The sequence below is a fragment of the Chenopodium album genome, chromosome 7 (genome assembly GCF_948465745.1).
Source record: "Chenopodium album chromosome 7, dcCheAlbu1.1, whole genome shotgun sequence".
Lineage (NCBI taxonomy): Eukaryota > Viridiplantae > Streptophyta > Magnoliopsida > Caryophyllales > Amaranthaceae > Chenopodium > Chenopodium album.
In genome coordinates this window covers 48,518,797-48,590,885 of record NC_137840.1, presented here as the reverse complement: position 1 = coordinate 48,590,885, position 72,089 = coordinate 48,518,797, and the positions used below count along the sequence as shown (strand labels likewise).

Sequence of the window (72,089 nt, the reverse complement as noted above, 5' to 3'; positions counted from 1 at the left end):
AATGGTCCGGGTGGAAGGACAAGTTTTATTTGATTTCCTCCCCCACCCTAAGACACAACCGGACACTGCGCCGGTACAATACTGAACCGGCTCTCCTTGGACATAAATGCCCTCTCCCGGCACTATCTACTAAGGCCAGGGAGAAAATCATGGAGCCGGGATTCTTTGAAACAACAACTGAGCCCATGGGGGATGAGACTCATATTATTGTACCCAAGAACTGGATCCCCCATCCGGACTTCTTCAAGGACGAGTGCTTCTTGTCCGCCTGCGGGCTAAGTACCATGTTTCCAAGGGTTACAATTCTCTTCATCCGGAATGATTGTTATTTTAATTGCGTACTTGCCTTAATTTTCTCTAACTTTAAATTCTTGTTTTTGCAGACGAAGCCTTGAGGATGGTTGACCAGGATAAAACTCCGGCTAAGTCCGCGGCGCTGTTGCGCAAGGAGGCGGCACTCGCCAAAAAGGCAACCGTCGAGGCTAAGGACTCGAAGAAAGGCGGGGTAAGACCGCCTGACTTAATGTGTTTGCATTTTTTTTTATATATACCGGTTGGGTATACTTACATTTTGCTTCTCTCTCAGGAGTCCGTCAAGAGAATTCCACGATCATTCTCCAAGATGCTCAAAAGGCAAGGAGATGATCTGGAAAAGACTCCGGCTGCGAAAGCCGCCAGGAAGGATCCCCCCCAGAAACAAACATCTTCCTAATCCGGTCGTCCAACGACTGGGGGCAAATCCCCTGCTGTTCTGAAAAAACTAAGCGAAAGCTCAGAACAGCAGATAGCGCCGGATGTCTCTACGGCATCGAAGGGTGGCGAGCCACCTGAGGTTGCAGGCGGTGCGGCAACCACTGGGGAGGAGAGTAAGCTGGAGACCCATCCGGAAGCTCAAGGTAAGGAACGAACTGAAATACCTTGGCCACTTGAGTTTATGAGAGTCAAGACCAAGGTTGATCCTTCAAAGGGGTCAGTCAGCAGCCGGCAACGGATGAATGCTGACTACGCTGCTTCTATCTTACAAAGCACTACTTTTGATGCAGATCTAACTTCTGACCAGCCGGATCTTGCAAGCTTCGCAAAGCGGATGGTGAGGACCCTCACCCGGTCTGAGAAGAACTCCATACCTGATCTGCAGGTCGTGGACTTCGACCTGATAATGGGTTCTCTAGCTGAGGTAAAAAATCCCTTTACCCTGATATCTTTTATCTTTAATTTGGCTAAGTAACTCACAAACCGGCTATTATTGTCTCAGGCTATGGTGAGAGTGGACAGTCTCTGGGGCCTCTTCAGGCGGAAGCAAGAAGAGGTAAATGACGCCAATCGGAGGGCCCTAGAAAACCTTAACTTTGCTGAACATTCTAATTATATGTGTAATTTAAAGATTAAAGCAGTAGAGTTGAAACAGGAGGAGCTGATCCGGAGTTTGACGGCTGCAAACGATGAAGCTAACAGCCGGGCTGATGACCTTGACAAGAAGCTGAAAGATGCCAAATCAGATCTCAAGGCATTGGAGGATGCTGACAAGGAAAATGCCCAACTCCGGATGGACAATGACCGCCTGAAGGTCGAGCTCATGAATCTGCGCAACAAGCAGTCGGATGAGCTGGCCCGGGAGCAGACCCGACTGACTGAGGAGAATGAACGGGACAACTTGGCCCGGCTAAAGATCACCTGGGGCCTCCTTTACCCAGAAATAGACTTTGAGGTCTATAAGCTGAGGTATGATTACGCCACTGCGGTGTATGATGCCCAGCAACTGGGTGATGCTCCACCGCCTCGCTTCAAAGACTGGGCTGCTGAGCAGGGATATGAAGTCTCTGATGATGAGGAGCCGGCGGATGATCATCACGAGGGCCAAGCCATCCAGACTCAGCCGGAGAAGACTCCACCTCAGCCTTAGGCGAGCCACCCCACTTTCTGCGGCAATATGCCATTCTGTTTCTTTACCGGCTTGTATGCCGTGTATTGTTGTATCTTCACCAACTAAGGAGTTGGGTTAACATTTTATCTCTTTCTTTCTTCACCGGATGTGTCCGGTTAACACTTATTCTGGCCTTTGTGCCATTTTAAATATTAATGAAGTATTCCGACTCAGTCGGTGTTTATATATGTTTGTGCTCCAAATTTTTGATTTTGAATTTTGCATTATGTTTGCAATTCATTAATATTTTGCCTAACTTAAAAAAGCATGCGGCAGGTTGCAGTCCGGGTGCTCTTGCCCCTGGACGGCTGTGTGGTTGGTTTTATGTCAAGCTGATTGATTGGCTTGAAAACACTTGATACTAGGAGAAGTATGGAGTGTTTTTAGGTCAATCAATCACAATGGTGATTGCCCCAAACCAATTGCACAGCCGGCCATAATAGCGGATGCTTTGAGCTTCTTACCCAGGCGGTCAATTCCGTCTGGGGTTAACGCGTAGCCATTACACAACCTTTTGCCCCAATAGGGAAAGTTAGTGCAACTTTGGAATAAATAACCTAAGTAGGAATTTCAGCCGATAACCGATTGATGCCTCAGGGAATCCGGTACTCAGTTAATCGTTCTTCCTAGATTATTCTGGTCAGACGGCTATGAGTTGACCAATTTGGTCGTTCAATTTTTGCAGTCTGCATGGATATGTAGAACCGACAAATAGTCTGTTCTCTGCGACGATTGCACCCGGAGGGGTGTCGTCGGACGCCCTTGTCCATGTTGGGACAGACGGTTTTATGAAATAAGCAACCATCTAGCCATATTGGCCTTTGGCCTTGTTTGAGACCGGTTGTATAGCTACTAAGCGTTTTTGTGCTTAGTTTTTAATTGGATCATTGGGTAATAATTACAACATTGAATTTACACTAAGTATCGAACTTAGTTTGTTGAACGAATAGTCCGTCTGAGTATTACCCAGGCGGTCCAACAATTATTAAATTACACTATCAAACGTAATTAAATAAAGAGTCCGTTTGGGCTTTACCCAGGCGGACAAGCAGTTATAATATTCAACCAAACTAAGTATCAAACTTAGCAGGTTAAACACAGGGTCCGTCTGGGTATTGCCCCGACGGACGAACAATAAAAATGGCAAAATAATTCTGCAAACAAAGCCTGAATTTTCATTAATTGACTTACTGTTTACAAAAATTACACATTCTCAGAAGTAGTACTTTTTTAGATTGTCTACATTCCAAGTTCTAGGCAGGCGGCGACCGTCCGGAGTTTCCAGACGGTAGGTGTCGTTCCTAACTTCTTCATAAATCCGGTAGGGGCCTTCCTAAATAGGGGTTAGCTTCCCAGCCTCATTAGCCCTACCGGTTGCCTCCATTTTTCGTAACACAAAGTCATCCACTTTCAGGGGATGCTTGTGCACTTTCTTGTTATAGGCTCTGGTCATCCTCAAACGGTATATCTCATGGTGCAGGGCAGCATTGCCCCTACGTTCCGGGAGGGAGTCCAATGCTAGCCGCATGGCCTCCCAATTTGCCTCTTCATCATAGAGCATAACTCTGAGAGTCGGCTCATAATGCTCAATAGGCAAGACGGCTTCAGCACCGTATACCATAAGAAATGGGGTTTCTCCGGTTGCTCCTTTAGCAGTAGTCCGGATGGCCCATAGGACATAAATTAATTCTTCTTCCCATAAACCACCGGCCCGTTCAATTTTCTTTTTTATGCCGTTTAAGATGAGTTTGTTGAAGGCTTCAACTTGGCCGTTTGCTTGGGGTCGGCCGACTGATGCAAAACAATGCGAGATACCCTGATCTCCCAACCAGGTCTTGAGCTGGGGGGGTCTCAAACAGAGGGCCATTATCAAACACCATAGACATAGGTACCCCAAATCGGGTGATGATGTTCTTCCAGATGAAGGAGATGACATCCTTTGTCTTGATGTTTTTAACCGGCTCAGCTTCTACCCATTTGGTGAAATAATCCACAGCCACCAAAATGTAGCGCTTTCCGCCTGGAGCAGGCGTATAAGGACCCAAGATATCCATGCCCCATTTGGCAAATGGGATTGGGCTGTGGATTGCCGTCAGATCAGTAGCCGGGCGGCGAATCAGTGGGCCAAACCTTTGGCACTTGTCGCATCTTTTGACTAACTCTTTGGCGTCTGCTTCAAGAGTAGGCCAAAAGTATTGTCGCCTGGCTCTGACGGCTAAAGACCTGCCGCCTATATGAGAGGCGCAGTATCCGGCATGCAATTCTTCGAGAATTTCTTTCCCCTTTTCTGGGGTAACACACTTCAATAATGGTTTGAGAACCTGCATTGAAGAGTTCTCCATTTCTCAACTCGAAGTTTGCTGCTCGCTTTTTCAGGACTGCTGCCTCCTGTGATGAATCAGGAAGCGTGTCGTCTACTAAATATGCCCGGATGCCATCCATCCAGGTAGAGCTTCAGTCTAAGGTTCCAATGGGCTCTTCATGTATGCTTCTCTTTTCAAGAACTTTCCAAAAGACCGACCGAGGAGTATCACAGCAGGTGAATGAAGCCAACTTGGACAATGCATTCGCCTGGTTGTTATCTGACCTGGGCACTTGATTCAAACGGAATTCCTCAAGTGCCCCAGTCTCTTCTTTGACTGCCTGAAGATATTTGATCATAGCCGGATGAGTTGCCTCATATGCTCCCTCATACTGGCTAACGACCAACTGTGAATCAGAATAGACGTCAATTTTAGTTGCCCCTGCTTCCTTACACATGCGGATTCCGGCTAGCAGGGCTTCATATTCCGCCTCATTATTTGAGGCTTGAAACTTAAACCGCAGTGCATATTCAAATTTGTCCCCCTCAGGGGACTCATATATAATTCCTACACCGCAGCCGTTCTTTGTTGAGCTTCCGTTTACATACACTTTCCAAACCTGGTCAAGATTATCCGGTTGCACCTGTCGGGTCATTTCAACAATGAAGTCGGCAAACGCCTGACCTTTCACTGCTTTTCTAGGTTCAAAAGTGATTTCAAGACTTTGTATTTCAATAGCCCATTTCAACATTCTGCCGGATGACTCCAAAGTAGACATTGGCCGCTTGAGGGGCTGGTCGGTGTAGATTACCACCGGATGAGCCAGGAAGTAAGGTTTCAATTTCTTGGAAGCCATATACAGGGCAAGGCCAAATTTTTCTACCATGGGGTACCGGAGTTCAGCATTTTTTAAGACATAGCTAATGAAATAGACCGGAAGCTGAACATCGTCTCTCTCAGCAAGGAGAACGGCACTGAGGGCATGACAGGGTAAAGTCGTATCCCCTAATAAAAAATAATTACCTAATTCACTAACTAAAGTAGATAGGGAAGTAGGGTCGATCTCCACAGGGAAACAAGTCTTTTTACTCCTAATTAAATATTATAATCTAAATTATTTAAGTAACCAATATTAAAAGTTGAATATGAAACTAAACTAAAAAGAGTAGGAAAAGGGAGAAAATAATATATAAAAGGATCTAGGGTATAGGTTCACCAATAAATAATACTCCGGGGCAAAATAGGGTAATCAATCATTGACATTGCATAAATAACATGATTAACAGGCTCTCGCAATTTATTAACCAACATAGATCTAACAGGCTCTCGCAATTTACTAGATCTAAGTTCTTATTGAAAATAGCCTTTAATATCAAATTAACTTCTGCTCGATTCATCAATTTAATATTGTTATACTTTTACAAGCCGCAATTGTAAAACATTAAAACAATCCAATAAGAAATCATCATGCAATACCAACAATCAATAATAGTCAATCATCAATGCATCAATTAATCAGATTGTAAAGGGCTCTCGCTACTTATTACAATCACACAATTAATTTATCGGTATTAAATCTCATCTCTCGAATCTTGACTTAACCATTTATAAATTAACTTGCCTATTGAAACTAGACCTAAACATTAATTCTCATCTCTCGATTCTTGAATCAATATTGTCAAACTCATGCATAAAAGATAGGCCTAATCTAGTCACAGAGCATTAAATCAATCAATAGGAAATTAATCTAGCATTGATAATTAACAACAATAAATTACCCCTTCATATTATTTATTAGATCCGTCCCCATAAACCCTAGAAATTAAACTACTCACACATAATTAAATATAAACTAAGCAAAGCAATAAAATAAATAACTAAGATTAAGGGAAGAGAAATCGTCACCAAAATAAATCTGGAATTAATCAAAGAAATAAGAACAAAGGTTTTGGGAGAGAGTTGAGAGAGAAAACTAAGTAGAGAGAGAAAGTCTAAGAGAAAAGATTAAGAGAAGAAGAAGAGGTCCTAAAATCGTATTACGGAGGAGTATTTATACTCCGTACAAAAATCCTAAACTAAAACAAATTAAAACGACTCTAATTGTCTCCTAAATAAACACGCGCCCGATCGGGCGAGGCACCGCCCGATCGGGCGCGCCTTTTTATCTTTAATAGCTATCTCGCGCTCGGCCGGGCGCGTCACCGGGCGCGCCTTTTTATCTTTAATAGCTAATCTCACGCCCGGCCGGGCGCGTCACCGGGCGCTTCTCCTGCCCGGCCGGGCGCGCCTTCGGGCGCCAACCTTTTTGGCCGGGCGGATCATTTGGGCCAATATTTGGACTTTTATTGGGCTCCAATTCTTCGGGCCAATCTGGTTTTCCTCTTTGGGTCTTGAATACTCGGTCCAAACGCCCCGGTATCACCTCTACCGATCCCTTAATCACCGGTTCAATGGCTCCAACCGGCCCTGGGCTATAAAATTTGGTCGTGCTTCTCCAGTGCTCGTGATTTCTCCAAAATATCTCGGGAAAATACTCCAAAAGCATAAATCCCTGCAAAAGTCAACCAAATCTACGAAAACACTAGAAAACACCAATTAGTAATAAAAGTGGCTCTAAAGAGCCAAAAACACTACTAATTATGACCAAGGGACGGGGGTAAAATACTATATAGAATGGACACATCAGGGCATGATTTGAGACGGCTAAGTACATGTATAACACCTCCCTAGGCAGTGGACTAACAAGTCTTGGCAAAGAGTGGAGGTGTTCTTTCAACCGTTGAAAGGCCGCCTCAGCCTCATCCCCCCATTCAAATCTGGTCTTCTTCCTGATTGCTTGGAAGAAGTAAAGGCATTTGTCACCTGACCGGCTGAGGAATCTCCCCAGAGCAGCCAGGCAACCGGTTAGTCTCTGTGCTTCCTTGACAGTGCGGGGTGACTTCATGTCAATCACCGCCTGTATTTTCTTGAGGTAGCCTCTATCCCCCTTTGATCAATCAGGAATCCGAGAAACTTCCCAGACTCAACACCAAAGATGCATTTCTTAGGATTCAACATGACCTTATGCCGCCTGAGTGTGGTGAAGGTTTCTCAGAGATCAGCAAGGTGATCCGCCTGCTGTTTGGATTTGACTATCATGTCATCAATATATGCCTCTACATTCCTCCCAATTTGATTAATAAAGACAGTATTAATCATCCGTTAGAACGTAGCCGGCGCATTTTTCAAGCCAAACGGCATCACCGTGTAACAGAATAGCCCCTGATCAGTGACGAAGGTCGTCTTTTCTTGATCTTTCTTCCATAGGGGTATCTGATGAAAGCCGGAGTAGGCATCCATAAAACTCATCAAGGCATGCCCGACTATTGAATCGACCAGACTGTCGATCTTAGGAAGCGGATAACTGTCCTTGGGACATGCCTTGTTGAGATTTGTGTAATCAACACACATCCGCCAGGTACCATTCGGCTTCTTTACAAGCACAACATTCGCCACCCAGTCGGGGAAATTACATGGCCGAATGAACCCAGCATCCAACAACTTTTTTACTTCGGCAGTTGTCGCCTGACTTCTTTCCTCGCCGTGATTTCTTTTCTTTTGCCGGATGGGCTTCTTTTTAGGATCCACGGCGAGTTTGTGGACAGCAAGATCCGGGCTGACGCCTGGCATCTCTTCCACTTTAAAGGCAAAAATGTCTTTGAATTCTTTCAGCAGAAGGTGCAAATCTGCACCTAACTTAGCAAAGGCAACCGTCCCAACTTTCACGGTACGCTCTGGACGGCTGTCGTCCAGAGGTATGTCAATATGCTCACCAGCCGGTTGGGGACGGAGCTCATCTGACCGTTCACCGGTCAGTGATTGCTATTTTTTCTCCTTCTTCACCTCCACCAGCAGAAGGTGCCTTTCTTTTCTTTCCGGCTACTGGTGAGGCAAGCGCTGGCTCAGCATCCTTGACATTGTCAAGGTCTATTGGTTCCTGGACGCCTGGGGTTACAGTGTCTCTAACGGCTGAGAGATAGCACTCTCGGGCCGTCTTCTGATCCCCATTTAGGGAACCAACAGTGTCGTCATCCCTCTCATACTTGATGAGCATGAGGGACGGGATGATTACTGCCTTGGCTATATTGAGGGTTGGCCGACCAAGGATAATGTTGTAGGCGGTCAACTCCTTAACGACCAAGAATCTGACAACAATATGTCGTCCTTGGCCCTTCTCTCCCAGCCGGATGGGTAAGTTAATTCTTCCGGCTGGGTAGACCATCCCACCCCCAAAACTAACCAAGGGGTGGGTGACCAGATGCATGCTGCTGACATTGTATTTCAGCTTTTGCAAGCACCGGAGACTGATGATGTCTGATGAGCTGCCGGTGTCGATAAGGATTCTTCCAACCAGTTGGTTGACAACCTTACATTCAATGACGACCGGGTCATCATGCGGACGGCGGACGCTGCCCCTGTCCTTCTCAGTGATTAAGACGTCTGGGAAGGAGGTGCTTGTAGACGCCTGCCCATCATCATCCTTGTCCATCTTTCGAAGATGGCTCTTGGTGCCCCGGATGGTGGGGCCACCGCATGAGAACCCGCCTGCTATTGTGTAGACCGACTCCTTGTCGGTGTCCGAGCTACTAGCAGGCTGAGGGGTAGTCTTAGAGGACTGACCCTTATTCTTCTTCTTAGCCCCGGCTGGGGACTTAGAAATATAGGACTTCAGCATCCCCTTGTCAGCCAGACGGTCCAACGTCCGTTGAAGGCTGAAGCAGTCGTTGGTGTCATGACCAACTTCCTCATGGTATGGCAAAATTTATTTTTGTTCCTTGATTGAATGGAACTTTTCATTGGATTCGGCTTCTCTAGGGACAGCCGGTCCTTAATCTCCATGAGGATGGAGTTGCAGTCCTTGTTAAACTCGTACTTTGGGACGTACGGTTTAAATTCTTTCTTCTTCTTCTGGGACGGCTGGTCAGAATCACTTACCGCCCAGATTTCTTTTCTTTTCTTGCTCTCTTCTTTCTTTTTAGCCGGCTGAGTAGGCCGATTGTCTTTCTGCTTGTCAGACTTCTTAGCGTCCGACTGGCTACCAGGCGAGCAGAGGTCGGTAGCTTGAAAGTAGCTTTCCGCCTCCCTCAGGGCCGCCTGCAGGGTGAAAGCCCCTTTTCTGACTAGGTCGAACTTAAAGGTCGACCCGTCTCTCAGACCTTTGAAAAGGTCTGTAAAAGCTACCTCATCAGACAGCCCCTGAATATGAATTCTGATCAGATTGAACCGCCTAACATATGAGCGCAACCCTTCTCTCTCTCCCTGCTTAACAGTGCTCAAATCAAGTCTTGTTTTCTTAGTAGGGATGTTCATTGAGAAGTTGGAAGCAAACAGGAAGGCAAGCTTCCTGAAACTATTGATGGACCCGGCTGGCAGATTACCAAACCATTGTTGGGCAATGCCCTTCAATGTAGCCGGGAAGCATCGACACCAAGTGGCATCATCCAACCCCTGCAGATACATGAGGTTGGTGTAAGCCATGAGGTGGTCTTCCGGATTGGTGGTACCATCATAGGTACCAACCAATACATTCTTAACCTTGGCCGGCTGGGCCGCCTCGGTTATCTCCCGGGTGAAAGCGGAAGGCTGTTCACCCAGGCGCAGCAGACGAAGCTGCCAGTCCAATGGCTAGACATTTGGATATGCCGCCTGACCTCCAAAGAGGGTCGGCTGCATGAAGTGAGGAGGAAACTGGCCGTAAACCTGAGTAGGCACATACGGTACAGCTCCAATCATGTGAGGGCCAGAATGGACGGTATTACCGCCTGTCTGACTCTCATGCAAGGAGGGTGCACTCCCTGCAGAAATATTGTTGAAGATGTCTGGAAAGTTCGACGTTGAAGCCGACTCAGACAGCGATTGGTTTCTCTTCCGGTTTATGATCTCCCGGGCATCAAGAGTTGATTTTTTACTTCTCACCGGCTGCTGAGTCCGGCGAGTGTTATTGGTGTTCTTCCTACGAAGGAGAATTTTTTACCAATCAATGGTCCCGGCTGCCTTCTCCTTTGGATGAGGAGTGGGCTGCCGGTCTCTGACTGACTTCCCCTTCTCTGGAGGAGTCTTCTTCGCCGACTGACCTTTACTTGGGCCAGCCCGGCTTTTGGTGATCAGCTCTTTAATTTCACCCTTGAAACTTGTCATGAATCTCATGAGTTCGTCTCGGGTGACAGGGGCTGATCCGGCGGCCGTTTGGGTTTCCCCTTCCGGCTGCCCAGTAGGTCGGCTTGGACCCGCCTGGGAAGCGACCTGCTCCAGAATATCTCTGGGCCGGATGCTCTTGATTCTGAGCGAGCCATCATCGGCTGTAAAGGTTTCGACCTGAGCATCCTCATCCTCCTGGTCTGTAAAGACTTCTGGGTCATCGCCCAGACGGTTAGGGGGTGGTATAGACTCTTGAACCATCTTCGCGGTACTTTCCCCACAGACAGCGCCAAATGTTTTGGGTGTTTTTGTCCCTTGGGAGAGTTACGTCACGAAGTCTGATCCGGCTGAGCTGTACCTGCAAAATAACGGAGACTCCGGGTGGTTGGAGCTCCGCCTCCGACGGTCAAGTTAGTAACTTGAAACGGAATAAAGAGAACGGAAATTTAGGTGGGTATCTGCTCGGATTCCAAGCTCAGGTCTTTCTCTGATGTAAGAGAATAAAGGTGTAATAAATGATTGAATGTCCTCCAAAATGAGGGAATATCTCCCTATTTATAGGGTCGTTGGAGAATGTGCCCCTATCTAGGTCATTTGACCTAGATTTTAGTGGGCTGCCCCGTTTTACAACGCTCCTAGGGATTTGGGCCCTTGAAGGCCGCCATTTTAGAGGCATATCTGAGGGCGCCAAGTGTCAAGAGGATGTTGAGCCACATGGGCCATCCTGAGCTTGACACATGGCGACCTCTCACTGGTCCACGTGTCTAGGGTAAAAATACCCTAAACAAAGGTGATTAAGAATAATAAAATTAAGGAAAGTTTGTTGTCATGAAAAATAATATGACAAAAGAGATTACTTGGGAAGTAATCAAGGAAGTAAGATATAAGGTAGGTAAATAACATGATAAAATATTTAGGGGATGGAGAAATAAAATTAAGGAAAATCATAGATTTAAGGGAGATAGTTAAAATACTAAAATTACCAAAATAATTTTGCTCAATATATAATATGGCGGCCAAAAATTTGACCTTTCCTAAGCTCATATTTTTGGACCTCCCTTTAGATATTAAGGAAAATATTTTGCAAGTTTTTAAGGAATAAAAATGTTTGTGTAAATAATATATTTTGTAGAAATTAATTAATTACAAAATACCAAATTAAAATAACTTAATTACCCAAAAAAAAAAAAATAGATTTTCTACATTTAGAAAATCCGAAATTACTAGCTAATTAAATTGGATTTTCAGCCCATTTAAATAAATAAGAAAATATAATTTTTGCTTTATTAAAATATCTTAAATATATAAAAATTCGGTTTTTATAATAAAATAAATGGATAACAAATCTTATCCAAAATCAAATAATAATTAATTTTTAAAATACTTTTGGCGGCAAAATTCAAATATCATTTTGGCTCTAAATTCAAATAGTAAAATAAATTACTAAAATATCCTTTGAGAGAATACTAATTAATTAATTAATTAGAAAATACGTTTCAAAAACGGGGTATTATAGAAGGTTCTGATCACGGCCTTCACGGGTAACCATTTATTATAAGATAGTGAGGGGTAAACAATTGTGGTAAGTATCAAATATAACAACTGAATAATATAACGATCTTCTCATACCTCCATGCTATCCTTTTTAGAAATAATATTCGCATAAACGAACTATTCTTTTCATTCCCAAACTTAAAAGGATTTTCTTTTTTTGTTGCTTCATTTACTAGTAATTAATAGCCATATCATGACGTCAAATTTCTTCACTAGACAAAAAATTACAGAAGAATAATAATTTGAGGCAACAAATGTAACATTCGCTTATTTAGAAATGAAATGAGCACATGATTAGTAGTACCAAGTCAAAGCTATCAAGTACTCGTATCTTTTTCTTTTTTGTTAAAAAAATAACAAAACCTATGTTTAATGTATACATTATGTATGATCGGAGTGTACACCACTTAATTAAAATATAAGTCTAAAAAGATTCGATAAAATGAAAACGAACGAATAAGACAATTATAATTATTGCAAATTTACAATAGATAGATTGAAATCCATTACATAAAAATACGTGAGTACAAGATACTCTAATGGATATTGTCAATAAACCTGCTCAATGGGTCGTGTTGTGGGTAAAAATACCCCGTATACGTGGACAAATCCCATAGTGACACGTGGCCCAGTTATAGGGTGACACGTGTCACCACGGGAAGATGCCACGTAAGTCAGAGCCCTTAAGGCCGCAGGCCAGTCTCGTCGCGACACGTGGCCCAGTCAGAGGGTGACGCGTGTCGTCATGAGAAGATGCCATGTGTTAAGGGCATTTGTTCCCTTAATAATCAACATGCCAGAAAACCCTAACAACGTCAGGGCCCAAATCCTGAGAGATATCAATGAAAGCCGCAAAGCGGCGCCCCCAGAGTAGCACGTGGCATTCACTGATTGCGCAGCCAATCACGTCACGCAAATCTAGGGTATAAACCCTAGAGAAGGGCACGAGTCCCACCCCTATAAATACCCCAATAATTTATGATGGGAGGGGGATTAAGACATTTACAAACAACAGAGCATTAAATAGCTCCACCTTCTCTCTACTTTCTCTCTCTAGCCTTTTCCGTTCTGATCACTGACTTGATCGTCGGAGGCGAATATTCCGCTGATCAAAATATTCATTGTTTTGTAGGTTGGACTGTCTCGTTGCCTGAAGAGCGTGACCAGTATCCCAGGGAATCCAAAAAACACCCGAAATATTTGTCGCCGTCTGTGGGGATACTCGTACGCTATGGCGATAGACGGTCAGACACCTAATCTAGGCGAGGATGGACATGTAGAGGATTTAATCCCTACGATCCATACTAGCGATCCTCTGATAGCCACATTTAAAGAAGTTGATGACCCTCCTGTTACCGCTGCCTCTCTTAAGGCCGTGCTTAACAAACTCAGAAAAGAAATTGAAAATGGAGCCTCTACCTCTAGGCAGCCGCCCAGGAGAGAGGAACAGAGGGCTCCAAAGAAGACACATAGCAAAGCAGTCCATGCAACGGACGCTGGAAACACTCCCTTTCGAAGACCGACTGGAAGGTCCCCGAGAGTACCGCGGACTAATTTCTCTGACTTGCTGGCAAAAACGCAGTCGGCTGGGGGGAGGGGTAGGCAGCCTCGAAGAGAGGAGCCTGAGCCGTCCAGGCGATGGAAGGACGCAAGAGATTACCTTTGGCATAAGCAGCGGGAGCGCGCCGCCTACTCAGACACGGCCTTAACCCCAACTATGCCGGATGATTTTTCACATCATTCTCTTTCCCAGCATACCAACACGGCCATCTCCAGTGGAAGTCAGGCAGTCCGCACCCCAACTCCTATTCTAGCCCAATCACTGCAATATCAACCTCCTCAGGGGTTCAATGGCTTGATGCAGCCGAACCCCCAGGCATACGGACAATATGGGCCATACGGGCAGGTGTATGGATAGACTCCCTACCTGGCTGGACCGTCCGTGCAACCACAGCCCATCGACTGGCAGATGCGCCTACTTACTCTGGGAGATAAGCCGCCCCCGTTTTCGCAAGATATCTTAAATGCCCCTCAGCCACCAAAGGTGAAGAGTGTACTTGTGGGAGCCTATGATGGCACGGGCAACCCAGAAGAGCACATCACCTTGTACAGGAACCTGATGTACTTGCAAAGCGTAGATGACGCTACTTGGTGCAAATGTTTCCCGGCCACTCTGAAAGGTGTGGCGCAGGATTGGTTCAACAGTTTGCCGGCCGGTTGTATCAATTGTTTTACTACTCTTAGTTTGCTGTTCGTGGGAAATTTTTCATACAACATACCTCCTCGAAAGACTAGCCTTAACTTGGCGACAATCCTCCAAGAAAAAAATGAGGGCTTACGCTCATACGTCCAGCGATTTAACCAAGAAAAAGACCAAATTCATAATCTGCCGGACGAAATGGCTTACTCTGAATTTCTCCGAGGATTAAGGCACAATGGTTTTAAATTTGACTTGGTAAGGAAAAAGATTCGGACATACGCAGGTGTTCTGCGGGAAGCCGAAGCTTATATTGAGGCGACGGACTTTTGTTCGCTCACAAAAGCAGAAGCGCCGGCCAAGGGGGCTGAGAAGAAACTTTCTCAGCAAGACTCAGCCGGCCAAAAGAAAGAATGAAAAAAGAGAAAGGAAGTCTGGGTGGCTAATGCCCAGCCACAGAAGTCCAAGAAGGTCAAGGCGTACGAGCCTCAGTTTGAATTCAACAAGGATTGTTATTATATCTTGATGGAAATTAAGGATAAGTTTGAGTTTGAAAAGCCACAGCCGCTGAGAGGCCCGACTTAGTATAGGAACAAGAACAAGTATTGTCATTACCACAAGGACGTGGGACATGACACAAATGATTGTATCAACTTGAAGAGACGGTTGGACAAGTTAGCCGAGAAGGGCATGCTGAATTCGTATGTGATGAAGTCCAAATTCACTTACACACGGACAAACAACACGTCCGAGCAAAGACAGAAGAATGATAAGAACAAAGATAAAGAAGATGATTGCAACAACACTGATTCAGGCTTTGTGGCCGTGATATCAGGAGGATTTGCCTCAGGCGGTCCTACTATGAAAGGGATCAAGCAGGACGCCCGGAACCTGGGAAAGGTGATGCAGACGGACTCAGTGAAGGCTGAACCCTTCCCCGAATTAATCATCAGTGAGGCCGATCGGGGGGAGGTTAAAGCCTTGCACAATGATCCCATGGTATTCATTATGAAGATAGCCAATTTGAAGGTCGGACGGATATTGATAGACACGGGTAGCGCGGCTGATATTATCAGCCTTGCCGCCTTGAAAAATCTAAGCTTCCCAGAGGATGCTCTCCAGGACATCACTCACCCGTTGGTCGGATTTGGGGGGAATGTCATCCACCCGGTAGGCCGGATAGACTTACCCGTCCGATTTGGGCAAAAAGGGGAAGGAAGGGATATGGTTGTCCGCTTCTTGGTTGTGAAAGAGCTGACTGGATATAATGTCATACTCGACCGTCCTACACTGAATGCAGCAAAAGCTGTCATTGTGCCCCACCTAATGCTGCTAAAGTTTGAGAGGACGGACGGGAAAACAGGTACAATCCAAGGAAGTCAGAAGATGGCAAAGGAATGTAATCAGTTGGCGGTTAAGCCCATAGCACGCGGACCAAAGTCGTCCGAGCCAAGAGAAGAAGGAACCTCACTCCCAACACACCAGGTCGGCCAGAAGCGTAAGGCGGCCAAGATAGAGCAAGCATAGCAGCTAATGACTGTTGGTCGGCCAGAAGAGTTACGACCCCAGCCGACCGGCAGTCACCAGGATATAGTGCTTGACCTCGATCAACCAGGTCGGACGGTTAGTGTAGGCACCATAGCTGTGGGTGTGCTTGGGGATGAGTTAATTCAATTATTGAGAGAGTTCAGAGATGTATTTGCATTTGATGTTGGCGAGATGCCAGGTATAAGTCCTAACCTGGCCGTGCATAAATTGGCTGTAAACCCGACCGTTAAACCTGTCAGCCAGAAGAAAAGGAATCATGGAGAAGAGAGGAATCAGGCGGCCGCAGTAGAAGTCAAGAAGCTTCTGGACGCCGGTTTCATTCGGCAATGTTATTACCCAGAATGGGTGGCCAATGTGGTCCTTGTGAAGAAGCCGAATGGAACTTGGAGAATGTGTGTGGATTACACCGATCTAAACAAGGCATGCCCTAAGGATAGCTTTCCCCTGCCCAAAATCGACCGCCTATTTGATTCGACGGCCGGGCATGCCCTGATGAGTTTTATGGACGCATACTCCGGATTCCATCAAATTCCATTATGGGAAGAAGACCAGGAGAAAACAGCGTTTGTGACTGAACAGGGGTTGTATTGTTACAAAGTTATGCCATTCGGCCTTAAGAATGCCCCAGCTACCTTTCAACAACTTGTTAATACAGTCTTCAGAGATCAGCTCGGCCGGAATATGGAGGCGTACATTAATGACATGATTGTCAAGTCAAAAGAGTCGGCCAACCATCTGAAGGATCTACGAGAAACTTTCACCGAACTCAGGCGGCATAAGATGATATTAAATCCAAAGAAATGTGTCTTTGGTGTTGAGTCCGGTAGATTTCTCGGATTTTTAATTGATCAACGTGGAATTGAGGCCAACCCTGAAAAAATCCAAGCTGTCATGGACATGAAGTCACCAAGGACAATTAAAGAAGTCTAAAGATTGACCGACTGTTTGGCCGCACTTGGTAGATTTCTGTCAAGATCAGGGGATAAGTGCCGGTATTTCTTTCAAACCATAAAAAAGAAAGCCATGTTTAAGTGGATAGAGGAGGCCGAGGAAGCATTCGTACAGTTAAAAGGCAGTCTACATACATTGCCTCGGCTTGTCAGTCCACTTAAGAGCGAGAAGCTATTTATCTATCTTGCCATCTCAGAACACTCCTTAAGTGCAGTCCTACTTGTTGAACGCGATGGCCGCCAGATCCCTGTCTACTTTATTAGCCACGTACTTCATAACGCCGAGCTAAGGTATCCCCCTATTGAAAAATTTGGCTTGGCATTATACATGGCATCGAAAAAGCTGCGGCCATACTTCTTAGCACATTCAATTGTGGTCTACACAGACCAACCTCTGAAGAAGCCATTTACAACTTTAGAGGCAAGCGGTCGTATGCTTAAATGGGCCTTGGAAATGAGAGGTTTTGAAATTGCATTTGAGCAAAGGAAAGCAATTAAGGGGCAAGCCTTTGCTGATTTTTTAGCAGAAATGACTCGGCCGGATCTTCAGACGGCCGGAGACCAGATCTGGAAAGTGTTCGTGGATGGTAGTGCGACAGCTACTGGATGTGGAGCAGGTGTTATATGTTAGTCTCCTGAGGGAGATAAGTTTGAGTTTGCTCTAAGATTCCAGTTTCAAGCCTCTAATAATGAGGCCGAGTACGAAGCCCTCTTGGCCGGCCTTAGAATGTGTAAGGCGGCGAGAGCGACAAAAATTGATGTATGCTCGGACTCCCTACTTGTAGTCGGCCAGGTGAATGGAGACTTCGAGGCGAGGGAGCCGGCCATGATAAAGTACTTGAAGATTGTAAAAGAGGAGGCTAAGAGCCTAGATCATTTTACTCTACAGCAGGTCCCTCGTTCGTCCAATCATCAGGCGGACGCCCTCTCTAAGTTAGCATCCTCAGCATCATGTGATACTCCCAGGTCAGTGTTTTGGGAAGTGAAAGAAAAGAGGAGTATTGACGCTGAACCAGTACACTCCATTGATAGAAGCTCCACTTGGATGGACGGGATCATATCTTACCTAAAGGACGGATTACTCCCGGCCGATCCTAAAGAGAGCTGGCTGATGAAAAAGAGAGCGGCCCGGTTTGAAATTAAGCAAGGAGAGTTGTTCAAAAAGGCATTTGTAAAGCCGTACCTGAAATGCATTACTCCTGAGAGAGGGCATGATGTCTTGGATGATCTTCACCAGGGGCAGTGCGGTTCTCACATTGTAGGACGAGCTTTGGCTGAAAAGGCTGCCCGCCTGGGTTACTACTGGCCGAGCTTAAAGTCAGACACAATGGAAATGGTAAAGAAGTGTGACAAGTGCCAGAGGTTCGCAACATTAATTCACCGACCCGCCAACAGTCTTTTGGCCATCAGTAGTCCGCTCCCCTTTGCCAAACGGGGGATGGACATTTTAGGACCGTACACACCAGCGTCCGGCCAGAGGCGGTATGTGTTTGTAGCAGTAGACTACTTCACAAAATGGGTAGAGGCCGAGGCCGTCCGGGGCATCAAATGGACGGATGTTTCCGCTTTCATATGGAAGAGTATCATTACACGCTTTGGCGTTCCTCAGTCTATGGTGTTTGACAACGGACCTCAGTTCGAAACGCCTCAACTCAAAGAATGGTTGGAAGACCAAGGCATAGCTCATTGCTTTGCTTCAGTCAGCCGTCCACAAGCAAATGGTCAGGTAGAGGCATACAACAAATTGATCTCCAATGGAATTAAGCGCAAGCTTGAAAGATCAGGCGGCTTATGGGCTGACGAGTTAGTTAATGTGCTGTGGTCCATACGAACCACGGCCAAGAGTTCCACAGGAGAAACTCCCTTCTTTTTAGTCTATGGTGCCGAGGCGGTCCTTCCAATTGAAATGTATGATCCCACCCTTAGGGTGATGCTATATGATGAAGCGGCCAATTGGGAAGCCATGAAGACCGCCCTAGACTTCCTTCCTGAAGCTAGGGGCAACGCGGCGCTTAGACACGAAATCTATCGTCTTCGGATGACAAGGGCATACAATCACCGAGTGTCAAAGCAGCCGATAAAATTGGGAGATCTGGTCCTAAGGAAGATGGAGGCTGTGGGACGAGCAAATGAGGATGGCAAGCTGACCCCAAATTGGAAAGGGCCGTATCGGGTCAGGGAAGAGGTCCGAGATGGGACTTACCGTCTTGAAGCCATGAACGGCCGACCCATCCCGTGTACATGGAACACTAACAATCTGAAGAAATATTATGTTTAATTACTTAGCCAAAAGCTGTGTATACAGCTAGGTCTGTTGACCGAGCAATGTAAGCCGTACGGCCACGACAATGTAATTTTGACGAATTAATGAAAAAGTCAAACATTGTTATAATTATTTTTCCATTTAATTTATGCTTATTTGCACAGCCATAACTTATACGGATAGGCCGCGTGAAATTTGCAAGTAGGTTACTTGCAACATAGCAACTCGGTCGCAGAACAAAAGTAAATTAAATAAAATAAGAATGGGCAACTTGATCCCAAGTCACATGAATGCGTCCGCCCTTAATTAAGGCGGACGGAAAAGGTAAGGTACCCTATGAAACCCATATAATGGGGCAAGGGCATACCTAGGCATTCCAGTCCAGCCGAACATGAAAATTTTAAGTTGAGATCATACTTGGAATTTTCTGAGTGCGTCCGAGCGATAGTTTCAACGGACAAACTCACATAAAGCCAATTGAACGGCCAATTAATGTGTTGATTCGGCGTACCACCTAGTCCAAGGGCAATCATTATTATGATTTGATTAACTTGGTAGAAGTCATACCACCTAAGGTATAAATTCTACCAAGTCAATCAAACCACCCAAAGTATGGACTAGGCGAACGCCAAATAAAGGGGCATACCCCCCAATTGTACGAAGATACAAAAATACGCGTACATAAAATCGCTCAAATGTGAAAAAATATGCGTACGAAAATGCAAAAACTTAAGTGTGAAATTTGCAAAGTATGAAGCAAAACCTGAAAACTGAATTAATAAAAGGACCGCTCAAAAGGCGGTAAAATATGTTACATAAAACCGCTCGAAAAGGAGGTTGAAAAAGTCAAGAAAAATATACATAAATAATTGACAAAGGCAGAAAAAGGCTGAAATTACGGGGCGGCTGAAGTAGAAGCTGGACTCTGGCCCGGGCCGAGCTCTTGAACGGCGACAGGAGACGCGTCATCAGCAGGCGTCCCCTTGCTCTCAGCCTCACCGTCTTTGCTGGCCGCCACTTCTTCGATTTCCTCCTCTTCTGAGGTAGATGGCGTGACGTCCAGCTCATGTGAAGGTTGCCCGACCTTCTTAGCCTCTTCTCTGAGGCAGACAAAGTTAAGACGCTTGGTGAAGCGTTCCTGATAAAAGGCCGCCTCTCCCTCGTCCACCATAAGCTCAAAAGCCTCAAAGAAGTGGCTCTTCAGCCTGTCCTCAGCATTCTGCTCGATGCGGACCACCTCGTCCACACTTGGAGCCCCGAGGTGTTTGCAATTGGAGAGTTAAGTCCTCAACGGACTTCTTTAAACTTTCCACCTCGGCTCTCAAGGTGTCCGCCTCGTCCAAGGCCTCCTTCAAGTGCTTGCGGGCCAAGTCCACATCACTTTGAAGCTTCTCGGAGGCCTCGAACCCTTCCCTCCAGCGCTGGCCGTCCAGCAGGGCCTGATCCCTCTCCTGTCTCATGGCATCTCTGGCCACGGACTCTTGCTGAAGGGCCTCGCCCAGCTTCACCACTGCGGCCGCCGCTCCACCCTCGGCCGCATTCTCAGCTGCATCCTCCTCTCGCTGAGGAGCACTCCCAAACTCGGAAGACAACACTCTGTCCAGATCGGCTGCCTCCGCAGAGCTACGGCTCCTAGAACTATGGTCGCCTCGGGGAGAGACAATATCTTCAAGCGGCCTTTTGCCTTTATCTTTGGCACCGGCCGCCTGACTTCCCGTAGGAGGTGCTCTGCGAGGGGGCTGGTCGAACGGTTCGTTAATTGAAACCCCCGTTCTTGGTATGTCCGACCAGCCATAACGGAGATAGAATTCTGAGGGAGTTGGGACGAACGTATCAGCGTCCGCCCGAGAAGAAGAAGGAGGCCCTTCACAGAGTAGCAACTCGGCCCCATCCATGACCGAGCTGGGATATTGGGGGAACCTCAACCCCGGAGTTCGCCCGGACGTTCCCCCCGCAGTAGAAGCGCCTTGAGTTCTTTGGCGCTCCTCGAACGAGGAAGTTACTTCCACGGCCGAGCAGTAAGTGCCCGTGGAAGCGGTCGTAGGAGTGGTAAAAGGGGTCTCTAAGTCAACATTATTGGGGTCATAGGGAGGCCTAGGATTTACCAGACTTCCGTCTGGATTTCTGGCCGCATGACGATCGTGCGTCTGCATCGTCCGTGCCATGTTCGACTGCAGGGACAGAGAAGAATGGGTGGATGTGAGTTGATACGCACTAGAAATGGACCCACTCCATGAAGGAGACAACTCGTCTCCGTCCACTCTAGACTCCTCAGTCCCAGGCGAACGGCCGACCTCATGAGGAGAAACGGACGAAGCCGAGTGTTGAGCCAGCTTTTAAATAAACAAAGAAATAAAAATGCAAGGAAAAGAAAACAGGCGGCCTACCTCTGTACGTGTTGAAAACTTGGAAGCCTTGAAGATTGATCGGAAAACTCAACAAATGTTCCCGGAAAACTCAAATGCACGGCGGAGCTCTTGAAGATTCAAAGGAAAACACACTTTCTCTCTCTAGAAGCTCTGACTTCTCTCTAGAAAATGTAAAGTTCCAAAATGCCAAAATGAAGTCAAAACCCTTGTATATATAGGGAAAATTTATGAGGGTAAGAGAGTAAATTCATCTTTCCTGCCTAACACAGTGAACGGTTACAATTTGAAAATGTGACCTAGAATTTGGAGGGACAAGGAGCAACTCCGTTAAATTAGGCGGAAAAGAGGATGACCTAATAAACGGCGCGTCCAAAGGGAAGTTGGCAGAGCTTCTCTCCGCATTGGCAAGACGGCCGCATCTCCCAAAAGCAAGACGACCTATCTTCGTCCAGGGAAGTTGGCAGAGCTAAAGCCCTCTCCGCGATGGCAAGACGACCGCATCTCCCAAAAGCAAGACGGCCTATCTTCGTCAAGGGAAGTTGGCAGAGCTAAAGCCCTCTCCGCGATGGCAAGACGGCCGCATCTCCCAAAAGAAAGACGGCCTATCTCCGTCCGCGCCATTTGTATAGACAGGCGTTCACTCTAAAATTGTCAGGCGGACGAAAAACTGACAAAACCATAATACACTTGTACGCACCAAGGCTATTTAAGGTCAGAGGAGTCGGCCTGTAAGCGTACGAGCCACCCCCTCTGAGGGGCAAATGTTGTGGGTAAAAATACCCCGTATACGTGGACAAATCCCATAGTGACACGTGGCCTAGTTATAGAGTGACACGTGTCACCACGGGAAGATGCCACGTAAGTCAGAGCCCTTAAGGCCGCATGCCAGTCTCGTCGCGACATGTGGCCCAGTCAGAGGGTGACGCGTGTCGTCATGAGAATATGCCATGTGTCAAGGGTGTTTGTTCCCTTAATAATCAACATGCCAGAAAACCCTAACAACGTCAGGGCCCAAATCCCGAGAGATATCAATGAAAGCCGCAAAGCGGTGCCCCCAGAGTAGCATGTGGCATTCACTGATTGCGCAGCCAATCATGTCTTGCAAATCTAGGGTATAAACCCTAGAGAGGGGCACGAGTCCCACCCCTATAAATACCCCAATCATTTATGATGGGAGGGGGATTAAGACATTTACAAACAATAGAGCATTAAATAGCTCCACCTTCTCTCTACTTTCTCTCTATAGCCTTTTCCGTTCTGATCACTGACTTAATGTGACCAGTATCCCAGGGAATCCAAAAAACACCCGAAACAGGTCGAGTCAAGGGCAGGGGTGGATCAATTCTTAAAAGAGGGATCAATTCTTAAAGGGTCAGGTAATTGGCAGGTCACATTAAAATTTAAGCTAGGTGGACCGGGTTGTAACATATCGTTTTTGCCCCGACCCTTTTACTTTTGAAACAAAAATTACATCCATTTTGTTTATTCTCGGTAGATAAACTCATATATGACTCTTTGACTTTTTATATGTCCATCATATGCAACTATGAAGGGAACAAATTTAGAAAATAATCATAGAAATACGGTTTTAAACCCTAGAAAGCCTCATCAATTCTCCTATTTAGTCACCAAAAAAATCCTCAGATTTTGAAAGCATCTATTATAATAGGGAAAATTTGACTTTTAAAAGCACCACTTTGACTTTGCTACCCTTCTAAAGTTTTATTTAATTTTACTAGCACCAAAAACATAAAAAAAAAAAAAAAAAAAAAAAAAAAAAAAGATTTTGCTTTCACTTAAATATTTCCATTAGGGTTTCGTTAGTGGTCAACCATTAAATTGTTTTTACTTGTTTTGTGTGGCAGAAAATATTTCAATAAGGTTTTAGGGGGTCATTTTTGCTCTTAAGGACCTAAATTGAGCTCGAAATCAGCAAAAAAAATTAACGCCAACGCTTTATTTTGCGTGTAAAAAATTATATCAATTTGCGTGCAATTTATTTTTTTTTATTTTTTGCGAAAAATTGTTTGGGTAAAGTTTTTGGAGTCATTTTATTTCTTAAGGGACCAAATTAAACTCGGAATCGCCGAAATAAATTAATGCCTCGTTTTGCATGTCTAATTATGTAGATTTCGACTTTTATAATGTCGATTTAAACACGCCTAACGAGACACTTATGTTATTATTTTGTCAATGTTGAGCTCAATTTGGACTAGGGCTAAAATAACCCCTTAACCCCAGCCCTAAGGTCAAACCAGGTACCAAGTATAGCAGAACCTCTAGGATTTCAACCCCACATTGTTATGCAAAGTCTTCTAACCACCGCCAACATAATTAATTAGGATCAACATCAAAAGTCCTACCTTTTCCACCTTCATAATACACTAATGCTCCAGTTCCCACATATTTGCCCTATACAAGTACTTAAGAGTTAAATTAGCCAAAGGATCACCCGTCTACCATTTACCAACAATAAAATTACTCCCTCCGTGTTTTTTTAAGTGATACATTTTCCATTTCCGGCCGTGTTTTTTTAAGTGATACATTTCCTTTTTTGGCAAAACAATACATTAAAATATTATATCTCTCTCCTCTCATGACCCCCACCCAAACCCACTACTACTTTTTTATTATATCTTTCCTCTCACATTCATTACTTTTCAATGAACTATTAACCCCACTATCTTTCTTTAACAATTTTTTAATACTCCACTACCCCACTTACCTCTTATTTTATTTAAGTCAATTAAATTGCCTAAAACTATGTGCCGGTCAATATGTATCACTTAAAAAAATACGGAGGGAGTACCAAAATTCAGCCACAAATCAACACCAACATTTCAATTAAAAGACTGGAAAAAAAACCTAAACACAAATTGCAATTAATCATCATTAATCCAATTACTTTAATCGAATTCAAGTGCGCAATTTCAGACCAATGAATAAAAAAAAAGGAAATTATTGAATCTCACACGCAATAAACTGCAAAATGAATCAAATTTAGGGTTGTGCATATTACATACCATTTGTGCCTCAATTATTCGAGGACCACAATGCTTTTGCAGGAAATTTATCTTCGCTTGAATGCTTAGACAATCGAGTACAATCCCAGTACCAAATTAGGAAAACAGTAATTTGCAGAGAGAGAGAGAGAGTGAGTAACTGCGATGTAGGGGAAGAGCAGGTTCGGAGTGGCTCAGTTTTGAGCATTGATGATGATGCGACGTAGTTGGTTGAAGGGGGAGTTATGGCGTTTCAATTGATTTGGAAGGGAAGCAAACCAGCCAAGGACCAAGGTTTACATGGCTGATGTTGACTTAATTATCCAGCTGCCGATATATTTGGTTTAATTTGGGAGGAAAAAATAAAAGCAACTTAGGTTTATTTTGGGAAGATTTCGAGACTGGTGCATTTTGGGAGAACGAAGCAAAGATTGTTGCGCTGTTGTTAAATTTTCTTTATTAATGTTCATTTTTTTTAATGGGAGGTTTAATTTTCATTTTAAGCTCCAACCCATTAAATAAATTGCTACGTCAAAAAAACCACGAGGAAGCCCCAGTTAATCTCTAGGATAAACAAAATTTGTTTATCACATGACATTTTGGTAAATAAATCAACAACTTTATCCAGTCATCATCACTGTAGGACCCACTTTTATGGAAAATGTTGTTGATTTATTTACAAAATTGCGATGTGATAAACAAATTTTGTGAATCTCAGATATTAACTTGTATTTACCCAAAAAGGACATGAACTACGTCCAAAAATAATAATAATAATAATAATATTAATAATAATAATAATAATAATAAATAAATAAATAAATAAATAAAATAAAAATCGGATGACAATAGCCCTGCATAGTTTGCTCCCCCTTCTCTCTCTCAGATCTCCATTGAAGCGCACTGAATATCGCAGTTGACGTTCTCCATTACAAACCATTTGTTCTCAGCAGCTTCTGAGGTAAGTTCGCTGTTGTTTCTTTTAGTAATCATCATATCAATTGCACAATCTACGGTTCATCTTTGACCATTTAATTATCAATGCAGTAAGTGTAGGGTTCCAAAATCTCAACTAATTACTAATATTATGAAAGATCATATTGTTGCTAGAAATTTGATATTGAATCACATATCCCTAAAATTGTGTGATTTTTCGGGTTTTGTTTGATAATTGTTGAATCTGATTTGGTTGCTAATGTATTGCACAATCCTTAAATGTTAGACCTCTTCTGGTGTTGATTTTCAACTATTCATTGTCAACCCTTTAATTAAGCATGAATTACAATGAGAATCATGAAAATGAGAAATTTCTAAACTAGAAAGTAATGTAATTATTTCAAAACAGAAATGGATGGGTGTCGTAGGCAATGATGCCAATCGACTTGTTTGGAGTTGTGATAGGATCTTGGTGGATGAGGAAGGGACCTCGGCCACTCATAAACTCTGTCGTAAGATGGTGATTTGAGAAGGATTGACCCTTTGCTAAGCTCTTAACTCAAATGAAAGAGGCTGAGAACATAAATTAAGAAATAACTACTCTGAATTAGTCATCTCCCTCTCCTGATATAAACCGAGAGCACCAGCTGCTACTTTGGTGTTGTTATCGAGTGGGGGTTTTCAGATGCAAGTAGCACTTTAGTCGATGGTTTCCTTTTTATTGGATTTATGCCATGAAGGATTGATTTAATATCTTTTAGCTAAGTATTCATGTCCAATATTATCAGTACAAGGAATGTGTGCGCCATGAGGGATGTTACATGGGTAGGAACTAGGGAGAGGGACCGAGAGAGAGGAAGGTGATTAAGGCAATACATCATTTTTTATTGAAACTTTCCTTTCATCCTACGCATTTTGAATCTTGAAGGCTTTGTTGACCTCTCAATTTCTACTTTTTACCCCTCATGGAGTTACAGATTTTATGGTTGATATGGAGTCGACTTTGATTGATTGATTGATAGATATTGAATTTTCGGTTAAAATTCTTGATATCACACTTGCACCTAGTAATCAGCAACTTACTGATTCGTATTTGAAGAATCTGATTTTCCTTTCTTTTCCATGTTCTTTTAGGTTTAGAGGGAGTTTGTTATGTGAGTGTGATGATATTTAACCTTGTTTGTCAAGTGCTTAGTGCTTACTAAACAGATAGGGACCATAGGGTGTAATTAAGAGCCACTATGATCTTTTCTTGTTTGTCTCTTGTTATTTGATTGCTACCTCAACCTTGAAATTCATTCGTGGATATTTCTTTTGTTTCTTTTCTGTTGCAGTTATTTTGCAGTTTGTGGCTGATTTAGATTTTCCATTTCAATCTACATCAACAGCAGCAGCAGCAGTAACATCATATACACTAGTAGCAGCAACAGGATCCAATGGAATCATGGTGGGAGTCAGTGTCCAAAGCTCGCTCCCGAATCCAAGCCCTTCTCTCTCTCCTCCCTCCATTTTCATCTAGTGATTCTCTCTCTTCCCTGGTTGACTCTGATCAACCTGCTCGCTCCCTTCTGGACTCCTATGAAACCTACTCTGCTGTGTCATCTGCTCTCTCTGGATCTGGTGATGATCCTCTCTGTCAATGGCTCTATGACACCTTCCTCCAGTCTTCTGACGACTCTGAATCAGACTTCCGCCTTGTGGTGATTTCCTTGGTGCCTCTCATTGCTGGACTGTATCTATCTCGCATTCACACCTTCTCCACCACCTCCCCTTCCGCCCTCGGCTCCCCTTCCCTAGCAGGCTTTGAAGCCGTTCTCTTGGCTCTCTACTCTTCTGAGGTTAAGGCTCGTGCTGGAAAACCCCTCCTCGTTTCCATCCCTTCACCTGCTTACCTTGCTCACCATCCTTCCCTCTATCACACCCCATCTCCTCAACCTCACTCTCCTCCTGTTAATAAAAATAATTTTTCCAGATCATCCTCTTCTTCTTCTCCTACTCCTTCTGGTGTGTCTGGAATTGGAATTGAAATTGGAGTTGGGGTTATCTCCCCACCTCTAGAGCCCCAAATAGGGATCCAGTCCACAAAGCGTGCTACCATTGTCGGGGTAGCCTTCCATTGCTTTTTCAAACACATCTCCCAAATGCCACTTTGGTCTAAGATAGATCTCTGCCGTTTTGCTGCTTCGTGGGCTGGTAGTGATTGTCCCTGTGCTCATTCTCTTGACTTCCATTGCAATACTCCTACTACAACTGTTAATCGACTGGATGATGATGACGATGCTGTCTCTGTCAGTGAGGACCTGGTTGTTTCCTCCACTACTAGCACCACCAGTAGGTCTAGTACTATTGGAGGTATCATTGCTCAACACCCTCAACCTCACCAAAATGGAACAGCAGGAAGTGAGATTATCCTTTCAGAGGTTATTTCTAGGTTGGATATCAATGGCAACAATACCAATCACTCCCAGATGTCACATTCTTCTTCTTCTGGGGGACAGGGACGTGGGCAGGAACAAGAAGGGGTGAGAATTTTGCTGCCCTGGGAGCTATTGCAGCCTTTGCTAAGGATACTGGGTCACTGTCTGCTTGCTCCTGCTCCTCTGAATAACCAGGAGGTTAAGGACGCTGCTTCTGTGGCGGTGAGGCGTCTCTATGCCAGGGCTTCTCATGACCTAGCTCCACAGGCTATCCTGGCTACACGAAGCCTTGTTCAGCTTGACAATCGTGCTCGCGCCACCGCTAAGGCTGCTGCTTTAGCCACTTCTTCTTCCAATGCTAACACACCGAAATCTAGTAAGCCTGAGGTCTTCTTGGTCTCCAAGTGATGAAGATCCCCATGACTCGCTCATCTCTTCTTTATAGGTAGTGTAATTAAAGTACAAACTCATACTCTTTGCAGAAAGCTAGTACGGAGTAGATTTTACTTCTAGTTGATGCTTTAGTTCTTAATTAGTGCTGATATTTCAGCTGACAATTCTTTTCAGTGTGTTCACTGGTCAAACTCTCTTTCTCTACTTTAGCTGACATCATATTCTCGTGTTTGACTTTTTGTCTACGTGATCTCAGTGAATCTATGACTGGGAAGACGAACACAGTAAGGGAACATGACAAGAGACATGCAACGCAACACTAGTAGTCAGCTTGGATTGGATTTTATCTGTGGGATAATAGGTGTGATAAGGTTTATAACATTCCTTACACTGCCATGAAAGGACAGAAATAAGGGTGTTCTTATTAGTTTTTTGATCAATTAACTGTGTAAGTGAATTATAGACTGTTAATGTTTGCAGTCAGACAAAATGTACAAAAAGAGATCAGAAAGTTTTAAGACAGCATGCCAAAAGCTGTCGTCGGATAAGCATGAATGAGAAACTTGTAGATATGTAATGTGAAATTTTTATACATTTGTTATGGTTTACATTGATTTTTGTACTAGTGATGAGTTCCAGTGGTAAACTGGTAACAATTGTTTGATCTGAAACCGGTTTGAATATGTAATTCATTTTATTTATATGAAGAAACTCTATTTCTTGCAAAGAAAAGACCAGAAGGTGAACCATGGGGCAGCAATGCTAATCTCACTGGACTTGCACCCCCTTCTTCAACTGTAAAATCTCCCAAGTTTCCGTTGATATCTGTCTTAACAAAGCCAGGACAAACACAGTTAATGATAATTGACGGGTATTTCTTAGCCAATATTCTTTTATACCTATTCAAAGCAGCCTTTGACACTTTATAGGTTGCCATGATAGAAGGCCAGCCCTTCTCTCAGAATGAACAGTAATTAAAGTCTCTGCAACTCGTTTACAATCTCCTCCACTTGTTCTTCTGTAAGGTTATCAGCATCACCTAAAACACTCCTTTGATTCTTTCATTTGGTATATTCTGGGGAGAAATGAAAAGTGCTAGTTAATTGATGAGTATTTTTCTCAGTTGATGATGTTTATATGCAATATACCTTTAGCTTCCCCATAGAAGAGGAAACATTGCTGATCCTTGGTGAATCCGATAACTCGAGCAAAGGAGGCAAAGCTTCAGTGGTTCTCTATGCTCCATGGTATTAAGTTTTCAAGCAATGTTTTGCGACTTCATAAGTCTGTCATCATCTGAGCATAATTGAACTTGGCTCCTGGCTACATTATCACATTACTCCGGTTATCAAAAACCTTACTGTAATAATTAAAATAAATAAATAAAAATAAAATAAAATAAAACTTTTTATGATTGCGTCTATGCTTTTTGTAAATGCTAAGAGAAATTCTGATGGTGTTCCTGCTGAACTCCGATACCGTAATGCCTTCGGGGTTGGTAAAGGTTTACCGCCCAATTCAATGCCTGCACAGTCAACACAGATTAACTAGCCCGGGAGGTTATCCGGGAATAACCACTCCGATGCTAAAGTCAGTAATCTGGGGAAGAAAGAAAGAATAAAGATAAAGAAGGTGTTTAGCGAAAGAAAGTGTTTAGAGAGAGAAAAAGATTGTACCTTGTTATGAGAATGTGCCTGGGTATATATAGGGGAAGAACCAAGCTGGTGTCACCTTATGACGTTAGGTGGCAAACCGACCTTATACGTAGCAGGTGCCTATGTGGCCGGGAGCAGCTCTCCACGTGGCCGAGTGGAGAGCCGTTAAGGATGTTCGGGTTCTACTAAATAGTAATGTGAAAGATTTTACTTTCGGCCAATTAACACTGCTGTCGGTTGATGATTGGCTTTGGAGCATTCTTATTCTTGTCTGAAGTAGCCACCTTCTCTGGAGTTGTACCCTGCAATGTAGAATTAGATATGTTAGTATTATCCTTTAGCCCTGCAGGGCTATCAACTACATTGTTTGGTTTAATGGAATCAAGATTAGCATTATTTAATAAAACAGGTTCATCAACTCTGGGCATAGAGGGCCCTTCATAGTTCAAAGCACTCCTTAGAGTAATTGCAAATGCTTGATCCATAGGCCTTGTAGGCTGTGCCGGCAAGGCTCCCTGTTGGCGGGCTTGTAGAGTAGCGGAGAGTTGCGCAATTTGATTATCTACAATTTTATTATGCGCTAAAATTTGATCAATTGTCGCATCTCTGCTCTCCATGTGCTTTTGCATATTGACCAACATTGCTTTAATTTCCGCCAGAGAAGGGTCGGAAGATGAGGAGGGTTGTTGTGGCTGGTTCTTCTGGCTAGCATTGGGATGATAATATTTCTGCTGCTGTTGCTGCGGCGCCTGTGGTTCTTGTGGTGGTGGATTTTGAACATTGGTGCTCCAGCAGGAAAGGTATGGATGATTTCGATACCCAGGATTGTAAGTGTTGGAGTATGGGTTATTCTGCCTATAAGCTTGGAAGGCATTAACTTGCTCCACGAAACTCCTGCAATCCTGCTCCCAATGACCTACAATACCACAATTTTCACAGAAAGCCTCATTAGAATTATTATTAATTGCAGAAACATTAGCTACATTAGCAGTGCTCAGGTTATCTAATTTTTGGCAAATAGAGGTTAATTGAGCTTGTAAAAAGGATACAGAGTCGACACTATGCTTCCCCTTGTTAGCAAATCCTCTGGGATTCCCATATTGGGAATTGTGTATCGCCATATCTTCAATAACCTGACCTGCATCATCAACATTAAGATTAATAAATCTCCCACTAGCTGCAGAGTCTAAGATTATTCTAGAAGAATTTCCAATGCCGTTATAAAAGGCTTGGATTAACTGCCATTGTGCTAAATTATGGTGAGGGCATTCTCTTTGTAAGTCCTTGAACCTCTCCCAAGCCTCATATAAAGACTCATCGGCTTCTTGGGCAAAGTTCTGAATCGCACTCCGTAGTACTGCTGTTCTCTCTGCAGGATAATACTTGTTATAGAAATTCAAAACAAGAGTTTCCCAGTCAGTTATACCAAGTGTAGTTCTATTTAAGCCATTAAACCACAATTTAGCTTTTCCAGTTAAAGAGAAAGGAAAGAGAATCTCCCTGATTTGGTCTTGAGTGACCCCGGCTTACCTGATGGTGTTGCAATATTGACAATAGTCGGCAATGTGAAGTTTCGGGTCTTCACCCTTGGCCCCACTGAATTGCTTCCTGTCTATCATCGTTATAAATTGAGGTTTAATTTCAAATTGAACCCCATCAAGAGCCGGAGTAGGGGTGAGATGTGGAAAGTCCGTAAGCTTTGGTTGTGAATAATCACTAAGCTTCTTTGGAGCCGTCATCTCTGATTCTGCGTCTGATGATGCCTCTAAATCGCTGGAATCAGTTGGAGGATCGCGTTGATTATTGTTATTATCACCAGAATCCGCCAGGATTTGCTTGTAGAAGTTTTTCTGTCTATGGAAGGAACGTTCGATTCAGGATCGAATGGGATGTAACCTGATTTGGAACACCTGGGCATAAACAAAACCTAGAAGCAAATATGAGATTTGTCTCAGAGAACTACCGCTCTCTGAGACAAAGAGGGAAATAATCTAGACTACAAAAACAATCAGAAATAAAAATAAAACCGTTTCCCCGGCAACGACGCCAAATTTTGACAAGGTAAAGTCGTATCCCCTAATAAAAAATAATTACCTAAATCTCTAACTAAAGTAGATAGGGAAGTAGGGTCGATCTCTACAGGGAAACAAGTCTTTTTACTCATAATTAATTATTATAATCTAAATTATCTAAGTAACCAATATTTATATTTGAGTATGAGACTAAACTACAAAGAATAGGATTAGGGAGAAAACAATATATAAAAGGATCTAGGGCATAGGTTCACCAATAAATAATAATCCAGAGTAAAACATAGTAATCAATCATTGACATTGCATAAATAACATGATTAACAAGCTCTCGCAATTTATTAATCAACATAGATCTAACAGGCTCTCACAATTTACTAGATCTAAGTTCTTATTGAAAATAGCCTTTAGTATCAAATTAACATCTGTTCGATTCATCAATTTAATATTGCTATACTTTTACAAGCCGCAATTGTAAAACATTAAAACAATCCAATAAGAAATTATCATGCAATACCAATAATCAATAATACTCAATCATCAATGCATCAATTAACCAGATTGTAAAGGGCTCTCGCTACGTATTACAATCACACAATTAATTTACCGGTATTAAATCTCATCTCTCGAATCTTGACTTAACCATTTATAAATTAACTTGCCTATTGAAACTGGACCTAAACATTAATTCTCATCTCTCGATTCTTGAATCATTATTGTCAAACTCATGCATAAAAGATAGGCCTAATCTAGTCACAGAACATTAAATCAATCAATAGGAAATTAATCTAGCATTGATAATTAACAACAATAATTTACCCCTTCATATTATTTATTAGATCCCCATAAACCCTAGAAATAAAACTACTCACACATAATAGAAACTAAACAAATCAAAGCAATAAAATAAATCATGATGAAATGAAAAAAATAAACAACTAAAATTAAGGGAAGATAAATCGTTACCAAAAAGTAATCAGGAATTAAGAGTAGATTAAGAACAAAGGTTTAGAGAGAGAATTCTAAGAGAATAATTAAGAGAGTAAAGAAAGAGTAAAGAGGAGAAGAAGAAGATATCCTAAAAACGTATTACGGAGGAGTATTTATACTCCGTACAAAAATCCTAAGCTAAAAGAAATTAAAACTACGTTAAACATCAACTAATAAAACACGCGCCCGATCAGGCGCGCCTTTTTTTGCTCCTAATACTAATCTCACGCCCGGCCGGGCGCGCCTCCGGGCGCCAGCCTCTTTGGACGGGCGGCTCATTTGGGCCGCTATTTGGACTTTGATTGGGCCCCAATTCTTCGGGTCAATCTGGGTTTCCTCTTTGGGTCTTGAATACTCGGTCCAAATGCCCCGGTATCACCTATATCGAGCCCTTAATCACCGGTTCGATGGCTCTAATCGGCCCTAGGCTATAAACTCTGGTCGTGCTTCTCCAATGTTCGTGAATGCTCCAAAATATCTCGGGAAAATACTCCAAAAGCATAAATCCCTGCAAAAGTCAACCAAATCTACGAAAACACTAGAAAACACCAATTAGTAATAAAAGTGGCTCTAAAGAGCCAAAAACACTACTAATTACGACCAAGGGACGGGGGTAAAATACTATATAAAATAGACACATCATCGGTATTATCCCGTACAACTAGACCCCCAAGTGAGGACGTCGGTAAAACCGATGTTCTCACTTTGGGATTTTTATGCAAGTGAAATCTTGATGTGTTATTTGAACAAAAAAAATTTCTGATTTGCCCCCCAAATTGAGCTAAGTACCGATAGTAGCGAATGGACTTGATAATTAAAAAATCTCCGATTTGCCCCCAAAGTGAGCTAAGTACCGATAGCAGCGAATGGACTTGATAATTAAAAAATCTCCGATATGCCCCCAAAGTGAGCTAAGTACCGATAGTACTTTGCTCAATTGAAGCAAATGGACTTGAGAATTAAAAAATCTCCGATTTGCCCCCAAAGTGAGCTAAGTACCGATAGTACTTTGCTCATTGAAGCAAATGGACTTGAGAATTAAAAAATCTCTGATTTGCCCCCAAAGTGAGCTAAGTACCGATAGTACTTTGCTCAATTGAAGCAAATGGACTTGAGTATCTTTACAAAATTAAAATTTAAAAATTTAAAAATTAAAAATATTATTTCACAGATGATAGTACAACTGGAAATTGGCGGGAAATTTCTAAAGTTGTAGTGGGACACGTGTTGCGAAAATAAAGAGGCGTGTAGTGATGTGTCGGAATTACAACCGTAAGATGTCATGCAATAAATGTCAAATGAAAAAAAGGTCACTTACTGAGTATATATATAGAAAATGAGAAAACGAACGGTTATACTTTTTAACTAGGTTTTCAAAAAACAAAATTACGAAGTAAGAAATCTCCATCGTGTTTTTTCGTTGTCTTCAAATCACAACCCAGGGTACTTCCTTAAATTTTGCTAAAGCGGTGGCAATTTCCCCATTTCAATAGTTCGGTGGCTTGACTAGTGCTTTGTATAGGTAAAAAACCTCAAACTATTGTCCTCCATGTTTGTTTTTTGAATTTCTGGTGTGCTTCGTATGCGTATATGGTGGGTTTTTAGGTATTTTGGTGTTTTTGTGTGTTTATGCCTGAATGTGTAAAGAATTATACTACGGGTAAAGCCATTGTGGCTGACCCGTTTATACACTTGTCCTCAGCGCCAGAGAAGGAAGCTGAGAAGTTTTCTTGGCATGTTAGTACTACTTTATTAGAAGACGTTGACATTGTGGATGTTGAATCCATCAGCATACTTGACGAAAGTGATTCAAATATTCCCATTGACGAGTACGGTTCTAACCTTGGGAAAATAAGTGTTAAAAATTCAGAGATGCCGAGGTCCAAGCGCCCAAACATCGGCTCTGATCAGGCCGAGAGTTCTGATGTTCGAGTTGAGGATGTTGCATCCGTCGAACGGAGTATAGAGTCTGAAAGAGAAGAGGATGAGGAAGAGGGTAGCAGTCAGGGAGAAGAGGAAGAAGCAGATGAAGAAGACAAAGAACCCAGTATCAGCAGCGAAACTGATGAGGAAATTAACGAGGACATCAAGATCGGCGAGAAAGTAATTACCGAGGAAAGCCTTGATGATGGTTATAACTCAGAAGATGACGATGCTGTTTATCGGCAACCGCTGCAGCTCTCTGATGAAATTAAGGTTACTCAGGTAAAAGTAGATGATGCTTGGTTAAGAACAGCTGCCGAGAAGAACTATTGCAGTATCGACAAGAGGTTTTTCCGCCTTCCTGATGATTACGTTCTTACCCTTCCTGAGTCTGGTAGCACCGTTGCTGATTGCCCGAAAGGGCATATTGCTGTTTATGCTAAGCACTTTGAGTTTGGTCTGCGTTTTCCACTTCACCCTTTTATCGAAAAAATATTTAAAGCTTGGAATGTTTGTATTGCACAATTGACACCGACAACTATTCGTAATGTTGTGTCATTAGTTTGGGTCTTGATATATATGGACTTTCCGTTAACATTGAATTTGATTCGCAAACTTCATTGGCTGAAAAAAGACAGCCAATCCCCAGGCTGGTGGCTTTTGTATACTGTTAACGGCAAACTTACAGTCTGGCCGAAATTGACCAGCTGCAAAATGTGGCAAAAACAATTTTACTTTGTTAAGGTTCCTGACAGCTTTGCTTTGCGAAGAACATTCTATCTTCCTCATACTAGATTTGATACACTTAGAGATAGGAAGTTAGACATTCTTGAACGGAGAGCTTTTCGGTTCTTTGATTGTCTGTATGTTAACGAAGGTAAAAAGGTTAAAGATGTTCCTAGGGTGTGGCTGCGCAACTGTAATTATATCCTAGGCAACGCTCCCCTCTCTCATATCGGTCTCTGCCATACTGATGCATACGGTATGATTTAAACAACCATTTTTAATCATAATTAATTATCCCTTCTCTTCTTTTCATTTCTTTTTATTTTTTGTTATTATTTATTGTTGTTGTCCTACCTAAGCTACTCATTGTGCATTACTGTCTTTTTAGTATTTATCGGAATGTGCACTGCCCTAAATGATTTCATATCTAGGCTGACATCAACCTTTTTTTCTGTTTTACCAGGTCCTGAGAAGTTAGACAACGAGAAGCTAGGTTTGCATCCTGACGGCAGCATAAAACGGCAGTGTCCACCCAATCCTAAGGGTAAGTTTGATACCCTTCCCAAATTCGCCACCCACGCTCAGAAAGGAAGACAGAGAAGTAAGCAAGACATGACCGCTCTATTGAGACCCAAATCGTCGGAAGGTCAGATTCTGCTTCCTCTCAGAAGAGGTGCCGGTGCCAGTAGATCGAAAAGGGCGAACTCCGCCAGTGACCGAGAGCAGTCTAAGAAGCAAAAATCTACCCCTGCTCCCGACCAACAAACAAATCAAGCTAAGGATTCTGCCTCCGAGACCAGGGTGATTGTGAACCTGGACAAGGATGTTATCAGTACCGAATCCGAGGCTCACAACACCGACATACCTGTTCCTCCGCCCACCGTCACCGATGCTGAGAAGGTGATCCCTATTTCTAGAGAAGTTCCCCGATCCACTATTGGTCTGTCTGGGTCGACCGGCCTAACTGCTTTCGTGCCGGCCTCTGTATCAGACTTCATTGAGGTCCCCCATGTGAGGATTCCCGAAGAAGTATCTGATGAGCTCCTGGACTTCCCTGTCGGTAATGCTAGCGAGCCTTGGCGCCCTATTCTTACCGTGAATAGGGGTGAATCTGTCTATGCTGACGATCCCTCCTCTGGCGGTAGTCTCGGCTGGAGAATGCTCAAGGATCTGCCAACACCGGCCGACAGACCTACTGGTCGGTTTGTGGCTCCTTGCGGCCAAATGATGAACGACATCCTCAGGGTATGTATTTGATTGTTATTATTTACTGTTATTACAAATCTATATTCTTTATTAATATTATTATTATTATTATTATTATTATTATTATTATTATTATTATTATTATTATTATTATTATTATTATTATTTTTGGTACCTAACCTTCTGATAACAATAACAAATGTTTTTGGTAGACTGTCAACTCTGTTGTCGGGGTTGTACATATGTACAAGCATTACCAAAGGCAGGCTGACAAAGCAGAGGTCGTGCTCAAAAAGGTCGACGAGGAGTGTCGAGCTCACAAAGCTGAGGTTGATGGATACAGAAGAAAAATTAGCAAATTGGAGGAAAAGGTGGTCGATCATGACGCCCTATTAAAGAAGCTTGAGGATCAAACACAGCTAAAAGCTCAAATTTCTGAGCTGCAAAAGAAATTGGAAGCTGAGAGCGCAAATAGACAAAGGGCTGAGGATGAACTTCGGCTTGCCCGTTTGGAGAGGCCCCTGGTCAAGCTCGGGCCGTCAATCAGTTCCGGAGGTCTGATTTATACAGGGATAAACTGATTGATCGCTATACCGGCGGTTGGGTTGCTGCTCATCGGTGCGTTTGTAAGGCCGAGGACTGGGATGAGGATAGATGGCAGGCGGTGGAGGATGCTTACGGTGCTGACAACCATCTTTCTCCTACAAGATATGAGGAGTCGTATTTTGAGAGCCCCCCCGTCCTAACTACCATAAAAAACCTTGATCCACGCAGCCTTCCTGAAGAAGAGTTTGATGACGCCCTTCTTGCTACTCCTCCTCGTGATGACGGTTTAGAGAAGGAGTCAGCAACGAAGGATTAAAGTTTGCGGCTGTCATCGCCGATTTCGTCATGTGGTTCTTGTTCTTGTTTCTCTACTTAACAAACATTTCTCCGTATTTATCGTACTTTTGATGTATCTGTTCAGATAATTTTAGCTCTTTTGGGTATTGCTGTCTTTTTTTTTTTTTTATCTGGAACACCTGGTTATGTGTACATATATTTCGCTTTTGTTTTTATTTGACTCTATCGTGCTTTTATGCTATATTTTTGTTCTCATGACTATACTTCTGCTCCCCCAGTTTTACGAGTACACATTCAATTTGTTCTCGTAAAACTTGGAATTGATTTCTCTTTGATTTCCACAAAGTTTGATATCGGTTATATTCTGCGATTATATTTGCAACCTTTGTTGACCGAGCAATGGAAGTGGATCAGACTATCCATTTAGCTCGCCTGTAGGTGCATTAGTTATCCAACCATCTCGTTACTTGAATGGGTGTAACAGCTAGCTAGGCCGTCTACACTTACATATCGAAAGTAAGCAGATGATTCCATATTGTGTCATAAAATAACACTTTATACGTAGTTTATGCCGAATTACATAAGATAAAAGCATAAAACATATACCGTACAAACTGAAATTACCGCTAACTAAGTGTACACCACTTTTTAAAGCTTTAACTAAATTAAAAATATTTAAACGTAGTACCTTTTAAGCACAGCTGCATTCCATACGTTTTTTAACGATTTCCCTTCCAGGGTCATAAGACGGTAAGACCCTTGCCTTATAGTCTCATACACCTGATTTGGTCCTTCCTAGTTGGCAGTAAGCTTGCCGTCAACATTTCCTTTACCTTTTGCTGTTGTCCTCCGTAGTACTAGATCTCCGTCTTCTAATGGCCTATAGTTGACACGTTTGTTGTACGCCTTACTCATTCTATCTTTATATGCTTCCGATTTAATTTCAACCGTTAGTCTGATCTCTGGTAGAAAATCTAGTTGTTGTCGTAACAGTAGATCATTTTGGTCTTCACAGAAATTTTGAACTCGGAAAGTTGGAAGCCCCACCTCTGCCGGGATAGCCGCTTCTAAGCCGAAAGCAAGATTATAGGGTGATTCACTAGTTGTTTCCTTTGTCGTCGTTCTGTTTGCCCATAATATCTCGGGTACTATATCCGCCCATAGCCCTTTGGCGTCTTCTATTTTCTTCTTCAAAGCATTTAAAATTTGCTTGTTAGCAGCTTCTGCTTGACCGTTAGACTGAGGATGACAAACTACAGCATTGGCGAACTTTACTTTATATATAGCAAGAAAATTTTTAATTGGAGTGCAGCCGAACTGTGAACCGTGATCAAAAACCATTGCCATCGGCAAACCAAACCTGGTAAAAATATTTTTCCAGATAAACTTCTTCACTTCATTTGCCGTTATCTTCGCTACAGGCTTTGCCTCTATCCATTTCGTGAAGTAGTCTATCCCCACTATCAAGAACTTACGCCCTCCCGTTGCTGAGGTGAATGGGCCGACAATATCCATACCCCATTGTGCAAATGGAATAGGGTTAAGGATAAACGTCAGGTCTTTAGGGGGTTGATTTATTTCCGGTCCGTACTTCTGACACTTGTCGCACTTCTTGGCGTAGGCTATTGCATCTGCATTCATTGTCGGCTAATAATATCCCCTTTTCATTGCCTCTAAAGACATTGACCGGCCACCCGAGTGATTTCCGCAATCGCCCTCGTGTATTTCCTCTATCAACCTTTCGGATTCATATGTTGTTAAACACCTGCGTAACGGTAACGAGAAACCTCTTTTATACAATGTGCCTCAAAACATAACGAACCAGACGCTATCTGTTTTGACTTTTCGCGCTTTGTTTTTATCTGTGGGAAGTACATTTTGCACTTTGTAAGCCAGAACATCATCGTACCATTCTCGGCCTCCTGTTACGCAATTCACCTCCTTTCGCATCTCTTCTTCTATACTTTTGCGATTGAGGACCTCAACCATTACGGTGCGTTCTAGGTCGTTGAAGCTAGAACTCGCAAGTTTTGCCAGTGCATCTGCTTGTTTGTTCTCGTCACGAGGTATCAGTTTGATTACAAAGTGATCAAGTGTTGTTGCTATGCTTCTGAGTTTAGCCAAGTAGGCTATCATCGATGGTTCACGGGCTTCGTACTCGCCACTGAAGTGGCTGGCTACTAACTGCGAATCTGTGGATAACTCCACCCTTTTGGCTTCTGCTACTATGCATAGTTGAACCCCTGCTAGCGCCGCTTCATATTCAGACTCATTGTTAAAAGCCTTAAACTTGAAACTTAATGCGTATTCAAATATATCCCCTTGTGGGGACGTCATGATGATACCTGCCCCCGATCCAGTTGAGGCCGAGGAGCCGTCAACCGACACCTTCCATATGCCAACTACATCCTCCTCTTCAGTGTAAGAAGTTTCAACTATGAAGTCAGACAGGGCCTGAGCCTTGATTGACACTCTGGGCTTATAAACTAATACGTACTCTGATAACTCAATGGCCCATTTCAGCAAACGACCGGAAGTGTCCATTTTCTGAAGAGACTTCTCTAGCGGCTGAATGCTCAGAACTTCGATGGTATGTGCATCGAAGTATGGTCGCAGTTTTCTTGCCGCTATAACTACTGCGTATGCGGTTTTTTCCACTAGAGGGTACCTTCGTTCTGCAGCATTTAGCACATGGCTAACAAAATATACAGGCATTTGCACCTTTTTCGCTCTACTAGCAATACTGCCGCTACCGTCTTTGGGGAAGCCGAAATGTAAAGCTGTAATGTTTCTCCCGTTTCTGGTCTGGCGATTGTTGGCAGCGATCGTAGGTGATTTTTAACGGCCTCTAGTGCTTTGACTTGCTCCGGAACCCAAACGAAGGTCTTGTTCTGTCGGAGGACAACAAAGAATGGTAAAGCTTTGTCGGCTGACTTGCTGATAAATCTCGTTAATGCTGCCATCCGACCTGTTAATTTCTGTATATCTTTAATGGACTTTGGTTGTGGGAGACTGAGGATGGCCTCAACTTTATCGGGATTTGCACCTATACTCCTTTCACTAATCATAAAGCCTAAAAACTTTCCAGACTTCACACCAAATACGCACTTCTCGGGATTTAATTTAATTCGGTACCGTCGTAGAGTATCGAATGTCTCCCTTAAGTCTTCAACATGGTCCGTAGCTAAACGGCTCTTCAAGATTGAATCATCCACATATACTTCAACATTTCTTCCCTTTTGGTTCGCGAAGACTTTGTCTACTAACTTCTGGTACGTTGCTCCTGCATTTCGTAGCCCGAAGGGCATTGCTCTATAACAATAAACCCCGGCATCCGTAATAAATGCCGCTTTGTTCCGATCTGGCTGGTAGAGACTGACTTGATAATATCCTGAGAAAGCGTCCATAAAACTTAAGAGCGCATGGCCGGATGTAGAATCAACTAGGCGAACAATTCTGGGTAGGGGATAACAGTCTTTTGGTCACGCCTTGTTTAAGTCTGTAAAATCAACGCACATTCTCCACTTCCCTGACAGCTTTTTGACCATGACGACATTAGCTAGCCACTCTGGGTATGTGCACGGCTCTATGAAACCTACCGCTAACAGCTTGTTAACCTCTGCCTGTATCGCCTCAATTTTTTATGTGGAGAAATTCCTTTTCTTCTGTCGCACCGGCCTAGCCCGCCTATCCACATTTAGCTTATGTACCATTACATCGGGGTGAATTCCTGGCATTTCGTCAGCCGAGAAAGCAAAAACATCAGCGTTCTCCCTTAGAAGTTCAACCAGGTGGCACTGCATTTCGGTATCCATATCGGATCCAATTTTTACTGTCCGGTTTACAACGCCTGGTTGCAACTCAACTTCAATAGTATCCCCTCCTGGCAACGGTCTAGGGACAGTCATGGGCCTTGTGTTAAAGTTTGCCATTGCCAAGTTATGGGCAGGTGGGGATCATTCCCTTTTCTAGTTATTCTGATCCCTGGGGACCTGTCGGTTTGGCTGTTTTAATGCCGACACGTAGCACTCTCTTTCCATCGTTTGACTTCCTTTAACGCGCTCTATTTTGCCAATATTAGAGACGTACACCATTGTGAGGTGATATGTCGAGACCACTACTTGTGCATCATGGATCAGTGGTCTGCCGACAATGGCGTTATATGCTGACGGTACATCAACAATTAAAAACTCGGTCATCACATCTCGGACCCTGGGTCCTTCTCCAATTCTAACCTGTAGGATTATGCTACCTTCGGCTCTGACGGTGGAACCATTAAAACCGATAACAGGGCATGACACCGGTGTTAAATATTTTCGGCCTATCATCATTGCATCGAACACTCTGGCGAACAAGATATTCCCCGAGCTACTCCCATCTATTAACGCGCGCTTGATGTCACACCCATTTATTGACAATATCAGAACCAATGGATCGTCATGGGGAAAAACTATACCCTTGGCATCAGCCTCAGAGAAAGATACAGAAAGAATATCGATTGGCCGGGGCCGTTTATCTACCCGCAGTGCATTTACTATATGCTTATATTCCGACAGGCTTTTCTTGGCACCGCTAACAGATCCCCCATGCACAGGCCCTCCAGTAATTACTTCAATGGTAATTTTTCGTCCAAGGGGCGCATAGCCTTGCCGATAAACCTCGGTGTTACCCTGCCGATATGTGTCATCTTGCACTGACGGCTCTCCTTGCTTTCGATATTCCGTCTGCCTTATCGCTTGTCGGTTTGTACTTGCTTGAGACCGGTATTGAGATAGGTGTCCCTTTCTAATGAGATCCTCTATGTTTTCTTTGAGTTGGATACACTCCTCTGTATAATGGTCAACATCTTTGTGAAACATGCAATATTTTTTCACATCTCGGCCCTTCGTTATCATTGGTGCCGGCCGATTCCAGTCCTCCTTGTGCTGATTTACCGAGTAGATAGCGGCCCTGGGCGTGTTCAGCTGGGTATAATTACTGTATCGTCCTAGGCCTCTAGCAGGCCTATTTGCTTTTTGCTGATTTTGCCTACTGATCCCACCAGAGGTTTCGGGCGACACGTAAGTGTTTTGCCGCCGAGACGGTTCTGCCAAAGTTACCTGGTTGCTTGCTTTCAGAAGTTCATCACTCTTAATGTATTCATGAGCTTTGCTAAATGTCGCGCCGAGGTTGGGAAAGGACTTCTGCGCCATGTACTTGAAATCACTATCAGCCAAACCATTCATTAAGGCCATGACAGTTATCTTCTGCTGCAATTTAGGTATGGTGTTAGCTTCATTATTGAACCGCCTAACGAAATCTCTTAGCGATTCTCCTTCCTTTGTCAGACGGACATAAGTTCTCCTGAGGTTCTCTGCCTCGCACTATTGCTGATATATTGGCCCGTAAATAATTCAACTAACGTATCAAAGCAATCGATAGACCCGGGTCCCAAATTAGTGAACCAATCCGAAGCTGCTCCAACCAACGTCGTGGGAAAGACTTTACACCACACAGCGTCGGTGTCGGTATATAGTAACATGTGGCTCTCAAATGCCGCTATATACCTTTTCGGGTCACCCTTGCCGTCATACGTGCATGACGACATTTTATCTTTTCCATTTGTTGATCAAGGACCTCTTGTGTAAAGGGAGATGTCCTTGGCCGGACTACAGCTCGGACTGTACGCCTTGATGGCCCGCTACTAGCCTCATGTCGGTAGGATTCCGATTCTCCTCCTAACGCCGCTCGTGTCACCTGACGCTCTGATGGCACTACCATCTCCTAGGGCGGTGGCCGTGGGTTAGGTTGCGGTCCAGCCTCATTGAATTGATCCTCGAGGTTGATGACCACAGAGGTTGTCGGTCTATTCCGGGGTTCCTTTGTGGCCTCAATCTAAGCCTCTTTTCTTTTTCGGAACATTGCCCGCATAACCTTGGCTGTTATCTCTAACTCTTCTGGAGTAAACTCTCCCATAGGATCTGGGGTTGGTGCCCGAATTCTTTCTGGCGTTCGCGGTACATCTGTAGTTTCCTTATAGAGAAGGTGGGTCTCATCTTCCACCGTTATCTCAGGTATAAGGTTTACAGTCTTGTTGGTGTTCAAGACGCTGCTATCAACATTCCGATTTTCAGTTTCTGGTATGGGTGTGGTTTCATTGTCTCCTTCCATGACTGCTGGAGGTGTTTTTGGACGATAGAAGTTATTATTATCCCCTCCTTCTAGCGCCAATTGTTCCTGCTGAACTCCGATACCATAATACCTTCGGGGTTGGTAAAGGTTTACCGCCCAATTCAATGCCTGCACAGTCAATACAGATTAACTAGCCCGGGAGGTTATCCGTGAATAACCACTCCGATGCTAAAGTCAGTAATCTGGGGAAGAAAGAAAGAATGAAGATAAAGAAAGTGTTTAGAGAAAGAAAGTGTTTAGAGAGAGAAAAAGATTGTACCTTGTTATGAGAATATGCCTGGGTATATATAAGGGAAGAACTAAGCTGGTGCCACCTTATGACGTTAGGTGGAAAACCGACCTTATACGTAGCAGGTGCCTACGTGGCCGGGAGCAGCTCTCCACGTGGCCGAGTGGAGAGCCGTTAAGGATGTTCGGGTTCTACTAAATAGTAATGTGAAAGATTTTACATTCGGCCAATTAACACTGTTGTCGGTATTATCCCGTACAGATGGTACTGTGAGTTTGTGACATCTGACATGTACCAATGTTAATCTCTTTCATTTTAGATGGTACACCTAGAATTGAATCAAATTCACTACAATACATTAAATCACACGATTGATGGGTATTTGCTTGATTGCTTAGCGCTAATCTTACTCACTAATCTACAACTTTTTATTACAACTTTTTATTAAAAAAAATAAATTTAAATTTGTCAAAGTACTTCGATATCTATTTTAGCTAGAAAGTAGGTGACCCTGTCTACAATGTAATCTCATGATTTGTTATCCGCGATAGAGGTGAAGAGTTAATATCCAAATATTATTTATTCTTTAATTACAACGCGTTTTGTGTGTAACTGGCTACATTGTGTGGCTGCTTGTAAAAAATTAAGTAAACTATTATACTGACAACATAACCTCTATTCTATTGTTAAAGTAATCATATTATATTGACAGAATAACCTCTATTTTACTGATAGAGTAACTTGACGACTAAAGGGGAAACTTTTTTCCAAGCCCCAGCTTGTAACAGGCTTTTTGGGAAAAATCAATTATTCTGTTATGGATGATAGGCAAGCCTATATTTCTTGGCAGACTTACAAAGGAACCATTCTCTTGCGCTTCTCCCTAAGAGTCTCTTTAACCTGGAAAATGGTGATTGGGGCGGAATAGCTCAAGTGGTTAGAGCTTTTCTCCCGATTTCAGGAGATCTTGGGATCGACTCTCCACCACCACCCTTGTGGCTCTCTAAACACCAAAAAAACAAATGCGGTCATCTCATATAATTGGTCACATTATTTGTAACTGAATTTTTTCTTATAAACAAATGTAGTCATACTAATATGGCTGGCTGACCACATAAAAGACTTGCTAAAATTATAATTTTGCCATTTTATTTTATTTTAGGTATTCCGAATCAATATTTCCTAACAAGGTAAAATCTCTAGAACCAAGCATTCAAGTGTACCCCACCGATTTTCTTTTGGTGCTCAAAATCTTCAGCTCAATTCTATCAACCATCCAAATATCATCTTACCTTATCCAAACCCACCTTCACTACACTCTTCATTACTTAGGCCACTCCTTCATTTCCTCCATTTTTTGCATCATCTCTCAATCTGACACAAAAAAGGTCTGTTTATTACCATAAACCCAACCTCATTAAATTGTTATTTTTAATGATGTTTAGTTTATTAACCAAATAATTAGCTTATCTTAAGTTTTCATTGTATTGATTCTTTTTCTTGTTACTTCATAATATTTGTATTCAGTTCTTGCAATAATATATAAGTTTAATTCCTGTTTTCAGATCAAGGGGCTAGCTAAAAATGGCAACAGCAGCAGCATCAACAACTTTCTCCTCGGCAGCAGTTCCGGCTGCTGCTACAATATCAGGCAGCAGGGCTCAGAGAAAGATGAACAAGGTGGTGTACATGAGTGGACTTAACTCCTACGGTGGTCTCAAGGCGAACAACACCGTGCTCGGCCTCGGTCAGGCAGTCTGCACCGAGCAGTGTTTCGCCAACGTTGTGAGCTCATTGAGGAGTACTTCAAGCAAGAAAGGAAGATCAGGTGGTGCTTTGACTTCTACCTGCAATGCTGCAGCTGAGATTTTCAGGATTGCCGCTATCATGAATGGACTTACACTCGTTGGTGTTGCTGTTGGTTTTGTGCTTCTGCGAATCGAGGCTTCCGTAGAGGAAGCTGAGTAATTTTTATTCCATAATTCAACTTTGAATGTAGCTATATAAAATTGTACCTTTGCCCCCCTCAATCTCATGAATTGGGAACTGGTGTTCAATTTGTAAGTTCAATTACAAACCTCAAACTCCCACATTATTTTTCCTTCATATAGCGTTACATTTTCCTTTTGAGAGTTTTATTCTTTCAGGCAATTATGTCTAGGCAATTTGTTTTATCATTCACCAGTCTTTTGGAATGTTGCTGTATTCTTCGAAAATTTCCAATTCTGTGCAGAGGTTATATTCTAACTGAAGAATATGTCTTGCTTTCATTGCCTTACTAGTTCACCTCAAAACACTTTAGTAAACCGCCTTAGAATTGTCAATGGCTGAGAGTCGATCATCAGCTAGTATGACCGGCTAATCAACCAATTTCCTATCCAATCCTTCAGTAAATGGTCATTGAATCACTTACCACTTACCAGTTACCAACCAAATTTTAACCATAACGTAGAGGCAATTGAGACTTTAAATGTCGCACCTGACAGTTTGTAAGCATAGTGTCACAATAATTAAGAGCAGATTGATGCCACTTATAACAAGCGTGATAACACAAAATTACACTGTTCATCTGTTTATACATAAATTTTTGTTAGGGACATTAACAGTCTCCGTTCATTGCATTGTTCTGTAAATATCCTCACCTGAGTACCTGACAAAGTGACAATGAAGCTGAGTATCCGCGTCATTTCAACTTTCAAGTATAATTCAATTATGATACTGCATATATTGATTCAATTGGCAAACCCCTCCCAGCAGGCTGGAGGCAATAAAATAATGCTCATTTAGTGCGCCCTCATTCGGCCACAAATGTCTCAGATTCAAGATACAACTCACAGCCTACTTAGAAGTATGATGCTGATCAGGCTGGTAGCCTGGTAAAACGCAATGCACAGTTCTGCAATAGAGATCTCAGAGCCAGATACAAGTCACTACGTCGAAGAAAAAACAAAATAAATTACACCAATTGAATTAAACATTATGCCTCCTTAATGGGCTGATTAAACATTAAGCTGAGTACCATTTCTACTGAATCAGTTCCAAATACATTGTGTATATTTCTGTTACAAAATCTTTCAAACACCAAATGCTTTTATAAAAAAGGCCCATTGATCTTCCATCTTTAAACAAATGTCTCATCCTGAACGGAGCATCCAATCGCTGAAAAGAGCTTAGTGGCAGCAGGGACTAAGTAAAATTGCTACCAAGCCAATGTGATAAAAAAGCTCCAAAACTAAAATAGGGTACATATAAAAAAGGCTTGTCTTTTTAAAATCATTTCCCCTGGCTGAATCATGGTATCACCAACTGGGTAGAATAATTGGTATCTGAGCATCATCAAAACGATGGTCTTTGACATGCTGCAAAGAGTTGCCAGCTAATAAAAGCAATCACCAAAGAAGTGACCAGCTGAAAGCCAACAACTTCTGGGAATTTCCATCCCATACCTCGACGCAAATAACTGAAATTCAGTGTAGTAAAATACAAAAGAGTTAGCATATCACTGAAAAGTTATAGCATCAACATGGCAGTAGTCAGCAAGCTTCAGCAATATAAGGATTTTTGCGATCTACATTAGCATGAGTTTCTGATTTTTTTTAAAGCACTACATGAAAAAGAATGTTGAAATGTAGTCTACACAGGCTAATGGAAACTAGGCTTCTGATTCATCAAAAGTGATGTACAAGAAAACTCAAAAGTGTTATGCTTCTAGGAAGTCCATTGATCTCGAATTTAACATCACTATAAACATAAGGCTTTCAAGCGGAGTTATATGTAGAATCAAAGCCTAGGATGCTTTGGGAGCCACCTGCTAATCTGCTATTTCATACTCATTCTGCAGTATCCTGATTTTTGTATTAATAGTTTACTGCATGATCTTTGTATAAATGTTGCTTCTTCCTGAGCTAACTCCACCACTTAGTATTGGGAGTCAACCTTGTTTTAATATAAGGTTCTTAGGATCGCAAACATTGGAACAATAAGTCTTTTTTTTTATTGATTTCAAAGTTTGTTATGAAAGCATTTCAATGGATAGAAATGCGATTATCTCCCAAACATTTTAGGTGATTAATATGGAATAGGTGGTGTAAAAGTTGTTGCAGCGAGATAGATTAATGCCATATGACGCACTTTTGAAATCTATAGAAAGTATATGAAACAAACCTTGTGATAGATGGCATGGTAGCCACTATCCCAGCACACAAGTATATTATAGGTATCAGTGTCTTTGGTTTGTTTTTCCTGAGCCACATCAAGGACCCTAATGCAGCCAGAGAGATGCACAACACCTGAAGAAGAATTGTAAATCAGCATAGAAATGATGGTGAAAAGCAGAGAAAAGCAATGAAAGGTCTTTTCAATAGCAAATCCTCCACAACACTGCCCCTTTCTGTCAACCACTTCAACCTCTTCGCTATCAGTCTTCTCAGATTTTCCAAGACCAATATGACACCACTGTATTCCCAAACCAATGAAGGGCATTGTACTGTTCCTTAAAGTTATTTAGAATAATGAACATGGCACTTGTCACGGAATGAATGATTGATTTCTATTTCAAAATCCATGGGATAAAGAAGCTTATAATTTAATCTAAACTTTTGCAATGCATGTATTTCAACGTAAAAAAATTGAAATTATACCAGATTAGCATTTGCTTCAAGACCCTGCAGGACGTAATCCCATGTGAATTCCAATCCTCTAGCACCCACCCAAAGAGGCGCTAACCTATGCAAAACAGCATCTGCAAAAGCCCAGCCTGCAGGTTGAACGAAGTAACCAATCAAAAACCAAAAGCAGATGTTGAATCCAAATATCAAATGTATCACCAGCCACAATAAAAACAACAGAAGCACTGCTATGCAATGCTGCATCCGCTACAGGAAAGTTACACAATCAGGACATTAACAGCATTTTCAGTTACACAATAAGAAATCCCATAACCACCGTATATTATAGGCCGAATATCAGCTTGGGAAACTAGGTTTTTTGGGACCTTAGATGCTAAATAAAGGGATATAATTTTCCCCATATCCTCTGGAAATCGTGAAAATATTACGAGTCTGACACAAATGGACAGCTTCAATAGACTGCAGAGGATGACCACAACACAATGACAGTATTTTAACAGGTACCTGGACAGTCAGCCAGATTGCTATGGCTAACTATTTGGACTGAATATGGCAACTCTAATTATTAGTAGGATATCCATTCTTTAACAATTACAACTAACAAGTTCAAATTGTTTCATTTGGAAAAGCCAACTGCTGAGCTGGTTAAGCTAACTTTTCATCTTAAAAATTGTAATTAAGTAGTCCTGCTAGCAGCAACCAATCGCCTGGTTAAAGTCTTGCTCTCTTTGAACTTGTAATGGAAAACTATATGAATCTATATATGTCCAACCTCAATCCTAACAATTAACCAATTCAGAGAGACTATCATAAAATTATAATTTTACTAGCCATGAAAATGACAAGGAAGCCATTCAGACAGGCTTCATATCAGATTTCACCATATTCAAATGATAAAAATTTAAATATGACTAATATTGGAGCTAAAACCTTGAGATAGGTGATAAGGTTGCATTTAGCATGTAAAGCAACTTTTGGCCTACACATGTCTTATTTTCTATGTTACTCGGACTCTTCATTTCATTTCAAGTAACCATGTCAAACCCTCAACACTTGGACATGGATATGACACTTGGACACTTCATTTTTAGTTCACAATCATGGAATGTTTTCACAAAAATAGCCAAGTCAGACGCTTGGACACGTATGTATATCGAACATGGCTACCTTGTCTACCTTGCCCAAGTAACAAAGCTTATATTGCTACCAATCAATCAACTCTTGTAAGACCATGTGATTGGAGGTTTTATCCCAGATCCTCCAAGAATTCTTTGTCAACAAAAAAACTTATAGATACCTCATTTGAGAACACACTAGCTCTTTCCAGTTCGTAATAGACAAACTTCAGTGATGATCTCTCCTTCACAGCAATCTCTATTGTCTCCTCTTACCAGAGTGATAAGAATAATTTATAACTATATTTTAGGCCATTTTAACATCACATCACCACAATCCACTTCTATCTTCATTTTTATTTAGTTTCTACCTCTTAAAATTCGATAGCTAAAACAACAATTTATTTCTTTCTTTGCATTTTAACTATTCTTTTAGTAGTTTTTGCGCCATTTCTTTATATTTATTTCATAGCATATATAAAGTTTTCATAATTAATTGCACTTTCACAAGACCAAAAGGCCACACATAATCTCACACCTCTTCTCACGCTTGTTCTGCCACACCAAGACCTGAAGTCACCAATGGGAAAATCAAGTTCACTTAAGAAAAGGCCATTAATAGAAACCGAAAGTCGGTGGTCCGATTAGTTGGATGATCCTCTTTGGGCCTATAGAGCGGCATTCAAGAAAACCCTAAAAGATTATCTATGGGAAGGAGTGCCACTTGCCCTTAAGATTGGAACACAAAGCTTAGGACATCAAGACCTTGTATTTGGCCTCAAAAGTGACCGTGAACAACATATACTGGACTTACATGAGTTGGAGGAGCTACAGCATAAATTTGTATGATTTGGCAAGCTTACAAAGGAATCGCATGACAAACACATACTTAGAAAGGATTTCCAAGTGGGCGACAGAATTCCTCATTCAATTCAAGACTCAAGCTTTTCAGAGTCCCAATGGAGTGGTCCTCTCTATATGGTAAAAGTGTATTCTCATGGGTCAGTAAAAATTTGGTCTAATGAGTCAAACAGTCGTCATTTGAAGCTATATCAGAAAGAATCCCTTGTAAAAAATTTGCATCATCACCCTCAAGGATGCAAGCTTTCCTTTCTAATTGGTTTGATAGCATGACAATATCGAGCTGACGAATACAAACAAGCAGTTCTAGGCAACCCAATTTTCATATCCTTTCACTACATCTCATATCTTTCTTGTTTGGTAATTTGCTTGTGTCAATTTTAAGATGAATTGAGCTTAAGGTTCTAGGGTGAAACTTTTTTGAAGAATCAAGAGCCTTTGGTTTGGGAAACAAGCAATTTATTTTCGCTAAGAAACAAAGCCAAGCAAAAAAGGGGAGTAATTACCCACTGGGTGTAATTCACAAGAAAAGGGAATTTGTTAAAAAAAATGAGACCTGAGGGGCAAAGGGCAGGAAATGCAAAAGCCGAGGAAAAAAAAAAGGGTATGAACCCCTTGTTTCATTTTCACCCAAACCTTCAACAATCTCTCTAAAAATACCTCCTCGCTAAACCTTCCGTCCAAACATTGTAAACCTCAAATTTCTTAAATCCATTACAAAACTTGATTCCCCACATCATTCTCACAATCCTACCATAATAATAACAAATTTTTTTTTTCATAAAAAAAAAAGGAAAAAAAGAACCTCCATCTCCACTTTCCATCTAAGTTATGGCTTCTATTTTAAAAGGTTTTAGGAAAATTTTGACATCCCAAACAGCTTATGGAGGAAAGTGAGTAAATTGAAGAGCAATCCTATTGAGAATTCAAATTATTACTTGTGGAAAGTGAATAAATAAAATAATGTGGAAAAGAAGTGATATTCATCAAAGGAGTCATTACAACCATGCCACAATCAAGAGGAGTTCTCCACGAAGCCTAGTACCCAAATTAGTTTTGTAGTCCTAACTAATCACCCATTATTTTTGCTAAGGAGGAACAAAGAGAGAGATTTTCTCATTGATCCTCCCTTTCCTCCACGAGTTGTTTGTGATCCCAATATTTTCTTAAAACATCGTGATTTTCTTAATACCCTAACTATGGTAGGTAATGGGGATGGTGGTTAAATTTAGGTATTTATCATTTGCAATGTAATTTTGTGTTAAAACCCAACGACCTAATTTCTGCCCGATCATAGGATCCCACACACCTGATTTTCTACCCAAAAAAGGTGGGTAATAAAGGCTTAACTTGGGGTAGGATTTGAGAGGAAAGAGCAATCACATTGGTTTTTAAGCCTAAGGAAGTTAAGATAGCAGGTTCAAAGAACAAGACCATTTCCAATTTATCTAAAATCTGATAGTACTACAGTAACAATATACTCCAATATTTTATTTTCTAAAAGGGTTGCTCTCCAATAATTTAAATTTTATTTTCACTTAGCTTGGAGATTTTTCCTTCTATCATCAGCTTCTAACTGTAATTCAAAGTATCAAACTTTATATTTAAGTCATTTATAATCCCCTTCATTCCCTGATAAATTTTAAATTTGAGAGACTGTAGCCTCTAGAATGTTCTTTTATATCCAAAGCCAATAAGCACCGATAAGGGATGGATCTAAATTCCACATATAAGAACAATTATGCATTTACAAGGAGAATAAAAATAGATGCTCAAAGCAGGATGAACCCCTTCCTCACATATTTCCAATGCATCAGTACATGTTGATCAAACACATGTATGAGTAGAGTATGGGTACGTATCCAAGATCCAGAATTGTCAAGGTTAAAGATTTCAATAAGACAGTGTTTTAAGACAGGGCACAAGTCAAAAGATATAGCATTTATTAGACTGTGCTTTAAATAAATTAGCCCCGTTCGAATGACTATCACATGGATCTTGCCACTATTTTGTGATCTTTACCATCCTTGAGAACAATAAAAACTCCCTAGGATACAATTCTGCAAATAATTAATTCTGTTTATTGTTTCAGAAGTAAATAAGCCAAAATATTGATCTGTGTTTGGCTTATTTTGTTTATTGTTTCAGAAGTACTACATAAATTCTAGGGTTTAGCCTAAACCTAATCGCTGTGTAATCCATACTATCCTCAAGATCAATTGACAAAGTTAACTCATTATAAGTGACCCATGTACAATCTATGTTCTTGTTTGTTGATTTCGTTAATCTGCCTTCTGTATGTCATAATAACAATCATGAAACATATTTCTGATTGCATAAGATATGTTTTTTTATGTAGCAGATATATCCAGTTCAGGAGTTCAAGCTGACGCAAATGGTAAGTTTGTGAAATTTCTGGTCTCAATAAGCATATTTCGCAACCTACTCCTCTTTTCCTATATTTTTACACATTTGTGGACAAATGTGTGATTTGTGATTCAAGATGTTTATATGTCGGATAAAAAATCCATACCCAAGTGAAAGTCCTATATTTAATGTAGGCTCCAACATTACTATTTGTTAAATCAATACACAGCTTTACTACATCTTTTAGATCAAAGAATCATTGAGAAAGCTGAAGCAAAAACTATATAAATCGAAACATTATCTGCCAATAAAATCAGTAAAAAGCATCTAACACAAAGGTCGTCTAATACTAAGAAGATATTCTATTGACTATAAATATCTTATTTAAAGTTATAGAACACACAATATTGACAGATAGAATTATAGTACAGTGTGATATAACTAACCAAGACCGACAGCTTGAAATTTGTGATTTTGAGAGATGTTCCTGTGTGTTAGTTGAGTCAACGCAAAGTATAGACCAGCAACATCAATAAAACCGATTGAAGCCTTTAATAGCTCCTGAAAAATAAATGCAAAAGTAGTTAGCTTCCTATATCAAACTTAGATCTAATACCGATTGGAACTTTCTGTAAAATGCAGAGATCTAAGATTTGGTGTCCAGATTTCAGAAACTAAATATCCAAGTTGATTATCTTTGCAGTAGCAGAGTAGATTTTAAAATTAATAAACATCAATTCATCAGTAGTTTTTAATTAATATCACACACAGTTACAATTGTTGACAGTACTTGCATTAAGAAAATTAGAGGAAAAGGAAGAGAAGAGAAAAGAAGACATTCATCCTCCCTTGGTAGGACAGAGGGGAGGGAAGGGAAGGGGAATGGAAGGATTCATTTTCCTTCCCTCTTTGGTAAACCAAATGCTTCCAATACTGGAAAGATTTGGAGGGAAAATATAATCTTACCTTTTCCCTCCCCCTTCTTCTTCCTTCCCTTTCCCTTCCACTTTGCTTTTCAAACAAACCAATACACTTCCTAAGATACATTTGCCACCTTAAACTCTATTCAATATGTAATCAGAAAAACTCAAAAATAAGAGAATCTCCTAAATTAAATCCTTGCAAGATTAAATTCCTGTTTTTAGTACCCAATTGGGCTTAAATCCTCGTGTTTCAATGATTTTAGTGGAGATATAGATTAAACAGGATTCTTCATTAATTTGTTTGATTGAAGTGGGAATTTAAGAGGATGAGATTAATAACAAAGGGCAGAGGAGGGGGTAGGTCAACAGAGAAAGGGAAATGTCTTGGAAAATAAAAACTAAAAGACATAACAAGAAAAACATCAAGCTATATGATGGAATCTCTTAAGTTGGTAGCAATAAAGTTATTAATATAAGTTTTTAAAAAATCACAAAGAATACATAATACATTCATTGTTTCATGTACAACTGCAAAACATGTTACATTATTAATATACATCAATCTCGTTAATCAATAAAAAGTTATAAAAAAAGAAATATATTTAAAAGCTTGAATGCAATCAACAAACCCAACAAACAAATAAAATTATTGGTGTTCTTTCCCTCTACTTTCTTGTATCCCAAACTATATTTCTATTGCATAAATAAGTGTGCCTCAAATAAACACAAAGTAGAGAGGGGCACAACTCTGCACAAGTATTTTCATTAAATTCTTAAACTTATGGAAGAATAAGGCAGAGCATACCTGATATGGATCAAAGTTTTCGCTATCTGATACCTTCAGAAATGTTGCCAAACATACAAGCTGCCAAGTCATAGAAAGCATTAATAATCAAGAACAATAAATAAAATCACAAATACCCTAGTAAGAGAAACTGCTACTGGTTATGTTAACAAACCTTCACCAAAGCTGTCACGAGATAAACAATAGCAGTCTTGACAGAAGTTCCAAATGTGTCGTACTCAGATCTATTAAAAACAGCAACACCCTAGAATAAATACAAGATCCAACCACAGCAACCTTTCTGGATAAAAATACTTAAACCCAGTTCAAATTGCTTATATAGTTTAGCATGCTTGACAGATAACATAAAATGAACTAACAACAAACTAATGACTTCTGATTTCCGACAAAAGCTGTTCTAAAGCACTTGAAATTGCCATGATATTTTATTTGCCCTATATTCCAGCATATCATATAACCACTAAGCTTATCATAACCAAAAATGCTATAGTAAGGGTGTCAATTATTTACCAATTTATACGGATAATAACACCTCTTTTGGGCTACTTTTTATATGCCCTTACAGAAATCAGATTCCAGTTTAAGAAAAAGCATGTTTTGCCATGTGCAACTCAGATTCAATCAACCACTAAAGCAATCTGGCCAGCATGAAACTAAAAAATTACACATTCATGATCTAAAGCACAAAGTTGTTCCAACACTTTACGAATTTGGAATTCCAATTTCCACATCAGCGCTCTTATCTGATTCTCATAGATAGTATCAGCCAACACGCACAGCTCTAATACATTGTGGTATGGAACTGAAATCTCATTAGATCCTAGAATTTTTTTTTCAATTCCATTTTAGGAATGACACACCCGCCAGTTTTAAATACATCTCTCTTCCCAATAACAAATTATTTAATCCCTGCACCCTCTCTCGTTCAAAAAAAAAAAAAAAAATATAATAAACAAACCCATAACCACTAGGTGTAATCTACTTTTTCAATAAAACAACAATTGACAATCAGACTATAAACAACCTTTTATCACCTAAAATTTTGTACAAAGATGAGAGTCAACATGTTATGGGACGTAGGAAGTGCTATGTTAGTTAAATCAGTCACATAAACTTGTGTATAACTTCTAGTAATAAAACCCTTGAACAAAGACTATCCACAATAGCTAAAATTTGCAAAGCCAGTTACCAAGACTTGTCATTCATCCATGACTTGGAAATGCAAAGAAGTGGAATACATTATGTCAAACATTGTTTTATGGTTCATTACCTCAGCATAGAGGAATGTGAAACCTAAAGAAGTCAATCTGAAATTGCTCATAACTACTCGTATATAACAACTTATCGTATATACTAGTGTAATTACCAAACTAGGGGTATGAGAACGAGTACAGGAACTCAACTTGCTATCTGTTAAATATGTCCAAAAGCGTACACTCAGAAAACAATTAGATGGGGTTTAGCGGATTAAGTAACGCATTAATAGCCAACAACAGAACATAAATTGAAAACAAAATCTTCTAGAAAGAAACCCTTAATTGAGCAAATTCATACTGAAGTGTATGTTGACCAACAAGAATGCAATTCGACCAAATTTTTTATTTTTATTTTTCAATTCTAATAAGGGTTTAGGTCAACTGATCAAATGTGTTACATATTAGCAGATCCACAACTTTAAACAAAGCTAATGCAAATACAGATTATACGAAAAACAAAATTTATACAATGCTAATTTTTGTAACAAATCATCAAAAATACAAGTCAAATTTGATAGCAAAAGAGATGATAAATTTATCTAAGATCTAGGATTGCAAAGTATATATGATCCAGAAAAGAATTGACAGAGAAGATAAAAAAATAATTATGATTAGGGATGAATTGGACTTACAAAGGAGTGGCGGAATAATAAACGAAGTGAGGACCGAATGTCAAGATCGCACAATTGAAGAAATGAAACATCGTCATCTTTCTCAAACTTTGTTCTCTCTCAATCTCTCACTATCGGTCTGTAATATGTACTCTAGAGAAGAAGATGGAATGGAAGTAAGGTTTTTTTTTATTTTTCAGATTTTACCATACAAAAATAACCTACTTTTTAAATCATCTATCATAAAAAAGTAAAAAAAAAAATATTGACCCAAAAAAAATAAAATAAAAATAAAATCAGCACTATATATATTTTTTATTATTCAATTTTTGTGCCAAAATGATAATTTTTAGAAATTTTTGGGGTCTAAATTTTGCTCCATGGATCCGATTTGAGGACAACATTAACAACAAATGATTGAAACTCCGTTTTACATATTAAAAATACCTCGATTTACATGACATATGTAAAATGAGACATTTTCAATATTTTTATCAATTTTGTCCTCAAATCAGAACCTTTAGGAGCAAAATTGACCCCAATAAATTTTAAACAACATATTGGAAAATTTATCATTAATAATACAACCTTTTAGTAGTTGTTTTTTAAATAAGACAATCTTTTGATTATCCTTTAATATTACAACCTTTAGGGTCTCAATTTACAATAAGTTTTATATGAGGCAAACTTACGTTAATTTTATTATAGGACGGTCAATTTAAGGGTAGCTTTAATACTTCCTCCGTTCTTTTTTTATTGCACCATAAGGGGTTTCACGCTTGTCAATGCATTACTTTGGCTATTAATATCTTTAATTATACTTTTGTAAAAATTATAAAAAATTGATATTTGAAAAGTAGATTTCAAGACGAATCTAACGAGATCTCTACATGACTATGTTTTTCCTAATAGATAAATCACAAAAGATGGTCAAACAAGATTAAGTGAATAATGTAAAAGTCATTATGGTGCAATAAAAGAAAAACGGAGGAAGTAGTTTTTATGGTAGTTGTTGACCTTTGAAGAGTTTTGATGATGATGAGAAAAGCAAACTTCAACTAGTGAGGTTTCTATAGTGTAAGATTAGTTTGCAGGTGAAGTAGACTTAGGGAGAGGAGGAGTAATCTAAGCATATGAAAAATACAAGAGAAACAAGTGAAAGTATGAAAGAATAGAAGAAGAGTTCTATAAGGAACTAGACTAGTGATCTTTAACAAAAACACAGAGAGAAGCTTCCTAACATAAGTAGAACAACAAGCTAAACTTACCAACTTGGTATGTGTTGAAGACAATAAGTGGAACTTGTGCTGCGACTTCCAGCAAGATGCTGAAGAAGAGAAGACAACATGATTCCAATCCTGTCTGTGAAGATCTCATGTTCCTGTAAGCTGCACAGAGTTCGATGAATGCAATCTAATGATAAGCTTGAAGACTTTTATTAAGGTTTGTGATAAATTTATTTTCTTAGAATTGTTGTAAGTATGTGATAGACTAATATGCATGAAACCTATTAAAAACGTGATAAGACTTGACAAGTTAATACAATTAGATGTTTTACAAAAGATAGCTTTATGTTTATGAAAAAGATTTATTAATGATTTTATCATGTAAAATCCGTTTTACAAAACTAAAGAAATTTACTCTCTCCTTTCTCCTCCTTCCCCTGTCCTAAACCCTAGCCTCCATTATTGTTTTTTTTAAGGGGCTTCCATCGATTGTAATCGGTGGAAAGCCTTGATCCTTGTTTCATTAAAAGTTTTTTGTAGGTTTATAATAATGCTTCCTCCTTTTGGGAGAAACTTTTCTCCCTCGAAAGAAAGGGTTTCCGATCTCTTTCGAAAAACAAGGCTTTTTTGACCTCTTTCGAAAGACAAGATTTATCTCCTCTTTTCACGGGAGAAATTTCTTAGGTTTGAACACATGATATTAGATCTAATGGATTGTCGTGAATTTTTTCGTTGGTGAAAATTATGCAAGATTGCAAGGGTTATCAAGCTTTCGAATGCATTCAAATGAATCCGAAAGAAAACATCCTCACATCTTTAAAGGATCGTTGGATGTCTCTCCAATTAGGCTGTATTTTCTAGTGATATAAGTAAGAGATGTTCCATAGTACAAGATCTACTCGATGATCATACTTTTACGAAGGAAATTTTTATTTGATTCAATATGTTATGCATTAGCTAAAGTCGAATCTCTGTTGTAAATGTTGTATGACTTTTTATTAATAAATTTTTTTTACTATTAAAAAAAAGTACTTATCTTTTTCTAAACTTAATCCTTATTCAGTTTTGCAAATGATTTTATTAAATGATACATTTCTACTTAGCTAGTTAAAGGGATTTTCATTTGATTTTATTTAGTGTTTATCTTTTTAATAAAAACCCTACTTGGTGTATGAATGTATCCTATAAATAAGGGATTTCAGATTCTGAGTAAAGGGTGAGTTTTACGCGTGAATATCTCTAGAGCACTTAAGAGTAAGTTTGTCAAAGTTAAGATATTTATCATATTAGTTTCGGGTTTCATGTGTAGCTTTCCATCCGATCACATATTAGAGTTTAACTGTTTGTGTTGTTTTAGGATTTAGGTATGACTTTATATTGAAGACACAATGAGTGAGCTTCGTGTGTGAAGCTGTGAAATTTGTACTCTGGGAGTACTATATGGAACTTAAGTCAGGGACTTAGGTTGACCAGGACTCAGGTAGCAAGTTCAAGTTAGAACTTATGACAAAGGTTTGATTATAGTAAGTTATAACTAGGAGTGTTTAGCCTATATTACAGTGAATTGGTTGTGTGTTTAAAATCCCTTGTGGTTGAGGTTTTACTTCCAATAAGGCCATGTAAGGTTTCCTCATAAATATTGATGTGTGTTTTCAAACTCTTATAAGTTTTGTTTTAATTTCCACGAAGAGTAGGCACTTATGAACCCACTACAATTCACCCCACTCTTGTAGTAGTTCATCACAACTAACTGTATGTTTAACCCCTTTAAGCGTAACTTTTAAATTTAATGAATTTGATTCTATTTTAATGTGTATTTTCTAATAAATACATGTTATAAATGCTAATATGACATTATAAGTATATTTCTAAGACTAAAATTTATGTTAAGAGAATGGTAATTTATATAGTATATAAGGGTAACTTTTATATTATAATATAGTTTTAAGGTAACTTTGACCTGTTTTACAATAAATTAATGAAAGTCCACCTTAATTAAGATTTTGTGTTCGATTTTAAACAAGATAAAACCGGATATGACATGTTAAACTTATCATAGGCCCGAGCTATACCCCAGATCACTATAATTTATAAGTTAAATAAAACTAAATTTAAAAATGTAGTGTTCAACAATATTTAATTATAAGTGTATAAAAATATAATAATTAATTAAAGATTAATAGGTGATAGTTTTATCTATTTTAATTTACATAATATAATAATAATTTTTTGTAAATAAAATAATAATTACTTATGTAAATAATACAGAGTACATTATATAATTTCTTAACTGTCATCAAATCTAGAAAATTAGCATCTATGAAATCAATAACCATTATTAGTGTATGATAAATGTCTTAATGTGCAATTAATTAGGAGTTACATTATAAGAAAAAATTAAGCACAAAGGTTACACATATGAAGAGTTTAGAGTAAGGAATGATGACATATAATGCTCATGTGGCACCAAGTCATATGAAAGGAACGGTGACGCCGGGCGGTTACATGTTGTTCCCCTCCAACAACCCCCTTACACTAGACCCACAACTGAAAATTGATAGGATCTAGTCGTATCACCTAATAAAAAAAAACTACCAAAGTCCTCTAACTAAAGTAGATAGGGAAGTAGGGTCGAACCCACAAGGAAACAAGTCTTTCTATTCCTAAATAATTAATATAATCTAAATTATCAAGTAACCAAATTATTTTTAAGGGTATTAAAATAAGGTAAAAATAAATAAATAAAGCTGATAAAACTATGGAGAAATCGATAAAACAAAGCGTAGGATCATATGTTCACCAATATATAATATTCCAGTGTAAAACATAACAATCAATCATCAATGCATCAATTAACCAGATCATAATGGGTTTTCTCTACGCATTACAATCACATAATTAATCTACTGGTATTAAATCGCATCTCTCGAATCTTGACTTCACACTTTATAAATTAACCAGCCTATTGAAACTAAGCCTAAACATCAATTATCATTTGTCGAATCTAGAATCAATATTGCATAACTCATACAATTAAACCTGGACAAATCTAATTGCATAACATTAAATAAATCAATAGAAAACTAATCAAGCATTGACAATTAACAATAATATATTACCCCTTCATATTTTGTAAGAATCCCAAGAAACCTAGAAATTAAACTACTTACACATAATTAAATCTAAATTAAACAAAGCAGTAAAACAAGACATGATCAATCAAAGCAATTAAATTACTAAAAATAAAAGGGGAAGAAATTGTTACCAAAATAAATGGAAATATGAAATTGCATAAACCAAAATTGTTGCAAGAACAAAAGTATTAACCAAAAGCTTAAAAGCTAAAATCTGGAAATTAAATAATGGAAAGACCTCCCCAATCTCGCTTAACAAAACTGTACTTATACTTCAGCTAAAAATCCTAAGCTTAAACAAAGATTAAAAATCGCTAAACATCCTTCAAAACACACGTGCCTGGTCGGTGCCATCTTGCTTGGCCGAGCCCACCTTCGGGCGATGGCCTTCTAACATCGGGCGCACATCAGGGAAGAGGGGTGCTTCCTTCTATTTGCCTCTCCCAGCCGGGCGCGCCTCAGGGAGAGGACTTCCTCGGTCGGACGAGCTCTCAAGCAACATGGATTCCTTTGATTGGGCTATTTCTTGGCCCAATCCGCATTTCCTCTTCGGGTTTTTATAAATTGGTCTAATGCCTCGAACTCTTCTTCTTCACCAAGCCCTTAGTCACCGGTTTGACTACTTCAACGTGGTTTTGGGCTTCGAAATGGGGTCAGATGGATTCAATCCTAATCCAGTGCTCGTAATGGATCCAATAAGTCTGGGAAAAGCTCCAAACCTGCAATTTCCTCTAAAACGATACCAAACTACGAAAACACTGGAAAATGCATATTAGTAATAAAAGTGGCTCCGTAGAGCAAAAAATACTCCTAAATATGACTAAGGGATGAGGGTAAATCACGGCATAAAATAGACACATCAAACTCCCCCAAGCCAAACCTTTGCTTGTCCTAAAGCAAAGATCTCATCAATGAACAAATAAAACATACTTCACCCAGCATAATCAATTCAAGGCAAATCCAACAAATATGCATCAAAGTCAACCAATCAAATCCATCCAACTACTCATCCACCATAACAATTGTCAAAGGAAGCAAACCACGTGTATATGGAATTCGAATAGTGGTCACACACTCTTCACTCTTTTATGTGGTGGATATAAAATGTATCCGATCGCTCACCACCCAACCCGGACCCTTTCTTGTGAACAATGCCCACCTAAATTTACAACACTCGTGTGTTTAAGAAGACAAGCACTCAACCTAGTTGTTTTGGGTAAAAATTACCCATGCCACGTGGACCCGCTAGTAGACGACACGTGTCAGCCCAAGATAAGGCCAAAGTGGACCTATCCCTATTTGACACTGTAGGGAATATTTCAAGCATCCCACACTTGAGCCCCACCGTGATCATACACTTAAGTATGGTGGTGTCCTATGGGAAGGAAGCTAGAGCAAAAGAGTCGCCAACAAGTTTTAGGAACTTGTAAACCATTCACTGAATATTCGGGGATGAAGGTACAAATCCAACCTAAAAGAGATTGAACCTGCCCTAAATAGGCCTCTACTTTATTCTTCTCATATTCATGTGCGCTTTTAAACTAACATACAATCAATATATTAATCCTAAACCTGTTTAATCTATGTTGGTTAATATTAATGCACAAATAAATCTATTATTAGCGATCACTTGAATCAAAATCACATTAGCTAAATAAAATTATTAATTATCTTATTAAGCGTGATTTCAAGTATAAACTCCCTTTAAACCTGCAAGAGAGGGCGTGATCAAGAAATAACAATAATATATCAAGCAAAATAATAATGACGATAATCATAATCACAATCTCAATAAAGCGTAATAATATTATTAGCAAGATCCTAGGCATGATACTAACAAGATTAATAACAAATCCTAGCATGTCACTAAACAATAAAAAATCAAAACTTTATCCCTAACATGATACTAACATGATAAAATAAATAGGAAACAACTTAAACATAATACTAGAAAGCAATAAATAACATCCTAACATGATACTAAGAATTAAAATAATCTAAGCATGCTTTCTAAAGATATAAAGCAATAAAATAACTTAGTTTGTTGCCTCGTATCCCTTTATTTCACAACAATACACACTTTAGTAACTTCAATAAAAATATTAAATCAAACAATTAATTTAAATAATTGAAATAGGGATTTGGGACCAAACCCTCAGAAATTATTAACTTTCACGTCTAGGGCAAAGGCAACTTCAAGTTTGGTTAGGGGCGTCTAAGACTCGTGAATGCGGTATTTAGGGATGGCAGTGGATCTGGACCCGACCCGAATCCGTGGATCCAGATCCGTTTTTCATGGATCTAGGTCCTCAAATTTTGGACCCGACGGATCCGGGTCGGATCCGGGTCCAGCTGGAAAAAACGGATATAAGTCCGGGTCTAACTACCAGACCCGGACCCGGATCCGTAGACCCGTTTTAGAAATTTATTTTTTTAAAAAAATAAAATTCCTAATACAGAGTACAAGTGTACAGGCGCAGCTATACAAGACTCACAAAGTCACTCACAAATTTTGGCCCATATTAGAAATTGAAATCAACCCACAAAAAAAAAAAACCTAATTTTCTCTCTCTAGATTCCTTCTCCAATCTGGCAATCTCCACCAGCCACCACTCAGCCTAATCTCCATGAACCACGACTCCATCAGATCGGCGGCGATCTCCGATCAGTTCTGTAACTTCTGTTAGATCGGCGGCGATCTCCCTTCATTGTTGTAAGTCCTGTATTCCCTCCTCTTTTTAGTTTCTTTGTTGTTTACTTGTTTACTTTATATGAGCAAATAAACTAAAGTAGTAGTTCAGATTTGTTTGTGATGAATTTGTACAAGTTTGCATTTCAGTTGATGAAATTCGTGGGTTTATTTGTGTTGTTGACGAAATTAGTGGGTTTATTTGTGATGTTGATTCAATTCGTGGACTTGTGGAGTTGTGGGTTTATTTGTATGTCAGTTGATGAAATTCTAAATTTCGTGGGCTATTTGTGCATTTTTTTGCTGCCAATTTGGTTGCACAATGTCAGTTTATCAACTATAGAAGAACTTAGCAATGATAATGGGAATTTGTATGTGAAGTAATTGTGAAGTAATGTCAGTTTATCAACTTAGCAATGTCAGTTTATCAACTTAGCAATGATAATGGGAATTAGTAGTATCTTTTTTTGCTGCCAATTTGGTTGCACAATGTCAGTTTATCAACTTAGCAATGTCAGTTTATCAACTATAGCAGTTTATTCATTAGCGTGATTGAATCTGTTTAGCCTCAGCAAGTCAGCAATAGTTTGTTTTGTTCATTTTTATAATGTATGAAGCGTTACAGTGAGTGAGCGAATGGTTGGGGCTTGCACATTACAATTCTAAGCTACATAATTAGCACGTATTATTAACTCTCACTTTTTAGTACATTACAATTCTAAGTTAATTTTATTTCTGATTCTGTTTTAATAGAATTATATTTCTGATTTTTTTTAATAGAATTATATTACTGATTTTATCCTTTATAATAATTTCAGTTTATGGAAGCACAATCAAATTTTAAAGATAGTAATGATGAACCATTTATGGTCCCTTCGGATAAAGAGGAAGAAGAGGAAGGAGAATTTGAGGGTTTTGTTGAGGTCGAAAATGATACTACTAAAGAAAGTGAGTCTAGTAGTATTAAGAAAAATAAGAAACTACCTTCTGAAGCATGGGACTATTTTGATCTGACTAAAATCAATGGTATACAAAAGGCAGTTTGCAAGTTTTGTAAAAGTATGCTCTCTTACACTGGAAATTCAGGAACATCTCACCTTCTTAAGCATGCTAAAAAAGTATGCTCGGGAAAGCATTTGAAGCTTCCCGCTGGTCAATCACAATTGAAGATTAAGACTGAAGTTGATGGGACTTCTTCTTTGTCCGTTAAGGAAAAGCAAAAGAAAGTTCTTTTTGATCAAGATGTTTCAAGGCAAAAGTTGGTTAAGATGGTAGTAATACATGAGTATCCTTTGTCTATTGTTGATCATATTGGATTTCGGAGTTTTGTGAAGAGCTTAAATGAAAATTTCAAAATGATTTCAAGGAACACATTGAGAAGTGATGTGATGAAAATGTACGGCAATGAAAAAGTTTCTCTTAAGGTTTTTTTAGAGGCCAATGATAGTAGGGTGGCAATAACAACTGATATGTGGACCGCCTCCAACCAAAAAAAAGGGGTACATGGTTGTGACTTCACATTTCATTGATCAAAAATGGAATTTGCATAATCGAACACTAAGGTAATTGTCTAATCAATTTATTTCTAATATTAATGTATATATAATGCAACGTCCATATTTATCATTTAGTTTTTGGCTATTTGAACTATGCTATTATTTGTGATAATAGCTAAATGTTATAGCTTTTATTCATGTATTTGGTCTGTTTATTTTGGATGTAGGTTTTGTTTTGTGCCTTGTCCACATACGAAGGGAGTTATTGCTAAGATTTTATTAGATAGTTTGTCTCAATATTCTTTGGAAAACAAAATTTCATCCGTTGTTGTTGATAATTGTACCACAAATGATGCAATGATTAATGTATTGATGGAGAAACTAGAAAGTAGTTGCTTGGTGTGTAAATGGTGAATTTTTGCACATGAGGTGTAGTGCTCATATTCTAAACTTAATTGTGAAAGATGGTTTAGAAGTGATTGATCATGCAATTGGAAAAGTAAGAGAGTGTGTAGCATTTTGGATGTCTACCCCGAAAAGAATTGAAAATTTTGAGGAAGCTTGTCGTCTTTTGAATGTGAATAAACCTAAAAGAGTGGGTCTTGATTGTAAAACTAGGTGAAATTCTACTTACTTGATGCTTGAATCTAGTTTGCCTTTTAAGGATGTCTTTCATAAGTTGAAGCGTTTAAATAAAAGGCTTAGGTTTTCTATTCCTAGTGATGATGATTGGACTATGGCTACTCTTGTTTGTCAAAAGTTGGAAATATTCTACAAGGCCACTAAGGTTTTTTCTATAAGAAATCATCCAACTGCTAATTTGTTTTTTCGAATTTTTTGTGAGATAAGACTTGCTTTGAATCGGTGGGTGCAAACTGATAATAATGAGGTTATTAGGACAATGGCTAAGAGTATGGTTGAAAAATTTGACAAATATTGGTCACATATTAATGGGATTTTGGCTATTGCTGCCATTTTAGATCCTAGAAATAAAATGGATTGTGTGGCTCATTATTTTGGAAAACTGTATGGAAGTGATGCCCATAGTGAAATGGAAAGAATAAGAAGGACCCTTGATAATCTTGTCCTTGAGTTTCAAAATAAGAATGAGGTAGTAGTAGGACAATCACCATTAAAGAGAGGCTTTGATGAGTGTGATGATGAAGATGATTTTGCTAGATCAAAGAGACAAAAAGTTAGAACAACACCTTTGAGGAGTGAGGTAGAACAATACTTGGAGAGTGCCACATTGCCGGAGGATAATGAATTTGATGTTCTTAAATGGTGGGGTAGAGATCAAAACTATCCAACTTTGAAAAAAATTGCCAAAGATATTCTTGCAATTCCCGTATCTTCGGTTGCATCGGAAAGTGCATTTAGCATGGGTGGAAGAGTGGTTAGTGCTCACCGTTCTCGACTTCATTCTCAAACCGTAGAAGCTTTGATGTGCTTACAAAGTTGGATGGTCGATGATGTAAAGGGTAATGTTTTACTTAGTTTTTTTTCTCTTACTTTATTATAGATTACACTTCTAATTCTAATATACAAAGTAAATTATTTTATTTTATTTTATTTATGATAGGCTCATTTGAAGGATCACTTTCATGTTCAACTATAACCGAAGATCGGGAGGATGATAATGATAATGATGTACAAGAGGTGGATATAATTGATATGGTAAGGTTTATAAATTATTATTAATTAATATTAAGACATATGATTGATACGAAGTATAATTTAGTTTTTGCCAATTACTAATTCTTTTCTTTGTTTGTTTTGTTTCTTTATTTTAGGATGTTGATAATATTAGTAGTGATGAAGATTAGTCCTTTCGGAATATGGATATTGGAGCTCAAATCGGAATCACCATTGTTATTTTTTTTTTGTTTGGTCATTTGTAACATTGTACTTTTTTTTATGTTTGGATTTTTTTTTTCAAAGACAATATGTATAATGTGTGTTACATTGTATTTTTAGTTGTATAACTCTAATTTATGCATTGAACTTGGTTGAAATGCGTTTTTATTAAATTTGTTTGAAAAAAGTAGGCAAAACGTGCAAGACCCGTTTTGGACCCGGATTTGGACCCGGATCCGTTGGATCCGTCGGATCTGGATCTGGGTCCTCATTTTATGGACCCGACGGATTCGGGGCGGATCTGGATCCAAGGTTGAAAAACGGATCTGGATCCGGGTCCATCTAGACCCAGTCCAGATCCGACCCATTGCCATCCCTAGCGGTATTGTATTTCAAAAAGGGAAGGCTTAGAAAGAGGGAGAAAGAACAAGCTTCTAGCTTAAAGAGAGAAGATAATACTACCCTCGTTATTGTTATCTGCAACTTTGGAATATTTTATATCTCTCAAACAATACCCTAAAGTTGCAGATAACAATTAACGGAGGTAGTATAATTAAATGATTGTTGGTGACTGAAAACGGGGAAATAACGTCCCAATTTATAGAGGAAACATCCAAAATGCTTCTAAAAGAGTTAGAATTTGACTCGAAGTAAAACAGACCCTATCACGACGCAATAGAGCTATCACGATGCGACATGCCCTATCACGATGCGGATAGGCCTATCACGGCGCGATAGGCTCTTCGCAGTGCGATGGCTTCATCAGGATAAAAATCCTGTACGGAGTCCTATTCCCAATATAATTAGGCAATTAGACTCCGTAATTATCTTAACTTAAAATTAGTTTTATCTTCTAAAACACTTGTTTTATTCCAAATTAAATTCCTTATCTTTTCTAAATAATATTAAAAAAAAATATAATTATTGATTCTAACTCCATTAGAATTTAAAATAGCCTTTTAGATTATTCTAGAAAATTAAAGCAATTCCTAATAAATTTAGGAATGATAATTAATGGGCCCTCCACTTGATCATTGAGCCATATAAAACAATTTTGGGCCTAATTTAGTATTTTGGCCATAACACCCTCATTATTCATCGGAATTGGGCTTATAATATATCGTTGGAAAACTCTTTTCAAGCCCTATCCAACTACACTATTATTGGACCCATATTATGGACTAAACTAAATTGTACTGGACGTTTTCCATAAATAAAGTACAAAAAGAAACATTTTCAAAAATAGAAAGAAGTATTTTTTATTAAAAACAAACGCATCACGAGACTTTTTCACATTTCACCTTACTCGATAATCAAATGACGTGAAAGATATTCATCATTGGGTTTTGTTTTTGGGGAGACACAATCAGATGTCTACAAAAGCCCCCACTTTGACTGAGTTTGGAGAAACGTAAGTTTTGAAAACAAAAGTCAATGTAGCGATAGGGACGGAGAATGATTCGGAACATTCTGCGATCCTAAATCATTCTTGCAACGCCGATACCTGCAAACTAACATTAGTTTAAACAGATAAAAGAGTTAAGAAACGCGTATCTTGCACCGTCGAGCACACGTCTATGGAGTGACCGATTTTTTTGCATTTGTGACGACCTTAGTCAAGCTAGGGGAATATCGCCGAAGACCACTCCGCTAGCAGCCGCCTTCATTTTCTGTTGTGACAGTCTTCCGCAAGCTAGGGAATACTATCGAAGATTGCTCCGCTTGTAGCGATCATTTGTTGTTTTGTTATTATCCTCCACAAGCTAGGGAACATAATCGAAGATAACTCCGCTTGTAGCCATCTCTCGTTTCTTTATAATTCTCCACAAGTTAGAGAACATTATCGAAGGTGACTCTGCTTGTAGTCATCTTTAGTTGCTGTGACAATCCTCCACATCTTAGGGAATGTCATCAAAGATCATTCTGCTTGTAACGATCCTCAACTTGCTAATGCTTTGCCTGTGCTTTTGCTTGAATGTCTGTTGTGCTGTTGCTTTGTTGTATTTTGCTATGAACCAATTCCTTGGTGCTTGCGATGAACCAATATCTTGGGCTTGCGATGAACCAATATCTTGGTGCTTGCGATGAGCCAATATCTTAGTGCTTGCGATGAACCAATATCTTGGTGCTTGCGATGAGCCAATGTTAGGCGCAAGCTAAGTGAGACAATCATTATTAGGTCGATCACTTACCGCGATTGTAATCAAGCCGAAAACTATTCATGTCAACTTTCTTATAGGGGCTAACTGGCGTACTAAGGAACCCACTTTGCTGTATAAGGTCTATATAAACCAATATAGGGCCTAGGGAATTGCGTCGTTGAGGAAATGAGGCCATCGTTTGCTGCCACGTGCTATCGTGGCGCGCCAGGCTTATCGCGTCGCGATAACCTTATCGCATCGCGATAACCTTATCGCGTCACGATGGAATCGAGATTTCAAAATAAAACCCCTTTTCTTCTCCATTATATTTTGCCACTGCATTTTATTTTTCGCATGAATTCGCAATTTCTTCACTTTGCTCGTTCTCCTTCATTTCTCAACAAAATTCGCTCAAGTTTTTTTGCAAATCAAAGCTTGTGATCTTTAGTTTGCCGATCTATGTAAGTTTTCCCCAAACTCACTTTATTTTGAACGAATTTTGTGTGTTTTTTATTTGCAGAATTTTGAAAATTTCGAAATTAATCTTGCTTGTTTTGCTTTGTTTGTTGCCATAAAACCACTTGTTTATGTTTGTATATTGCCTTGGGAGTATTTTGAAACTTGTTTTTCTTTGTTTGTTGCCATAAAAATATCTGCCTACTCCTCGCGACCTTTGTATGGTCGGATCACGTGATTGGGCCAGCTTGGCCTATGCTGATTTCCTGCTTGGATTGCAACTCTATTGTCGCCATCGCAGGTTCGATGAGGAGGTCACACTTTCCAGTTTCTAGAGACTCGTAGAGGTATACTCTATTTTCTTTTAACCAAAGTTTGTCCCAAGTTTTGTGCTAGAACTCGCTGACGCTTCTCTGTTTCATAGGTCTAATTCTACGAGTATTTTCCGTCTTTATCACCAGCGAGGCCTTCACCTCGAGGGCTCCCCATTGTTGCCAGTTGGGGAGGTCGCTATAGTGACTAGACTGCTTCTGCTCGTGTTTGAGAGTTGATTCTCTCGGTATTCTTTCTTAACACTCTTGTTTGTATTACCCCTTAGTAGGATTTTATCTTATGGATACTCGTTTTGTAAAGCCTTATGTTCAGTTTTGGCGTGGGCTGATTTCGATTTCCCTACATTGGTCGTTCAGTACACCGCCCAACGTTGTTTTTTTCAGGGGACATACGACGCTGTGGTATTGGGTGAGAGAGTTGCGATTCAGCACTCTTTAGAGTCCCTTGTTGTTCCAACTCGCCCTCCACGACACATGTTCAATTGAACGAGGTTGAGGGCTCTGGAGGCTAGGTCGCCAGCGGGTACGGATTGGCGGAGTCATATCCATCTGAACCGGAGTTATGGGGAGAGGATTTTGCCACGTTTGGCCTCACCACCTTGTTTTCCAAAGCGGGAAGATGTACATTTTGTATTCTTTTATTTATTCCTTTGATAACCCCTTATCACATTCTAATCGCTTAGGTTTATTTTGAAAGGCTTCGACTACAGAGTTTGTGCCTCCGCCGATATCCATCGTCTACCAGAGCACTTTTGGTCCGGTTGAAAAGATGATTCCCCTAAGCCATGGCGTTTCATAGAGGAGTCGATACCTCGACACCAGACTTCGGTAAGTCGCTTTATTTGTCATTTTATTCACATGTATGCTTTGATTATCTTTGACTTTGTGACCTTGACAGCTTTCTTGTAAGGTGCTGACGAGGATGACAAGAGGCATGGACACCTTTCATTACCAGCTCGTGAGGTTGAGCAACCGAGCTACCTGTCGTTGTGGTGATGACGACATAGAGGTATTTCTCTTGACGTCCTCTTATGTTTGTTTATATTTGTCCTTATATACTTGACTTAGTTTGCTTTTTATATTTCAGACCGTTCCTCCGATTTGCACTAATACGAGACCCGAGTCTAGGAAGGAGAGATCGGGGTCTGAATCAAGGCGTCGCCGTACCTCAGCTGGGAGTCAGGGCGGTCGAGCAAAGTCGGACCATATTACAAGACTAGAGGGCTCTGACTCTTCGTATGAGGGTGTTTCAGGGAGGCCGACCGGCCAAGGAGAAACGACATCAGCTCCTTTAGCGAGCGACGGGACGTACGAGGTTGTTTCGTGGTCGCAACAACCACAGCAGCCTCAGCATTTGGGCGCTCAGCAACAGGGTGAGCCTGGAAGAGCTGGCCCTACTCTTTCTATCCCGACTACTGGTGATTTAGGAGCTAGTGAGGAGCATAATCCACTGACTGTTCAGTTTTTTGATACCTTCGGAGTTCCTCATCATTTCCGTCCTCCGCCGTCATAGTTGTACCCGTGCATATTTTTATTTCGACTTTATAGGACTTTGCTTTCTCGACTTATCACTTGTGTTAGACACTTTGTACATATATCTATGATTCTTATGTCTATTTTAACCTTGCATTTTTTATTTTTCATTTTATGTAAGTGTGTGAAAAAATATAACTAACTTTTTGTGCAAAAGTTTCCGTCATTTTTATTATGAATGGAGGGTATCCAACTTTCTCCCCCAAAAAGAAAAACTGAAAAATAAAAAATTGAGTTTGACTAAAATAGGCTTGGAATAAGTGTTTGAGATAAGGTTGGATTTGAGTGGATAAGGCTTTGAAAAAAAGGTTAAAACCGTAAAATCATAGTACAAAACCGAGTTAAAGTAAAAAAAATCGCGGTTAAGATAGCGCGTCAAGCTGTTGTGGCTTGAGCCCATTTGTCTTGCGACAAACATCACGTGGTGCGTGATTTCTGTCGCATGGTGCCGGTGATATTTTTCCGAATTCTCAAAGAATTCAATTTGCGTCATTTTTGTGCATAAATAGCCCCCAAATCTGTCGATTCCGTATACATCGAACAAATTGAAAATAATTCTAGCCTTTTTTTCTCATCAAGTAATCATGTCTAAGAGTTTTAGCGATTTTACTCGTGAGTGGTGCAGGTCTTTGACCGCTAAGGAGAGAAAATAGCTTGACTTTTCTCTCTTGGGGGGTATATATGGTATAAAGGGGGTAGATCTTGACATAGACTTTATTCATACCTCCTTAGAGTATTGGGATTCAGATACTTATTGCTTTAGACTTGGTTATGATGAAATTTGTCCTTTATGGGAAGAATTTGTTCCATTCTAGGCTTCTTGTAGACACCCATTTGTGTCTCCCCAAAACCA

General features: G+C 40.3%; 4 protein-coding genes, 1 non-coding gene and 1 pseudogene across 6 annotated transcripts; 3 read left to right on the top strand and 3 right to left on the bottom strand.

Annotated features, from left to right (window-relative positions):
- Positions 1 to 25,127: 25,127 nt before the first annotated feature.
- On the top strand, positions 25,128 to 28,658 carry LOC145637867 (uncharacterized). 2 transcript variants are annotated; one of them, XM_081688877.1, is made up of 3 exons: positions 25,128 to 25,248; positions 26,558 to 28,085; positions 28,290 to 28,658. In XM_081688877.1, the coding sequence occupies exon 2, from the start codon at positions 26,660 to 26,662 to the stop codon at positions 28,046 to 28,048; it is 1,389 nt and encodes a 462-aa protein (XP_081545003.1). In that variant the 5' UTR covers positions 25,128 to 25,248; positions 26,558 to 26,659; the 3' UTR covers positions 28,049 to 28,085; positions 28,290 to 28,658. The 2 variants fall into 2 exon arrangements, with proteins under 2 accessions (XP_081545003.1, XP_081545004.1); XM_081688878.1 differs by having other exon boundaries at positions 25,156 to 25,248; positions 26,569 to 28,085.
- Positions 28,659 to 28,727: 69 nt separating this feature from the next.
- Positions 28,728 to 34,116, bottom strand: LOC145640253 (short-chain dehydrogenase/reductase 1 pseudogene; annotated as a pseudogene).
- Positions 30,940 to 31,046, top strand: LOC145641160 (small nucleolar RNA R71). The gene has a single exon (XR_014115225.1). It is a non-coding gene; the product is annotated as a small nucleolar RNA R71 (small nucleolar RNA).
- Positions 34,117 to 41,374: 7,258 nt separating the features above from the next.
- Positions 41,375 to 42,640, bottom strand: LOC145640252 (uncharacterized). The gene has a single exon (XM_081691555.1). It carries the CDS (start codon positions 42,638 to 42,640, stop codon positions 41,375 to 41,377), a length of 1,266 nt encoding a protein of 421 aa, XP_081547681.1.
- A 2,403-nt stretch (positions 42,641 to 45,043) lies between these two features.
- Positions 45,044 to 45,912, top strand: LOC145639030 (uncharacterized). Its single transcript, XM_081690128.1, has 2 exons — positions 45,044 to 45,194; positions 45,372 to 45,912. Exon 2 carries the CDS (start codon positions 45,391 to 45,393, stop codon positions 45,772 to 45,774), a length of 384 nt encoding a protein of 127 aa, XP_081546254.1. The 5' UTR covers positions 45,044 to 45,194; positions 45,372 to 45,390; the 3' UTR covers positions 45,775 to 45,912.
- An 829-nt stretch (positions 45,913 to 46,741) lies between these two features.
- On the bottom strand, positions 46,742 to 56,563 carry LOC145639029 (uncharacterized). Its single transcript, XM_081690127.1, has 7 exons — positions 56,394 to 56,563; positions 54,660 to 54,729; positions 54,506 to 54,565; positions 53,224 to 53,338; positions 48,447 to 48,562; positions 47,971 to 48,095; positions 46,742 to 47,266 (listed from the first exon to the last, which is right to left on the bottom strand). The coding sequence occupies exons 1-7, from the start codon at positions 56,468 to 56,470 to the stop codon at positions 47,143 to 47,145; spliced, it is 687 nt and encodes a 228-aa protein (XP_081546253.1). The 5' UTR covers positions 56,471 to 56,563; the 3' UTR covers positions 46,742 to 47,142.
- Positions 56,564 to 72,089: the final 15,526 nt, after the last annotated feature.

What these genes read in the sequence shown, in the direction of transcription:
- LOC145640252 (XM_081691555.1), bottom strand. Translation starts at nt 42,640, where the DNA reads ATGGCCTTAATGAATGGTTTGGCTGATAGTGATTTCAAGTACATGGCG.
- LOC145639030 (XM_081690128.1), top strand. Translation starts at nt 45,391, where the DNA reads ATGGCAACAGCAGCAGCATCAACAACTTTCTCCTCGGCAGCAGTTCCG.
- LOC145639029 (XM_081690127.1), bottom strand. Translation starts at nt 56,470, where the DNA reads ATGACGATGTTTCATTTCTTCAATTGTGCGATCTTGACATTCGGTCCT. An exon ending in TATTATTCCGCCACTCCTTT is followed by an intron (nt 54,730 to 56,393) that starts GTAAGTCCAATT and finishes TGTTTTTAATAG; the next exon opens with ATCTGAGTACGACACATTTG. An exon ending in TCGTGACAGCTTTGGTGAAG is followed by an intron (nt 54,566 to 54,659) that starts GTTTGTTAACAT and finishes ATGACTTGGCAG; the next exon opens with CTTGTATGTTTGGCAACATT.
- LOC145637867 (XM_081688877.1), top strand. Translation starts at nt 26,660, where the DNA reads ATGGAATCATGGTGGGAGTCAGTGTCCAAAGCTCGCTCCCGAATCCAA.